This window comes from Numenius arquata, chromosome 7 (genome assembly GCF_964106895.1).
Source record: "Numenius arquata chromosome 7, bNumArq3.hap1.1, whole genome shotgun sequence".
Lineage (NCBI taxonomy): Eukaryota > Metazoa > Chordata > Aves > Charadriiformes > Scolopacidae > Numenius > Numenius arquata.
Genome location: NC_133582.1, coordinates 34,504,304 through 34,575,464, shown reverse-complemented (window position 1 = coordinate 34,575,464; position 71,161 = coordinate 34,504,304). Strand labels below are relative to the sequence as shown.

General features: G+C 50.2%; 2 protein-coding genes across 2 annotated transcripts; both read right to left on the bottom strand.

The window, feature by feature from the left end:
• Nucleotides 1–41,957: 41,957 nt before the first annotated feature.
• Nucleotides 41,958–45,052, bottom strand: LOC141466767 (uncharacterized). Its single transcript, XM_074150853.1, is given in 5 exon segments — nt 41,958–42,714; nt 44,471–44,527; nt 44,613–44,692; nt 44,780–44,876; nt 44,997–45,052. Coding segments are annotated over 5 exon segments (1,047 nt in total).
• Nucleotides 45,053–45,511: 459 nt separating this feature from the next.
• LOC141466766 (E3 ubiquitin-protein ligase RBBP6-like) lies at nt 45,512–53,137 on the bottom strand. The gene is given in 9 exon segments (XM_074150852.1): nt 45,512–45,715; nt 46,158–46,261; nt 47,043–47,209; nt 48,091–48,230; nt 48,889–48,985; nt 49,095–49,145; nt 49,147–49,178; nt 49,851–49,895; nt 53,078–53,137. Coding segments are annotated over 9 exon segments (900 nt in total).
• Nucleotides 53,138–71,161: the final 18,024 nt, after the last annotated feature.

The window sequence follows — 71,161 nt, the reverse complement described above, 5'->3', positions numbered from 1 at the left end:
GGGGAGGGGAGGGGAGGGGAGGGGAGGGGAGGAGAGGGGAGAGGAGGGGAGGGGACGGGGAGACTTTCTCTGGCATGGGGCTTTGCTCCGTGGATGGACCATGGCTGACTGCTGTGAAACTCGGAAAGTGTTAAATCATCCAGAGTGTGCTGGAGGTGGTAAAACCACCGGAGATAGGTCTCTTCATGGTCCACATCAATTTTACTATCGTAAAATGGGCATAGTGATGCCAGATACTCCAACGAGGATGAGGTATGGTTCAGGAAGCTTTCTGACCGTCTTAACAAGACCACAAGGGAAAGGTCCCTGAGAAAAACATCAATGCTGGCTGCAGCACTGCAAGTGTGTTTGTGATGGATGCTGGAAACCACTGCAGGCAGAAGGCAGAAAACAACAAAAAATATGGGTGAGTTACTGAACTAAGAGGAAAGTCTTTGGAAAACTGGTATGAGATCCTATAAATAAAGACAACATGTGAGAGTACCAGTTTCTGGCTGAGAGTTGTGCATCTTCAAACTAGCCCTGAAGGTACCAACAGGATTCAGTGAAACCAGTTAGCACTTGGGTGCTTAACTTCACTTTGTGTTTAATACTTTCAAGACCTGAGGCTACTGGTGTTCAGTGTTTGCTTGCACCTAACCTGATCTTCTTTCTAAAGTCCTTTCTAAAGAGCATTCTGTGTGATGGTCCAGCATTTTAGGTATCCAATTACACCCTTCATCAGGAAAAGAAAAGCTGATGAGTAAGCACATACTGGACTAAAGGCACAAGCAAAAATTATTCCTCAGGCTCTTCTCTGAAATGGTTGCTGTGCCCAGGGCCAATATACGAAGTCACTGCAAATTTGAAAAATGTCCATCAAACCTGATAGTTTCAACAAATCTCCTTCCTTCCAAAAAAAAATCTGTTTATCCTATTTGCCTTAACATGAAATGGAAGAAAAGGATGGTTATATGTAGCACATTATCAGCTGTGGTAGATAAGAGACTGTAAATCTTGATTTAAATTGGCCCATGTGAGATTTCATGGTATCTAAATTAGGTAAAAAAATATTTCCAGGGACTTACAGTTGCTTACATGTACAGCAAAGAAGACTATAATGGGCCACCAGAGTTCTGCTGCAGCTGTGCAAACAGCATCAAAGGAGCAGGTGGGTTTCTGGCATTTATGTGCTAATTCTTAAGGCAGTGAAGACTTCATAGAATCATAGAATTGTCCAGGTTGGAAGGGACATTTCAGATGATCCAGTCCAACCATCAACCTGACTGATAAAAACCGTCACTAAACCATGTCTCTAAGCTCTATATCAACCCGTCTTTTAAATACCTCCAGGGATGGTGCCTCAACCACTGCCCTGGGCAGCCCATTCCAATGTGCAATAACCCTTTCAGTGTCAAAATTTTTCCTAATGTCCAATCTGAACCACCTCTGGTGCAACTTGAGGCCATTTCCCCTTGCCCCATCACCTGTGACTTGGGAGAAGAGACCGACCCCCCCTGGCTACACCCTCCTTTCAGAGAGTTGTAGAGAGCGAGAAGGTCTCCCCTCAGCCTCCTTTTCTCCAAGCTGAACACCCCCAGCTCCCTCAGCCTCTCCTCATAAGACTTACTCTCCTCACCAGCTCTGTTGCCCTTCTCTGGACCCGCTCCAGCCCCTCAATGTCTTTTTTGTGGGAAGGGGCCCAAACTGGACACGGCCCTCAAGGTGGGGCTTCACCAGTGCCCAGTACATAGGGACCATCACCTCCCGAGTCCTACTCCCCACACTGTTCCTGAGACAGGCCAGGATGCTGTTGGCCTTCTTGGCCACCTGGGCACCCTGCTGGCTCCTGTTCAGCCCACAGTCCACCAACACCCCCAGGTCCTTTTCTGCCAGGCAGCTCCAGCCATTCTGCCCCAAGTCTGGAGCGCTGCAGGGGGTTGGTGTGACCCAAGGGCAGGACCCAGCACTTGGCCTTGTTGAACCTCATCCCATTGGCCTCGGCCCATCTATCCAGCCTGGCCAGATCCCTCTGCAAAGCCTTTCTACCCTCCAGCAGATCAACACTCCCACCCAACTTGGTGTTGCCTGTGAACTTACTGAGGGTGCACTTGATCTCCTCGTCCAGATCGTTGATAAAGATGTTAAAGAGACCTGGTCCCAATACCGAGCCCAGGGGACACCACTTGTGACCGGCTGCCAACTGGATTTAACTCCATTCACCACTACTCTCTGGGCCTGGCCTCCAGCCAGTTTTTAACCCAGCAGAGAGTCCTCCCATCCAAGCCATGGGCAGCCAGTTTCACCAGGACGATACTGTTGGGATACTTCCTTTGCCCTTAAAAAAGTAGATGTGTGTTTGAAGACTGGAGTGCTAATGACCACCCAGAATTTGAAAAGGATAGTTGTGCAGGGTTAGCTGCTCTTTTTGGGTAGCAGGTAAAGGTTTGGTCTTTCTGCAGCTGATACCAGATATGGAGTGAGAAGATCAGGGGAGTGGTACAGTTACAACCAACCCTGTGGTTAAGATGTTGAGGGATGGGAGTTTTTTGTCTTGATGATCTTTAATTTTTTATCATGGTGAGGATCCCAGTAGGCGCAGTAGTAAGTAGCAGTGTCATCTGGGATTACATCTTTTATTGTAAGAACACACCGCTTCTGGCCAGAAACGTTTTCAACCATGTACCTGTTCGCTTGAAAGCCACTTTCAACTGAAGCTTTCCCTCCTGAAAAGAACAGGAGCCTCTCTGGAGCTTTACCCTCCTTCTGTTGATACCAATGTATGACGGTGCTGTCAAAATTATCTCCTAATGTTTGAATTTCACATGACATCCGTGCACTTTTTTCGAACTTTGTGATGGATAGAGGGCTCTGCACAGGAATTTCTTGTGCAAATCCATCTAGGAAAAAAGAAAAAAAAAAGAAGAAAAATTATGTCATTAGCTGGAATTCAGGGATTTAGGAAGATGCCTTTTAGCAGAGCCATGGGTGCCTGTGAGGAAAGGTAAGAAAATAAGGAAATACTTACAAGACCAAGTAGCTGTGGCCATAAGTGCTGCCAGCAGCAGCATGTTTGCTTGTCGCGCTCTGCTGTTGTTGAGACTCAGAGGAGGGTGAAAGAGACCCGAGATGGGCACGGTTTTGTGTTGCAGGAGCAAGTGACTCTCTTGAGCAGTCTTCAGCAGCGGGTCTTCTGTGTGCAAGTAGATGGGGCACATTTGCAGAAAACCCTCTACAAGCTGGCAAATGCTAAAGTTGGTTACAAGGTAGTAGTCCTGTCTGCTTTTCAGATAAGTACGAGAAACATGGGTAAACCCTAGGATTGTGGCCCTTGATAACTTGAGCCAGAGCCACTGAGGAAGGGTTGCGAGTAAGATCAGCTCCACTGTATTGGGGCGTGAAGGTTTCAGCCCGGATGTCAACCCTGGTGGGCGGTGAGTGTGTGCCATCACCCAGAGCAGTGCGGAGATGCATACAGTGCCTGAGGGGGCAGGAGGCATTCCCCCACCCTGCTAGGGACCTCCTTTTTCTGCTTCAGCTTAGTCACCCAGCTGTACCACCCCAAAGTGCATGGGATGCCCCTGTGCTGGTGCTGCCCTCAACCGAAGCAGCTGGAGGCCATCAGTCTGCAGCGACTGGGGCAGCTGCACCACAGGGATGTGCTTCTGCTTTGGTTTTGAATGCGGGAGGAAATGCACAGCCACAGGATTTTGGTTTTGAAGCTCAGATGAGATGTAAACACTTCTTGGAAAGGAAGGCAGGAAAACAAAAGCAAGCCCGGTGGGGGCTGCTGTCAGCAGCCATTGCAGAGGGACATCTCAATGTGCAGGGCTGGTGCCACAGGGTGCTCCCCTGTGACTGTTTCCTGTTTTGAGCAACACAGGATTAATTTCTCTTTCAGTAATTTTACTTTTCAGTAAGGTCTCTTCTAATGTTTGGGAAAACGGCATTTTTAGAAGACTCTACTATCTGAATTTGTGAAAATATTTCCTTTATAGTCAGCTATGGTATGTGGGTTTCAAGGTCTCAGTGTTTTCGAGCTAGCCAGGTGCAGCAATGAGGACGGAGACCCAGATACTTGACCCAAACTGGCCAACAGGATTATTTCATACCATGAACGACACATTCAAAATAAATTAGAAAGTTTGCTGAGGAGTTCTCTCTCTTCTATGATGGCTGTGATCCCGAGAACTCCTTGCCCTGGTGCCGGACCCCTGAGCCCTTCCCTTCCCCCTGAAGCCACAGCACTCACAGTGTCCAACTTTTGCTGTTCCTGCGGGGAGTGCACAGCATCCTGCTGATAGAATTGGCTGAGTATAATCCTTACATATTTTATATTGGTATTGGGTTCAATACTGGTTCTTTAGTATTTTTAATGTTAATTACTTAGTCTTATTCTATAAAATCTATTTATATTTCAACCCTCGGGTTTCCTTGTTTTTCCCGATTCCCCTTCCCGTGTGGGGAGGGGTCACCGGGTGACAGAGGAATTGTCTAAATGGCAATAAATTGTTGTGGGTTCTTCAAACCATAACAGGCTCGTGAGCCAGCTTGCCAGGTGTGAGGGAGATGAGCTGCTTCAGCCTCGCTGTTGCTGGCAGTCAGGCACATGCAGCAAGCCAGCAGTAAGTACGTGTTGCTAATGGCTTGTAAATGTGCCCATGAGCATCTGGTCCCAGGGAGAGGCAGGCAAGGAGAGACACTTGCCTCTGTGTGGTGGCAATGGAAAGGGTCTCCCTCTTCCCAGTAAGTATCCATGGGAAAGTCTATTTAATTTTCTATCAAGCCACCCTGAGGGGAGTGAGAAGGAGAAATGCCTCAAGCACCAGCAGGTGCAACAAAGTGATGAGGAAAAGAGAAATATGAAACAGTCTTTAAGGTGAAGCGAGGGAGCTGCAAGGAAAAGATCACCCATCCCAGCAGCATCCCATGACAGTCTCCTGGCTGGGCAACTACAGTTAATCAGAATTAAAACTGTGTTTGTGATTGTATGTTGAGGAGCTGTTGCCAAAAACTACCAGGACGTGTATAAAAGAGTAGCAGTATGCTGCTATTCTTCTGATCACACAGCACAACTGTATAAGGCACCTGATCCCAGATGAAGAGTAAAGGAATACAGTAATGACTGCATCTCACAGAATTATATGTCTAAACTGCAGACACTATCTAGCTTTTGTACGGTAGCTTTCTAACACAGCAAATCTCCCAGTAGGAATAATTATAGATCAAACTTGGTGGTGTCTATGCCAAGAGGACACATGCAGCGGCTGGAGTCTTCTTCAACAAAATACCTTTCCAGGTTCAAATTATCACCACTTGTCACTGATGAAATGGCCAACATCCATTTCACAGGCAGCTTCATTATCTGAATCTATCTAAATAGCTTCCCCTTTGTAAGGCCATGCTGACTGCTCCTGGTCACCTTCATGTGTCTGGAAATGGTTTCCAGGATTAGTTGCTCCATCACCTTCCAGGAGACTAAGATGGGGCTAACCTGCCTGTAGTTCCCCAGGTCTTCCTTCTTGCCTTTCTTGAAGACAGGAGTGACATTTGCTTTCTTCCAGCCTTCAGGAACCTATGGTGATTGCTGTGACCCCTCAAAGATAAGTGAGAGTGGTTTTGCAAAGGCATTGGCCAGCTGCCTCAGCACTTGTGAGTGCATCCCGTCAGGTGCCATGGGCATACGTAGGTTCAGTTTAAGTGCTTGCTAACTTGATCCTCCTCCACCAAGGGTATGTCTTTCTTGTTCAAGGCTTCCCCGCTGGTATCAGAGGCCTGGGATTCCTGAAAGCCACTCTTACAGGTGAATGCTGAGGCAAAGGAAGCATTGAGTACCTCAATCTTTTTCCATGTCATTTATCATCAGTTTCCCTGCCCCATTCAGCAGCTTTCCGTAGTCTTTCTTTTGCTGCTGATGTACTTGTAGAATCCTGTCTTGTTCCCCTTTATATCCTTTGCCAAATTCAACTCCAGCTGGGCTTTTGCTTTCCTAAACCCATGCCTGCATGGTCAAACAGCAGCTCCATACTAGGTCATGTGCCGCTGCTTCCATCTTTTCTACACTTCATTTTTCTGCCTGAATTCAGTTATAAGCTCTTTGTTCATTCATTAAGCCTTTAGCAAGGCATTATATCCTCAAATTGTACCAAAAGTTTAGCAAAATTCATGTTCAGAGCCTGTGGAACTGGAAAACCACCACTATGGAGGTATTTGTGCTCATTTTTGAAGGCCCACATGCATTAGAGCACTATTTCAAAGGATATTGAGCAGGTGCATTCTGTCCTAATTCAGGAACTTGGATGCACAAAACTCGCTCAGTTTTCTGAGTTAGCTGTCAGGCAAATGCCAGCTTTCCTAGCACGAGTCTTTCCTCATAGAACCTGATTTGTGTAACTCAGTATACCTAAACCGAAGGCCCTGAGAGTCTCTGCTTGCCAGGGGCATGGCCTGTTGCTGACGATTTCAGTTCTGTCCTGGACACATCAGGTGAGAAACTGTGACAATAAAATTGGGTTATCTGGGCTGTTGTAGGAATGTGTAGTGACTGAAATGCAAAGGAAGGCAAAAGACAAGTATGAAGGAGGGTGTGCAAGATCATCTGGTCTTCTATCCTTCTTTTATATTTAAGTCTCTTTTTTTAAGAAAAAGCACTGCAGGGATGGAGATATGTTTCTCTGCTTGCTCCAAGGATTCTAATAGAAAAGAGAAATTTACACTCACATGTCTTTACGCACACAGACAGGCCATATTCACTGTCAGGTGAGTGCTTTCAGTATCAACAAGCCTTCATCTTAAGACTCAATTTCAATATATTTACGCTAAAGTGACTGGGACTCTCCAGTTTCTGGATGTTACATATACGTGTGAGTACTGAAATGATATACTGATTGTCAACATCATCTATTTAGCCATTGTCATGCTAAATTGCTGTCTTTCTTATCCTGTTGCAGAAAATCATTAGAGAGGGGTGGAATAAGGAAGCATCTGCATTTTGGCAGAGCTTGGAGCTTGCGGTTCAGAGTGCAAAGTGCTTTTTTTGTATGGCTTATCTTTGATCATCTAACACTGTGATGCCTTGATAAAACCAATAGGCACAATAGTAAGTGCCAGAATCCCTTGGTGTTAAATCATCTATCGTGAGACCATAGAGGGACTCTGTTGGATGTTTCCGAACTTGAAATCTCCATGTGTCACTGCTGTCATCAAAAACAGGTGACTGTCCCGACACATACAGGATCCTTTTCGGTGGCTCTCCAGGATACTGCTTGTACCAGTGCACGATGGTTTCAGCACTCACTTGGCATGCCATGCTGGCAGAGCTGCCATTAACCTGAATCTGCAGCTCTGGGGTTTGCAATGGCACTTCCTGCGTGTCTCCACCTGGAAAGGGAAGCAGAGAAATTGAGTGAGGGGAAGAAACTGCCAGAGTTTGGAGCCAGGACTGTGCTCTCTGGACACAGGAAGGAGAAGGGAGTGGAAATGGGGCTTACGGGACCACAATGAAGTTCCAAGAAGGACTAGAAGCAGCAACATGCTGACTGTGAGGGTTAGACCTGGAAATGAAATAAATAGAGACAGCAACATTATAAAGCTCTTCAGGTGGAGAAAGCATCAAATGACTGGGAGGAGGATGTGACTCATTTGGCACATCCAATGGTGGTTCTTCAACCTGCTACCACGGTGGGGGTTAAATTTACTGACAAGCTAAACCACAGCAGTACAAGTGTGGAACAGACCTAAAATGCTTAATGTCTATCTATTCACTACATTCTTCTCAGACTGACCTGCTGAGCACACACATAAAAACTCAAGTTGTTCAATCCATCCCTTCCCAAGAATATTCTCCTTCTCAGACACCCCAAAGCTGTCCCAGAAGCACCTTTCACCAGCCTTTTGTAGGACACACTGCCTGCTTTGGTAACACAAATGGGATAGGTCATAGTGAACTATCATCTCTTACACTTCCTTAAAACAGCTCCAAACCATCTGGTCAGCCTTATCCATCTACCCCAGACAAGGTGAAGTGAAGCCAGGGTGAAGAATTCGTGTCTCTCAGCCAGCCGTTTGCAGCCCTCTGCTCTTTCTTGTACTTTCCCTCATTTCAGAGCCCTGAAAATGAGCCCTGCAAAGACACAAAGGCAATAGTCACTTGGGCAGCAGATACCACACACCACGCTCTTCCCTGAGAAAGATTTCTCATTTTCTCACCCAAAAGAGAGAATTCACTCTGGAGCTTTTTGCATCTTTGTCAATAGCAATGTACATAACCAAATCTCATCTCACAACTAGGGCAGAAGTTCATATTCTTCTGTTGTCCTTGTGACAGATACATGGATTTGTGTCAGGTCCTGTAGTGTAGGCATCTGCAATGAAAGAACAACAAAAAATCATAAGCATGGAGTTTACTGACTTGAAGACTTTGTTTTTATTAAAAGTCCGCTTAAGTGTGAAAGCCCGAGAGGAAGGTATCTTCTAAAGCCAAACTAAAGCTGCAAGAAGAACGTGCAGCAATGATGTTTTCAGAGGAGATGTCTGGGCCTGTAGGAGCATATGTAATGAACCTCAGACGGGGGATGAATTGCCATCAAGGAGAGGAAATGATGCACTCGAGTTGCGTGAAATATTCACATGGATGTGGAGTTGAGAATACCATTGCCACATAAGTCAAATTTCCCTGTGGCTCTGCTCCCAGCTGTCTGGCTGAGCAGTGCTGTGTTGCCATTTCCACATATTCCCTGCTTTAGTTTGCAGCTTTCTGTTGTAAATGGTCTTCACAATCCTTTCTTGGGGCCATCTTTTCAGGTGTTGCCCAGTGTAACAGATCCTTGCCTATAACAAGGGGTCCCAAGTGGTATCGGTGTTCTGAGCAGTCATCACCAACATCACCAGTAAGACAGGAACCAGTGGAGTATCACCATTATCTCCATCGTGACCTGGTCTTGAAGTCTCCCAGGCTAGATCTTCAGTGCAAATAGTTTCCTCCTATGCTGCGTTGGAGAAAGTATCTATATCCTTCAAAAACAATCTGTGTTACTGAATAATTCCAGTGTAATGCCATCACCCAGAGGAGTGCTCCTTTTCCCCAGCCCAGCACATGATACCAGCTGAGTTGTAGCATGCTGCGTTTCTTTGCTGTTCTCTGTGTCCGTTATTTATACTTACTTACTCAGCAGAAGTTTTAGAGGCAGGAAGGTGCAATTGTGGTTCTCTGCATTTGACGGAAATCCTGGCGCTCAGGGTACAGGCAGCTTTCTGTACAGGCTGCCTGTGGTTTGCTAGTTCTGTGGGAAAGCCAGTAGGCACAGTAGTACATGCCTTCATCGTTGGTGTTGGCGTCATTGACTGACAAAGTGCAGACATTTGTACCTTGCTTCCAAGAAGTGTACTTGTTCTTATAGGAGTTATCATCATAAGTGACTTGTCCTGATCCGATGTACAGAATCCGTTGGGGAGCTTTGGAGGGCGTATGTCGGTACCAGTGTATATATGCGGACTGGAATCCAGATATGCCCTCAGCTACACACTCAATCCATGCAGTTTTAGTTCTCTCTATGGTAACAGAAGCTTGACTCTGCTTCAGAAGCACTTGTGCTTCTCCATCTAGAAAGAAGAGAGGAAACAGAACAAACACTCTTAGCCTGCCGTTCATTCACACTCATACATACGGGGTGCCTCCTGCCACTGCCAGTTGCTGTGCTGTGGTGACAAGGGGAACCTACGAAACCAGGCTGCAGCCAGGACCAAGAGCAGGAGCAGCAACATCTGGAAGGCTCTTGCTGTTGTCTGCCTCTGGGAGGAAGGCGACAGCTCTCTCAGCAGGGACGCAGGGCTGCAGCTGAGCAGAGGAAATGACTCACTGGGGCATCATTTGAAGAGGCTGCCCTGGCAGCAAAAGCGGCATGTACCCTGCTAAAGGTTAACAACCTGGTTATGGCTTTTACAAGTGGCAGAAACTCACCTTCTCTCTCTCTCTCTCTCTCATCCACACACACACAATTGCTTTAACTTGTTTACAATGTAATTTTGTAGTCTAAAGCAAATTTTACCGCTGCTTTCAGACTAGTTGAAGGCTGCAAAACAATGCTGGGGGTCAGACACTTTTCCTCAGGTCCACTGCCAATCAAAGGGAAAAAAAATCAGAAGCTTAATGAATCAGAGGGCTCTCTACTGCCCTTCACACAAGTTGAATGCCAAATGCCAGGAAAATACACAGTAGCCATTAGGAGCTCAGAAGTAGTATTGCTGCTCTTGTGACTGCTTCTTGTGACAGGTAAGGTGAGATATTACAGCCCAGGATGGCATCTCCAAATGCTGGGTATTATACAAAGAAACACAAATGCTTTATGGCTCCCTTAGGTTCAGTTTAAAATAAAGATTAATAGGGCAAGCAAAATATAGAAATTCATCTGTGCAATTCAAAGTCATTCTTCAGAGGCAAGGTTGCTGCTGATGCCTTTGGAAAGAGTGAAATAAGAGCTCTGCTGGTTCTGGCTGCAGCGCGTGTCTGCAAAGGGTGCACTAGTTCAGCAGCATGTTTGGTATCTGGCTGCCTGTACACTGTGTCTGATGCAAGGCTGATGGGGAAAGTCAGGTGGGGATGTTCCTGTGTGTTGCCAAACACTTCAGGAGCTGGTTCAGGAAGCAGAGCATGTCTTTGTGCAGGTCCCCTATGGCTTTCCACTGCTGTGCATCCCACCTAGCACAGTAGTAGGTAGCAGAGTCTTGCAGAGTTATTTTGCTCACCATCAGAGTGCAGACAGATTTGGTGGGGTCTTTCTCGATACTGAATTTCCCCTCATCGAACTGGTTTTCAAGGAAGAGCTTGGAGGACATGTAGGCAATGCGCTTGGGAGCTGCATTGGGCCTCTTTCGGTACCAGTGAATGAAAACGTTGTTAAAATCTGGATCAGAGATGTGGCAGTTGACTAGCACTGTTTTGCTTTCTGGCTTGGTGATGGATATGGGGGTTTGCTGCAAGACCAGTGCAGAACTACCTGTGTGAAGGGAAGAGAAAAATCAGAGGCATGAAGCTGAAATAAGGGAGCGTCCCCTTTGCCACTGGCCTACGTGCAGGCAGTGGGCGAACAGGGCACATACAAGAAAACCCAGCTGCCAGGATGAAAGTGCTCAGCAGCCACATTGTCACTGCCCTCCTTATGGCTTCCTTATGGGGACAGGGTCAGGGCCAGACTCAAGTGGGGGGAAAAGCTGATCTGAGTGGGAGAAAACCACCCAATGAGGCTGTGCCAGCTGCGTATGTGTTGAATAATGATGCAGAAGACATTTCCTTCAAAGAACATTTTAATAGAAGGCCAAAAAAAAAACCACACCACCAAAAAACCACCCTTGTAAGAAGAGAGCTCACTACTAAGGCAAACAATATCTTTTTTTCTTTTTTACCCCCAAGTGATTTGCTTAGATAATGAGCAAAGAGTCACGTTTCTTTTTCCTTTTTTTTTTCCTCAACATACGATTTATATGTGCTAGCTTTTAAGGTCTGTGACGAAATGGGAAAAAAGACTTCACTGAGAGGTTCAAATTAACAATTTATTTGGACTTCACTCACAGGTCCAATATGTCACTACTGCGAGTTCTATGTGTACAATGGCGATTACACTATTGCAATTTAAAAGCAATTCGTGGAGTACACTATTGCAACCTACAAGTGATCCCAAAAAGTAACAACACAAACCACAAGCGCGCTAGATATTAATACCTTAAAAGAGTGCACAAATCCCGATCTTAGTAGCACGCCTTATACCATAGGTATGTTTCTTTATCACCTTACCCTCTCTCTCAGGTAAGGTCACTCAATCCCTGGGAAGTTACCCTGTACAGCATCCTGGACAAGGAGGGGACAAATCCCCTACAGGCCAGCTGTATCGTTGGAAGATTACCCCCCATTTTTCTCCTCAGACCTTGTGGTCTATATTTCCTGATTCTGTGGGGGTGCAGGATTATGCCCGAGTGAATTACACTATCTGGGACATTTACCTCTGGTGGTGTGATGGCTAAGTCTCTGTTGCCAATTTTGTGATGTCTAGCACTCAAAGTCATGGGAATAGTGGTGGGATGGGACTCAGGGCATTTTATTTGTTAAGGGAGTCAAGGCTCCATTCGGTTTCGGTTCTTATTGTGATGCAATCTTGAGACCACCCCGGGCTGAGCCGTTTTTGCAGCTCCCCCCAAGTTATCTCTGCATAGACAAGGCAAGGCGGAGATGAAGCTGAGTCGGATGACAACTCCCTGCATCTCACCTACTGTGCTCTGAAACCGGTTTGGCTGGGTGCTCCCATACAAGGTCAGTTTTTCATATCTGGATTTTTAAGGTACATTTGATATCAGAGGATGGAAGAGAAGAGATGCCCCTCGACAGCAGGAAAAATCACTGAGATCTGGGAGCATTTCTCGGAAATTGCTGCTGTGTGTTTGTATGGTCTCCTCTAGGCACCTGCTGTTGCCTGCTGCTGGAGGCAGAGCTCTGGGCTGCACCCAGCAAGGAGGGGTGTAGGGTTAAATTTTTACTCTACCTCACACTGGTGGTGCAAGTCCCTTCTGCCTTTCCTGCCAGGTTAGTCATCTAAAGCAGCACTTATCTGCTATTTTTCACGACTTGTCACCCTGATGAGTTCCTGCAGGTCAGCCCAGCCCTGGCAAACAGGACCCTGGAGGCAGGTGAGGTTTCCAGCCCTTGGGAGCACAGGGGAGGTTTCTCTGTCAGCTGCCCAATGGTTTTCTGAGGAAGTGCAGTCCCAGTAAGCTCAATAATACGTAGCCTCTTGTTGCTTTGTGATTTTATTTATTGTCAGAGTACAGATGGACTCTATCCTTGCCTTCTCAGCTCAACAATTTTCTCCATAAGATTTTTCATAAAACTAAGGATCCCCTGATTGCATGTACAGAATGTGCTTTGGAGATTCTGCAGATTTGTGTTGGTACCAGTGGGCGAAGGTTTTCAGAAAGTCTGACCCAGAAAAATGGCAGCTGATCTGTACAGTCATTTGCATGGCTCTGCTGGTGGAATCTTTGTGCATCGCCGTCTACAAGGAAAGCAGAGAAACAGTGCTGTGGCGACAGCGGTGACCAGCTACCTGGGGATCACAGACTGGGACTCTCCCAAGCCCCTGCAACTCACATCTACAGCAAAGGGCTGATGCAGTCAGAAGCACCTGCAGCAGCAACATGTGCAACACGAATGTCGAGCCTGCCTCCCTGAACCAGCCAGGAGTAGTCTGTCCCCAGCAGGAGGGAGCAGGCACCTAAAGAAGAGAAACGACTGAATCAGGTACCCATTACCCAGTGGCAGCTCCTCTAAATGTGTCCCAGGTGGTATTTGGTAGCAGTGGATGTAGGTGAACTGTGGCCCTCTAGTTACTTGGAAGGTAATTTTGACAGTGTCCTCTGGGAGGGGCTGGGCTGTGATGGAGCCTGGCTTGGGGTCCGAGTAGAGGGCCCAGAGCACACCTGGAAGGAGAGGACGCATCATGGATGAGGCTGCAGCAAGAAATCCTCACCCCTGGGGACATGGGGGTATCCTCAAATCACAGATATCCCATCCATGAGGAAGAGGGCCTGAGCTTTACTCCCTGCTTCTGCTGGCAAAGGCACATTGTGCTGCACAGTGTGAGGAGGGGGAGAAATGCAAAACCTCATCTCCAGTGTGTGTGTGGGCACACATTTCTCAGCCACCATACAGGGGAATTAAGCTATTTATCCACAAGTTATCTGCAAAGTATCATTTGAGCTTGGGACTTGGGTAATAGGACATTGCTGATGCAAAATTGCCTAGTTAGGCTGCGGAGACAGATGGAAGTGTGAATAAAAAACCCAAAAGAAATACAATATTAAGAATAACTAACACATACAACTTACTTCCAAGGCAAGAGAAAAGTTTGGAGGGTTTTCAAGAAGCTCATAATATTTCTTACTTATGTCACAGCTTCTCGGAAAAGGAAGTTCAGAGATTCTGGGACAGTTCATCCCATTAAGACATTAAGAAATAGATACACTGATACCTTGACCCCTCCAAAAAAGCAAATGACTTGGTGAAGAGACAAGTGATGTTTTTTTTACAGTGTTGGCTTAGTTTTCTGATAAAAAAGAGGCAGAGAAGAGTCTGTTAATAGGAAAACTTGGTGAGTGCTACCTGTTCTTGCAAGCTTCTAACCAGACCAGGTCACCACGCTGTTGTCCTGCCCGGCAGGCACCAGCACCTTTCACTGTTCTGCCCCTCTGTGCCACGGTACAGCTAACACCAAGCCCCCTCATGACTACCCTGAATTATCACAGGCCAGGTACAGGTTTTTGAGAGCTGGGGAGACCTGACCTGGGTCTGATTGGGCAGAGAGATACTCTGTTCTCCTGGCAGCAAGCCTTCAAACTAAAGCTGGCTACACTCACCTTTGTATGGGCACCATCCTCCTCACTTTCCTTCAGCCTTTGCTCATTGTGCTTCCTGACCTTGTGACTGCTCATACACAGAGACAACTAGCCCGGGCATTTTCTAAAACTTCCACTCAACACACTGGCAGGTCACTCTGAAATTGAGTGTGACAACATAACAGTGATAAGGCATTCAGCATAGCAAGATTTGATTAGGAGAACAGAAATAAAAATAGGAACAATGACTTTATACCCTGCAAGAAATGTTGTGTGCCCCAAATCCTCTCTTTTTGCACAATACTATTTCACCTCTTCCTGCATACTCTGCTCTGCTTCTCATCATGGGCAGGGAGGACACAGCTCCAGGGGCACAATAAGTAGGTATGGCTTCCCCCCTACCCCATAAAACCTTGGCCCCATCTAGTTTCTGGGACATCAATCAATGAAGGCAGTGGTGGTGTTTTAATGTGCAGGCTTGGTTTCCTCTGGAAAAAGCAGTGCTCTCACCATTACACGCCCTGTGTAGGGTTGGTTCTCCAGACATCTCCCTCCTCCCGAGGAATGGCTTCACCTCAGGCCCCTCTGCCTCTCTACCTGATCTCAGGCCAGCTGCAAAATCTAGAGCTTGCAGCGGTGGGGATTGCTTATCCCTGCAGCGAGCTGAGTTGGGCATGTAAGTGCTTGGTGCTACCCAGCCAGAAGACTCTCTGTGCTGAAGTGCCTGACTGGAAAAACGAGAGTGATTCTTCATCCTCTCCCTAGTTCATTCACGACTATGATGAAAAGCAGTGAAACACAGACAGTGACAAGTGAGAAGGAGAGGGAAAGGGACGGATATGGCTCAAAAGGAAAAAAAAAAAAAGAACAACAAAAATGCCCACCTCTAGATCTCAGGAGAAATAATTAGAAAATACTCCTTCTCTAATTCTTACTAACTTCTAAGTGAAAATAACTCTATTTTTCTTTTGCCTAAAATTTTACAAACCTTGAGGCTAAAGCTCTCTCATTATGCTCATGACAGTGAGTAGCTGGGAGGTCCCATTAGAAGAAACAGTGAACCACTGCATATTGCAGACAGCTTGTCCAAGTCCCCTGTATGATCTGAGCTTGCAAGAATGAGGAGGACAAAACTGAACTATAGCCATTTGGACATCTAATACACATTTGAAATTGTTGTGTCATTTCATCACATCAGACTAATATTCTCTAATGAGTTACATTTAAATGAATCAAGAAAGGAGAGTGTCAGGGTACCACAGTAAAAGAAAATATTAAGGAGAGGCTTGATGGTAGAGAAAAACATCTGTGAATTAATTTCTCAGGCATAAGGGTCAGTGAAAAGAAGATTGGAAAATGGACAGATACAGCTCAAAAAAAAACCAGAACAAAAATGCCAACCTTCAGATCCCAGGACGAATAAATAGAAAATCTTGCTCCTCTAACTGCTACTATCTTTCAAGCAAAAATACTACTTCTTTTCCTTTCCTTAAAATTTTACAAACCTTGAGGCTAAAGCTCTCTCTTTCAGTTTTCTTTCTCAGGCCAAACCCTTTGAAGAACTCCATGTGTAGACCTATTTCCAGGAACAACAACATGGAAATGTGACTCCTTTCCATTAAATGAATCCTTACAACCGGATCGCTGACATGCTTGAGCGAAGAGGAGCAGAAGGAATGGAGAGGATGGGTTAGGTATTGGACCTCCACAGTTCCCTTTGCACTGTGCATTTGCTCAGTCGAAATCTCTAGCTTTTGGCAGCTGATACTTCCATGATGTCGGTCAGCACCAAGCATGTCCTGCTTCTCCGGAGCCTGCGCCCGAGGCCAGGCAGCTCATCCACACTGTGGGGTGGGAGTTGGGATCTTTCAAGTTGTTTGTGGTTGGGATGCTGAGGGAGTATTTGTCTCAGTGATCTCAGAGTTCCTACCACAGTGACTATATACCAGTAAGCACAATAGTAGGTAGCAGTGTCGTCTGGAATGACATTATTTATGGTAAGAATACACAGTTTCTGGCTAGAAACTTTTTCAACCCTGTACCTGTGTGCTTGGAAGCCCTCATCTACTACTTTTGTCCCTGCTAAATAGAGAATCCTCACTGGAGCTTTATTTGCCTTCTGTTGATACCAGTGTATGGTGGTGCCATCAAAATCTTCAGAGACGTCTTTAAAGTGACATTCCAGACGCACGATTCCTTTAGGCTTGGTGAAAGAGAGAGGGCTCTGCGTGGGAATTTCTTGCGCAAATCCATCTGCCAAAAAAAGAGGAGAAATGATGTCATTAGCTGGATCAGGGCTCCGGGAAGATGCCTGTTAGCAGAGCCATGGGTGCCTGTGAGGAAAGGTAAGGAAGTACAAAAGCACTTACGAGACCAAGCAGCTGTGGATACAAGCGCTGCCAGCAGCAGCATGTTTGCTTCTCATACCCTGCTGTCTCTGAGACTCAGGAGAAGGAACCTGGCCCTGGTGCAGAGTGAGCAATGCTGATGGGAGGAGGAGGGGACTCCCTCGGGTGGCAGCTGGTGACACTGTGTGTCAAGCCAGAGGAAGGTGTTCCCTGAGCTCCTGAGGGGAGCAGTGGGGATGGGGGAAGGGAAGGGAAGGGAAGGGAAGGGAAGGGAAGGGAAGGGAAGGGAAGGGAAGGGAAGGGAAGGGAAGGGAAGGGAAGGGAAGGGAAGGGAAGGGAAGGGAAGGGAAGGGAAGGGAAGGGAAGCTCAAGAGGGAGGAGGAGGGGAAGGGGCACAAATGTTGAACCAGCGTTTTTCCTGAAGTGCCACCTAATGAAATAATTGAACTTCAGCAAAATGGTTTCAGGAGCTAATAAAGCTTAAGGGAGAGCAATGAGAAACATGTGCCCTTCTTAAAGAGCAATGAAGGAACAGAGAGAGGGAAACCTCACAAAAAAAAAGGTTCTTCATCTTGGTGATAGATGTACAGGTATGCACATACTACCAGGGTATGTATTTTCAGCTCCATTGACTCAGCAGATACAGAAAGAATGTCACTAATTTCCAATAACTGAAAGTCTTCATCTGTCACTGAATCATAAGGAGAACAGGGAACACAACTTCACAAGATGTAAGTCTTGTTATTTCCTTATAATTTATAGAAACCTTTGAGAAAGCCATAACTGTTTTTTTTTTTTTTTGTTTTTCCTAATTACCTAGTCAAAGCCCTGTCTTTCAATGATTAAGTCCCTTTTGATTTATATTTCTCAATGAGTCAGTGTCAGAGTCTCAATACTTTTTAATAATTTTCCTCTGAGTCAATCAATCATTTTTTCCACTGGCAGCACACAAGGAAGGCTGTTAACATCAAATGCATCAGTGATCTGTCCAACTCTGCTCCTGCCTTTCACAGGCATCTCTGCATAACCAGAGAAGAATTAAGCAAGTCTCATTATTAAAAAACCTCCTTATATTGAAGGTGCAGTTTGAAAATATTGGCCAGATATTTTGCACAATGCCACAGACCATAATCAAGGTAGCTCTTGCTTTTTTGAGAGAGAGAAAGAGAAAGAGAGAAGGGGAGGGTGAAGAGATCAAGAAATGAGCAGACACAGAAATTCAACTATTTCCTTATTTCTACACAATTGGTCCAGGACAGGAACGGACAGCACTGGTGGTGAGAAATCTGTGATGTTTCTGTTTCCAGGTGTGACTTGAGAAGAAGGAATGCTTTATAGCTGATGAAGAACATGATTTCAGCTTTCAAGCAACAACTGGCAACTGCAATGGGGAAAAACAGGAAATGGGATTTCCAGACTACACATCTACATCTGGACTGCAACTCTGCAACCATGCTCTGCCCTTTCGCAAAAGGACAGAGTGCAAATGGCAGAAAAAAATCAGGCACAAGCGCTCAGGAACAGGCAGAGCAAACCTAGATGTCACATGCAGAACTACTAGGGGACACGCCAGCTAGTGAATGCAGCCACTTCAGACCTTCTTGGCATCATCTGACAAGTCCCACTCCAACAGCATCTGAAGACCCAAGTCTTAAAACAGCACTAAGGCAATGAGCACTGTGCCTGATATTTCCTATCTCATTTCTTCAGACACAGACAGTCACAACCAATCTGCAGCTGTACTTTGTGCAATGTCAGGGCAGGTCTGGCTTCATCTTCACCCACCCATTTGGTAGCTGAGGCAAGAACCCCAGCACAGCAATCCCCCAGGGGAATCTCCTCCTCCTCACACTGAAAACCCCAGCTCCAACTCCTCCCCTTGCCCCTGCACAGCAGCCTGGAGGAGGCAAGGTCCTCTCCTCCCCTCTACCCCTCTCTGCTCTTGTCGGCTGCCAGTGTCAATGCCAATTGCAGGGAGCTGAGCAGTTGTAGGGTCATGGAGACTCCCTGGCCCTCCTGTGGCCACTGTCATGTTGAGGGGATCCCAGGCCTGGCACGAGGAGTGGGCTGGAGCCCAGGGCACATGAGGAGAGCTGGAGGGCAGTCCCGGTGCCCCAGGGACTGCCTTGCTCTCGGGCAAGAAACAGGGCTGCCCGGCATGGGGCCTGCAGATGGCTTCATGGGCCACCCTCCCAGCCACAGCAATGTCCATTGGTGACATTACCAGCCTGCCGTTTGGCAAGCAGGCACCCCTGCAGCTGGGCCACAGCTCGCTCAGCAGCCTGCTTGGTAGAAGAGGAGGCGGGAAAGGGAGGCAAGTGTCCACAATGGGTGGGACGAGTACCCACACTGAGTGGGCCCAGAAAGAAGAGGCTCCTTGGAAACCCTGAGGATGCCCAAACACCACCAGAAACGCAAGAAAGCCAAAAAGCAGCAGCAGCGATGGCCAGCCAGTTGAGCCCATGGAGGTCAACCCGCTGCGGAACAGGGACAAGGGGGAGCCCATGGAGGTCGATCCACCCACAGAGCCCATGGAGGTGGATCCACCGGCAGGGGAGCCAATGGAGGTGGTGTATGGGAGCACCCAGCCAAACCGGTTTCAGAGCACAGTAGGTGACATGCAGGGAGTTGTCATCCGACTCAGCTTCATCTCCGCCTTGCCTTGTCTATGCAGAGATAACTTGGGGGGAGCTGCAAAAACGGCTCAGCCCGGGGTGGTCTCAAGATTGCATCACAATAAGAACCGAAACCGAATGGAGCCTTGACTCCCTTAACAAATAAAATGCCCTGAGTCCCATCCCACCACTATTCCCATGACTTTGAGTGCTAGACATCACAAAATTGGCAACAGAGACTTAGCCATCACACCACCAGAGGTAAATGTCCCAGATAGTGTAATTCACTCGGGCATAATCCTGCACCCCCACAGAATCAGGAAATATAGACCACAAGGTCTGAGGAGAAAAATGGGGGGTAATCTTCCAACGATACAGCTGGCCTGTAGGGGATTTGTCCCCTCCTTGTCCAGGATGCTGTACAGGGTAACTTCCCAGGGATTGAGTGACCTTACCTGAGAGAGAGGGTAAGTGATAAAGAAACATACCTATGGTATAAGGCGTGCTACTAAGATCGGGATTTGTGCACTCTTTTAAGGTATTAATATCTAGCGCGCTTGTGGTTTGTGTTGTTACTTTTTGGGATCACTTGTAGGTTGCAATAGTGTACTCCACGAATTGCTTTTAAATTGCAATAGCGTAATCGCCATTGTACACATAGAACTCGCAGTAGTGACATATTGGACCTGTGAGTGAAGTCCAAATAAATTGTTAATTTGAACCTCTCAGTGAAGTCTTTTTTCCCGTTTCGTCACAGGTAGATCCCTCTCCTGCAGGCCTGACGGGGCACACCTCCACCCTGGCCAGGCTGCCTCCAGCAGCAGTGGGCCCAAAGTGCCGCAGAACCCGCAGGGGCTCTCAGGGACCTTCCACACAGCCAGAGCCAGGCAAGCGGTGCCAGCCCCATGGCCGACGCTAACCATAAGGGGGCCATCCACGCCGCCATGTGGCAGGCTCAGCAGGAACATCAGCCGGCTATCAAGCCGCTCAGGAGCCCCGCTTTCCTTCCCCTCAGCAAGGGGGGCCATCTCCTCTGCCCTCAGGCCTGGAGGAGAGGAGAGGAGAGGAGAGTTGGCCTCAAGTTGTGCCAGGGGAGGTTTAGATGGGTTATTAGGAAATATTTCTTCACCAAAAGAGTTGACAGGCATTGCAGCAGGCTACCCAGGGAAGACATCGAGTCACTATCCTGGGAAGGATTTCAAAGACCTGTAGATGTGCTGCTTAGGGACATGGCTTAGCGGTGGACTTCGCAGTGGCAGGTTAATGGCTGCACTCAATGAGCTTAAAGGTCTTTTCCAACCTAAAGTATTCTATGATTTCTATTTCAGAGCCATGGGGAAGAGGCGAGGAGAGGGGCTGCCATCTTCTGGCCAGCAGCCACATAGTACCAGAGTCCATTGGAGATGGCTGGAGACTGCCAGAGACCAACAGAGACTATCGGAGACTGCAGAAAACCATCAGAGACTGCCAGAGACTGCTCGACACTGGTGGTGTCCAATGGTATCCAGTGGTGTCCAGAGGTCTCTGGTGGTCTGACGCGTGGAAACAAACCCTACAACTCGCAGAGAGTTATAAAGCAGGTATGTTTATTGCGGCGCCGGGTGCAAGGGGGATTTCTCCTCCTAACTTGCACACTGGCTCGTAAAACAAGCATCTATTTATGATAAAAAGCATACATATTCATTAAGGTGGGCTGGGTTATTATAATTAATTCTAAGAAAAGGCGTTACTATTCTAATTATTTCTAGGAACTCATTATCATAAGTCTCCTCCCCTTGCCGCATGCGTACTGTCGCCCAGTGGTCGTGGGCCGGGGTCTTCTGGAGGAAGGCTCATAGTCTTCTTCACTGTGTACTTTTACCTTTGGCTTAGAATGCTGAGCTGGCTGGACCCCAAACCGTGAAACTGGTCCCGGCCAGATGGACACTGCACCCAGACAATTGGATTCCTCCTTAGCATGCAGGCTGTTCCTGCTATCTTATACACAAGGCCATTTCTTTATCTTGGAATGCTGGGCTCCTGGGCTCCGAGCTCTGTTCTTTGCCAAGCTGTACTAAATCTACACTAATGACCTTTAACCATTCATTCTCTGAATCAGTGAAATGAGTGATTGAGACGCGGCACTGCTGCGGAGCGAGTGCGGAGTTCCGATCCGCGGTTCCGTGTTCTCTGCGAGGAGAGCGGCCAGAGATGAACGAAGCGTATGACAGACTGTAAAGAAACATTGTGTGAACCAAATATTGAGTGGCAGTGTCTTGGACATTCGGATAGCGTTTGTGATCCTACTTTTATCTTAAAGTGCTTTGCTTGTAATACAGAAAAAGAAATACCTCTGTGAGCTCCTGAGCTCCTCTGCCTTTAAGGTCTTTAAGCCCACAGCCAGCAGGGAGTGGGCCATGGTGTCAACTCTCTTTTTACACCTTGGTTTCTAATCAACAGCACTACTTGCCTTGCCCCCACCTGAAGCCATGGAGCAGATGGGCGGGTAGCCAGCACATGTTCCTGGAGCCCAGGGCTTGCAGCAAACCAGGGAACACACTCAACTCACGGTCCTGGTGCACCTCAGAGACTTCATATCAAGTTAAAATCATTGGGGTTCTTTGGTTTGGTTTTAGGTTATTTTGTCTTGTTTTGGTTTGTTTTTTTTTCCTTTTCATGTGCTACATCATCTCTGTCCCTCACAGAGCAAAAAAATCCAAACTATTCCATTGCTTACTCATGTATTTTCATGTCCTTCCAGTTGTCTCTTTTTTAACACTTGCCTGACTTTATTGTACTCAGGACAGAATATGAGACCCCATTCAGCCACATGGCAGCATGGGACAGAATGAAATAGCACTCTGACGCGCGGAAACAAACCTTACAACTCGCAGAGAGTTATAAAGCAGGTATGTTTATTGCGGCGCCGGGTGCAAGGGGGATTGCTCCTCCAAACTTGCACACCCTTAGGCTAAATCCGTAGTTATTTATAAGGTAAATCATACATATGCAAACTATGGGATGGGCTAATACAATTAGTTCTAACAATAGGTGTGACTATGTTAATTATTTCCAGAGCCTCATTATAATAAGTCTCATCCTTCAGGCATGTGCGTATCTTCTCCTGGTGTTTTTCTTTGGGGGGGCGTCTTAGGGAGTAAGGTCCACGATCACTGAACCGATTCGATTGTTTTGCTGATAGAGGCCGTAAAAGTCTCTTGCTATCTTCCTGTAATCGATCAGGATGTTCCGCTTGTCTTCTGCGTGGTCTGGCAGGGGTCGTAAAGTCTCTGGTTATCTTCTCCTGTTATCAGTCAGGATGTTTCCATTTGCTTGCGAAGTGTTCCTTCAAGGCTGAGGCCCGCCTCCGCTAATTGGGAAATTCTTTGTTTTCTTTCCTCCCCTCCAAGGTTGAGATATATGTCCCTGTCATGGTTAATCCCTCTGTTTTCTGTTTCAACTCAGTCATTCACAGGTGAATGAGTTGCAGCTAAATTCCTGCTTCGGCAGGGGAGTTGGACTAGATGATCTTTATGGTCCCTTCCAACTCTAAAAATTCAGTGAAATTCAGTGAAATTGCTAACAGACCCAGAAGCAGAGGCGGAACGAGGCGGTTCGGAACACAGACAGGCGGGGGGGCTGCCGCGCTTGGGCAGCTCTTTCCGTCCAGTCACTTGAAGCAGAACAGCCCCAAGTGAAAGCTGCCTGTCCTGGTTCCGGCGGGGATAGGGTTAATTCTCCCCAGGCTGTAGCAGGGACACAGGTACTCCGAGCCATTCCCGGGGTACCCGCAGCTGCCGGGGGGGGGGAGGGGGACACAGGAAGTCGGAGTTGGCGCGCGGTCGGGGAACGTCCCGGGGGCGGTCGGTGAGGAGTCGAACGGTGGTACCGTAATCGTTGTTTTCTTGTTCCCTTTGTTGTTCTGTTAAACTGCCTCTGCCCCAACCCACGAGTTTTGCCTTTTTCTTCCGATTCTCCCCTCAGGGCCAGTGCCGGGGCGGGGGTGTGGGGCGGGTCCGGTCCGAGAGCGCGGTGCCCCCTGGTTCTTTGTTGCCGTCTGAGGCCAAACCAGCACACTCCTTTTTGTCGCCCAAGGTGGGGCACTCGGAGGGTTGAGATAACGACAAATCCGACCAGAGCTTGTTAAAATGAGTTTGCTGTGTGCTTTTATTGTAGTAGTTGAATAGCCGCCAGTCACCGTGTTGCTTTCTCCGTTCCGGTGGCTCGGCTATGTAGAGTCCTGTGTGGTTTGTGTACTCCCCGCCACGCTGTTTATCACCTCTGGGAGAGGGATCAGGATTATAATTTTGCTGTTGTGCAGAAAATCCCATAGCCAGAGGTGGATGTTCACAAAGGAGACACAGGAGTCCTGCAAAGACTTTATTCGAATAAAGGGGGAGTCCACTGGGGCATATCCCTGTGGGGTCTCTCGATTTTCCAGAGGGCGCAGCTTCCACTTTATCCTAATTCCCCGGCCGCATGTAACCCTCTTCCTTTCCCCATTGGCTGAGGTACTTGGAAGGTACAGGGTTCTCGATCTGCCGATTACATCAAAGTTTAACTTTTGCAGTTTTATAATTGTGTAACTTTTGCATTTTCAGTTAATTCCCCTATTTTTCGGTTATCTCAGTCATGCCACTTCAATTAACTCTCCTGTTCTTTTGGCTATCTCACTCTGGTAATTTCAGTTAACTTCCCTGTTTGTGGAGACGCTCTTATCCCTGTTTTATCACTGTCCTGTGTAATATCAACTTACGATGTTGTGAGAAACACCGGCTCACACTTAAAATTTTAAAGAGGACGAAGTCACTGGAGCAAAAGTTTATTGTACGAAGCAGCGCTGAATCGGGTGCATCTCAAAGTAGAGGCACACACATCTTTAGTTTTTTAGATATTTTATACCTTTCTTTCCCGGCCGCCTGAATACCTGTCTCTCTTCTCATTGGCTGAGAAGTTGGAGCTCACATTCTTCCCGACCGCCTAAAGACGCAAACCTTTAATTAACAATACATTGTTTCACAGTCTCTGCTAATGTCTACTGTCTAATGTTAGTAGTTACAAACATCCTGGTGGTCATCTTCTTGATCTAGTGTCCATATCCTTCTTTTCTTCAGTCACCCCCCCAGGTGGCCTTTATCCACTTATCACCTTCCACCGTCCTTTGTTCGCTTATCAGTCTACCATCAATTTGGTTCTCTTTACCTAAATGGCTTCTTGTAAACCAGAGTCTCTGGGCCATTCCAGGGTACTTGTAAGGATTAGTTAGATGCTATAACCGAGCACACAAATAGAAATATACCAAGTAGCTGAAGCAAAATTCAGCTCATTTCTCACAATCCACCCCCTTTTTATTTATTACATTTTTGCTGAAGCTTATTATCTTCTTCCCATTTATTCAACAATAACTGTAATCTTTCATTTTGTTCTTCTTTTCGGTGATCTCTTTTTCTTAAGACCATTATCCTCTGCGATGTAGCACCTTGATTCACAGCATCCACATTCGATAGACTGGTCACTTGCATTCCTTCTACCACTCTAGAAATTAATCCCACTGCACAAGGAATAAAACAAGGTATGAACAGCAGTCCAGCAAGAGCACATAATAGAATGAAGCCTACCTTCTTCCACCAAGATATTCCAAAAAAATCATTCCACCAGTTGACATCCATCATAGATTTCCACCTTTGCACTGGGACGTGTGCTAGTTTTCTGATGTTTGCTGCTATATCTCTTACAGCTTGTCCGTTGTCATCAATATGAAGACAACACTCTGATGTGTTAAATTTGCCACATACCCCCCCCTCTTCTGCTAATAGGTAGTCTAGTGCCAGTCTATTTTGGTATATGGCAGTTCGCATCTGTGTTTGTTGGACTGCTATTAAGTATAAGGCTGAGGCTGTCTCATTGGTAATTATTTCAAGCACTGCTTGCAACCTAATTATTCTATTGAGCATATAAACAGGTGTTCGATATCCCCAGCTACCATCTTGTGCCCATGTTGCTGGTCCATATGTTTCTATTATGCGTTGTGGGGGCCATTCATCCTGCCCCCAATTCTGAGTTCCTCCCATTTCGATCGTTGTTCGTTTCTTTCTCCTCAATTCATCATATAGCCGGACCCCCAGCCCAGCTGCCTGTGTATTAGACAGCAAGAAAAAGAAAGGCATTACATATCCAACATAACAGACTCCTGACCAGTTTGGAGGTAATCTTCGGTAAGCATGTTTCCCACAAATCCAATAATGGCCCTCTAAGGCCCAAACCCCGTTGGCAAAGGGACCGTCCCATGTTCCATCATCTTGTGGTGTTTCATAGTATAGCGGATCTTCTGTGCCCCATGGTCCTCCTGAGGCGTTTAAATCCCCATTGGAGTCACAATAGTCACATTCAAAGGCCTCTGCATCCGGATGCCATTTACAGTTACATCCTCCCTCTCTTATCGTTCGGTTTGTAGCTGACCAGAACTTTGTGAAATATGTTCTGGTCCCATTTGAATTTTGCCAAGCCCATTGATAGACTCTTATTACATGGTTTTTGCTGGTAGTATTGTCCCGCTGACAAGCCAGGAACAGATAATCTTTAAAACCCCCCTTTTTGCCAATCTCTCTTGCCGCTGCCCTGCAACCAGCATGCCAAGGTTCATGGAAGGAACATCTTACGCAGGTGCCATCTCTAAGCTTAATGTGTGTTTGGTTCCATCTTCCTTGGTACCTCCGGCAATTATAAGGAGTACACAGTGAGTCATAACAATCCATTCCTGGTGATAATGTCCACTCACATTCACTTTTCCCTAAATATTTCCCTCCTGATCTGGTTCTGTTCAGGCAATAATTCCCTTTTCCTGGGTACAATATTTTCCATGCAGCTCCCTCTTCTGCCCAGACCTTTGTTCCATGGCGTACTGTACTTAAGCTACTCACCAGCCACTTAGGCTGCACAGGCCGGGCTACCCACGGCCATTCTTCAGATCCCCTCGGGCTTCCACATACCCAACAATTACTCAAATTAAAGCTTTTTGCTATTTCATTCCCTAATGTTACAAATTGGTTATCTTCCATTTGACTGTAACACAGAGGGATGGTCACAAGGTTCATTAGTATGGTAGCATAAAACCTGCCAAGGTCTGGCACAGCCTTCCCTCCCATCTCTCAACGCCTACTGGATTGCAGCCAGCAGCAGAGACCGCTCACAGAAGAGGAGTGAAGAGACTGACCCAGTCTTGCCCTTGGCTTTAGTTTTTAGAACCTTTGCTGGTAACCTCCCCAGGTATTACACTTTTATTTCATTACTCTCGATTTTACCAATTCTGTCTTTTAAGAGTCAATTTCAGTGGATCACTTCCCTGGGTTGCTGTCCACTCTCCAGGAGGTGGGGCTATTGGTCCTTTTACCCGTGTAGCATGTGTCCACCCCTTCTCCTTAGTTCGCACAGCTGCTTCTGTTGTCTACTAGGAATACATATTCCTCCTTCTGGGGTCCTAATTTTAAATTTATCAAGGGCTCAATGTGATGGTTCGACCCCAGAAGGTAGAGCCCCTGACACCCCTATTCTAAAGAATAATCATCCCGCTCCATTACTCGAAACACTCCGTTTTCCTTCTGCCTCATCGGACAATCCCTCTTAAAGTGCCCCTCTCTCCCACAATGACAACACCTTCTAGGACCTACTTGCCACCCATGAGGGTTCCCCCTCCCAGCCGGTTGAACCTTATATTCTCTGCGCTCACGCTGTGGCCCGCGGCTGGGACCTCTGCCACGTTCACACCACCTCTCTCTCTCTCTCTCTCTCCCTCTCTCAGGCTGCCGCCCCGTTACTTGTTCCACTGCTGCCACCATCAACTTAGCTTTAGCTTTCTGCTTCTCATCATCTCTCCTGATATACACTTTCTGAGCCTCTCGCAACAATTCATTCAAGCTCCGATCATGCCAGTCTTCCAGTTTCTCTAACTTCTTCTTTATATCAGGCCACGCCTTAGTGACAAAATTAACCTTCAACAACTCTCGCCCCACATCATTCTCGGGATCTATTCCTGAGTATTGTTGTATATTTCTCCTTAACCTTTCCAGCCAATCTGTAGGAGATTCATCTTTTTGTTGCGTGCTTTCAAAGGCTTTATCAAAATTCTGTCCTTTTGGGACTGCCTCTTTTATTCCCCTGATTACTAATCTTCTGTAATCAGACATATTATTCCTCCCCTCCGCATTATTCTGATCCCAGGCAGGCCTGGTCACAGGGAATTTCTGTTCCCCTAGGACTCCCCCAGGGATATCGGGAGGATTTTCTCGCTCCCAAATTCTAATACCCGCAGCCCGGATCGTTTGTCTTTCTTCCGGTGTGAACAGGGCTCCTAAAATGAACTGCATTTCATCCCAAGTGTAAAGATTAGGGCCCAGAAACTGGTCGAGCTGCTCTGACAACCCTAAAGGGTCCTCTAATAACTTTTTCATCTCTTTCTTAAATTCCCGCACCTCGGTGCTAGTCAGAGGTACATTCACAAAGCCTACCCCCCCTGGGGCTCCCAGCATGGGTACCTCTCTCAAAGGGAACATACCCTCCTTATGTTCCCCTTTACAAGACGGCAAAGGAAAATTCCGAACATCCCTTACTATCTGATCTAATTCAGTGACCCGGGTTCTCCGAGTCTCCCCGAGCAGAGGGGCACCCGGTCTCACAGAGTCCCCCCCTTCCCGTTCATTATCCTCCTCCTCCCCCCACCAATCTTCTTCTGTTTCGTCGAATTCAGGGTTGTATGGGGGTGGCAAATGATCCAGAGGTTCCCAACTTTCTTCTCTCTTCTTAATCTTCTTTCCCCCAAGGTCTTTTGTCATGAATAAGGAGTGAGACCTCCTCCAACATGAAGCATATTCAATTTCTTCTTGGTTTACTGGAGTCTTACTACATACGTAGAGATTCAAAGCCTGGCACAACCAATTCTCCATTGACCCGAACTGCGGCCAGTACAGTGGGTCAGATCTAATAGGTTCTTTCACCCACTCAAACATACAGTACTGTATCATTGTTTTTTTATCTTTTCCCCGGGTGCAACCCTGCCCCCACTTCCCGAGCATCACCCCTAAAGGACTGTCGGGTGGAATGCTCGCACCAGGACTTTCAAGTCCTTGATTCTTTATAGCCTTCTCTCTGCTAGGCCTATTTCCCATTTTACTTTCCCGTGGGACTTTTTCACCTGGAACCGTTTCGCTTCGCCCCTTCACTGGCCGGTCTCCTCGCGGAGAAACGGAACCGCAGTTAGAAGGGCTCCACACTCGCTCCGCAGACAATTCTGCGTCTCACACACACAGTCCCAATCCCGCTATCCCAGCCGCCCGAGTAGTACTTAACAGTCAATTTTCTTACCCGGGTCCCGTGCACAGAAATTATCGGCTGCCGTGCGTAACTCTCCATGGGGAGGCTGAGAGAGCAGGGCTGCCACGTGGTTCTTTATAGCCATCTGAGGCCAAACCATGACAATGTCCTTCTTCAGCGGTTTGAGGAGAAAATGGGGATGCATTTCCTTGTCATTAAAATGCCATTCCCAGTACTCAACATTGTAGGATTCCTACTTACTACAGCCTTCAGTGCATTTTCATTAACTAATGGCCCTAAAAACAGCAGGGACCAGTTGAGAATCTCACTGGAGATTTTGAGTATCCATCTGTATGAGTTGCAAATTCAACCTAACTCCTGTAAACAACTCTGAAGTAAACTTCAGACACATCAGGAGCAACTGACAGAATGTCAATCAGAATCAGGCATCTGGATCAGGTCTTGAGACATACAGGGCCTGACTCCTTCCAAAGACGTCTTTAGGAACGACTGCATCTCACAGGTGCAGTCTACATTCAACCAGGAGACTTGGGACATGTTTCCAGGAGGCACGGCAGCACGTTACTCCTCAGGGAAGAGCACCCAGGTCTGGCCTCAGAACTGAAAGCAACCTTACTGTGGCAGTTAAGGGGCTGCAGAAAGGCAGACCATATGCACAGAAGGTTGTTCCCAAGCCTAAGCAGCTCTACAGTTGTTGAAACTGGCCTAAAAGACACAGCAGGAGCTGTGCTTCACCTTGTTAGCTTGCACCTCTCTGTCCTATGCTCCATCACACGCTACACGCTGGTGGCAGCGTCGCTCCATGTTTCTCACCGAGCTGCACAGAAAAAGGTATCATCAACGTACGATGGGAGACACAAGTATTGCCACATGTGATGTTGACTGCCAACTTTTATGGTGTATAAACTTTTATTCATATAGCTTGTCTAATGTACTCATGGCACTGGAAACAGCGTTGGAATTCAGTTGGGCTAAGTCACATGCAACCATGGGTTTCCCTCATCCTCTTCTTCAACAGCTCCCAGTTATGCAGCTTGGAACCATCAGGGAGTGTTGAAGAAGGCAGAAGCTGCAGTAAGAGCCTCAAACAACTTTCTGAGCTGCTAGGTGAACCCAAACTGCAATGTCCGACCACTGCTCTGGAATCTGTCTCTCTTCAGTTTCTCTAGTCCGTCTTCAAACGTATTTCTGTTGTTTGTCTTGTGGAACACTTGCACACTGTGGAAATATATTGTGTGTTCCTTATTTTTGTTTAAGCCTTCTATCCATTCCTGTCACTGCTGTCAGACTTTAGCCATCCATAGGTTAGGACGTAAGCCAGTTCAGCTAGTTTTGCTGTAGAGGCTGGACGGAGATCAGCTTCTTCAGAGCATGGCTCTTGTCATCCTCACGTGAGAGGAATGAATTGTCCTTTGGAGGTACTGCCTTACTTACTACCCTTAAGTAAGAAGAAAGCTTAGACAATTTGCTTCTTACATTAGGCAAAATGAATTCCAACAAAAGTGAGTTGGCAGAATCACCCAGGAGATCTGTGGCAGAATGAAAAACTCAGCTTGGGGTTCTCATTCCTTCACTTTTAGATCACTGTGACAACAAAAATAAGGTCACATGAAAGTAGTTGCTACTGAGAATATTAGGACTCTGCTAGGGCTTGGGAATGGGTCCCAATGAGTCCCCTAAACTGAAGATCCCTCATGGACTCCAAGTCTGTTTTACAGACCTGGCTGTGCTGCTTGGCTCACTAATTTGGGATTTTAATAGTTCACTTTCAGATGTTTTCTCTCATTGTAAAATAAACAGGAGCCAGGGAAGCATCACATTCTCATACCTATAACCTACCTCTGAGAAAAAGTTAAAAGTTACCCAATTTGAAAATAAATTCCAATTAGGGGAAAGAACAATGAGGTGGAGAGAGCAGGTTTTCAGGGAACATGGTCAGGAAAAGCAATTGAAGAAGAGGGAAACCTTAAGTGTGTTTCCTAGTTTATTACTGTCCTGTGCTGAATAATAACTCACGCTGTGGCAATCCAAACCACTCAATATTTTTGGCTCAGGCAGTTACAGTATTTCTTAAAGAGATGGGTTAATCTTTGAAACTTTGGGTCTAAGCATATAGCCTCAACAGAACACACATGTTGACACTACAGAATCAATGAGAGATATCTGAAGGTAGCTTTGATTCAAGCAAAACCAGTTGAAAGCTCCAAAGCAGACCATTTTCCTAAAGACAGTATCTATGCAATGAAGCACACTCAAGTAGCTGCTCCACTCTTCCTTGTAGATGTGGCTCTAAGGCCGCTGTCTCTAGTCAGTCAGTTCCTTGCGTTTGTTCAGCCAACAGAAAAGGAAGCAGTAATTTGCTGCCAATATTTGACAAGGCATTACCAGTTGTAGCTAAAAAAAAAAAACAAAAACAAATTATATTTTTAACACCTCAATGCAGATTGTTTTCTTCTCAGGCCACTCCTGCACGATACTCACATTGATCGAAATCAGCCACCTAAGTTCCTGAGTTTTATTTCTGGTGTTCGGCTATAGGATCGCAACACTATCCCCAAGTTGAAATAAATAGGAAATTCAACTGACTGCTTAGCACTGCAGCACCATGCCTCACGTAAGATCACACAAGTCACTTCCCCTCCCATGAAAAAGGCTGTGGAGCAGAATTCTTCCTTTCTAGCACACTGGGCTCTTTTTAAAGTATCACGCCCTGGAGTTCGAAAAGCCTGGTAAAAACAGAAAGCCCTCCTCAGGTTGAACCACTAGAAAGCAAATCATGGGCTGCTTTTGGCACATAAATCCTACGTTGCATGAGGCTTATTTTAAACTATAGCTTCTTACATTACCTTGGCATATATAGTACACCGATTTAGGTTCCTTGGACTTGATTGTTTTTTGCATTAAATTTATCCTTTCCAGGCAGGGAGTGTCAAAGTGGATAAAAGTTTAGTAGGTAAGTATAAGTGCAGAGCTAGAGAAAAACAATTCTACACATAAAGTGCTACTGTAAATAACACCTAATAAAACAGAAGACTCAAATTATTGTTGCTGCTTCAGGGGGCAAGGAAGCAAACACAATCAGAGCGTAAATGATATGTCATCATGCAAAATTTCACTTCAAAAATGCCACTTCACTTAAATGGCACAATGAATTCTAATTATTTGGAAAGAGTAAACTGGAACGTAAGGCAGTCAACATCAATAAAGAATAAACATATTCTCCCATGAAGGAAAATTTACTTTGATCATGTTGTCAAGCTGACAGGAGCATCTTCCAGGAGCAAGTGGATCCAAGTTACCAGCAGTGCTGTAACTGCCGTTCCCACTACTTACACTTCCCCTGGCTCAGGGCGCCTTAAGCATTGCCGTGGGGGCAGGAATAATATTATGAAGCCACCTAGCAATTGTAATAATAATAACAAAACCTATTGATACTTCAGGAATGGAGGAAAGCTGGGGAGCATTAGCAGACTGGACTGATAGTTGAGGCATTTGCTTAGTTACAGGACCAGCTGAGGTGGAGCCATATTCAAGTTGCAGCTTCAGCCAGCTGGTCCCAGTGAAACTCACGTACAACACTTAGTAACAGCCAGGATCCCCTGATTTCCCGATGCTGCTGGGATGACTCCCAGGTGGCATTTTAAACATCCATGGCTTATAAGCGTTCCTCCAGCTGTTCATCTTTGTCTGGTGTCTTTCCCAGAGCTTGCTCTTTCAGCAGGGCCAGCCAAGAGGAAAGAAGTCAGATGAGTTAAAAGTTACCAGCAGTCAGCGCTCTCTGCAGCAAAGTGGGCTGCAGACTGCCATCACAGAGGCACTACTACACCTCCCATTCATCCAGGTGCTGGGATAATCATTGTTCAAGTATGCCAGGCTCCAGCACCAACACACCTCAGCATACTGTGGCTTTGCACTGGGAGGCAGGAGGTTTCCATGTGGTCATCTCTAACTACGTTTAATAGGGAGAAGAGGTAAAACAAGGACCTTAATATCCACCTCTCCCACAACCAAGAATTCAGTGTGGAAAAATCAGACCTTTTTGCAGAAGAAAAAGGCACCAAAATGTCAGTAAACACTTCCAGCTCAGATCTACTCTGAATTACGCTTGTGAAAACTCAAAATTCATGCCGTTGAAATGAAGCAAGATGCTCATTATCTTTTGATCCATATATAGCGCATAATTTAAGAAAAGTAGACAATCAGTTAAAAGCTAAGGTTAGCAGCAGTCACTAGGTCTTAGGTATTTCTTCTGGAATTCTGTGTAAGTATTCAGATTACCAGAAAGAAATTAATTCTTTAACTGCAAAGGGACTTTCAAAAGCAGCACAGGACTTTCTAAAGATACCCATTCATTTTTCTAACAGCAAGGTCAGCCAGCAGCTGGGTCGCTGCACATGTGTTATTGGAGGTGCAATGAAATGAGATTCTGGAAATTAATGCTGATAAATGACTTACATTCTCAGGAGTAGCAGTAGAATCTTCCATGGTCCTTTGTTCTCCTTAACAGTTATGTACCCATTCAACACTTTTTAAACTAGACACCGTACAGCACATGGACTCTAAAATATAGAAAACCCTCTCTATGACTGAGATTGAAATCAGCTTTGATTATCAAGATCTATTTTAATATTCCAGATTTTGGCAAAGAAAAATAACACAGCTTAGCTTAGATTGGCTCATATGGTACTTTGAAGAAAAATAAGAAACATTGTAGGTCAAATGATGCTTTGAGTTACCAGGGTTGCATGAGAGTCAGAACATAATTTGGCCTGTGAGATGTGTAATTCCAAATTATGATAATGTTTAAGGCAGAAACAACATAGATTTGTCTTTGAATCAATGGCCGGCAGTTGGGAAAAAAGACCACCTCCCTCCTGTAGACTAATAAAATGTGATACAGTGCCACCAAATAAGGGCAATTTTAAAGTCTGAGCATCCTTAAGATCCCATTTTCAGAGTAAATTTCAAGGGAACTACTGATTATTAACAACATCCATGTGTGGTAATAATCACAGCTTTGGGAGTGGGAGAGGAAATTACTATAAACTAAGTGGGCTTAGTATTCTGCTAAACACATGCACGGCAGCATGTCCTGCAGAATGCCACTTTTAACAGAGGAGGAAAATACCACTTTTCATTTTGCAGCAAAGCTGACATTAGCATCAGTATATTTGAGAGAGTCCTTTTTTCTCCATGCATTTTCATTCTTTGCTCAGTTCCTGGAGTGAAGGGACCTGCAATCTGAATCTGATCCTTTGTGAGTTGCTGCTGAACCTGGTGTGCAACCCTGCTTGGTTAGCTCTCTCTCAAAACAACTCTGACAGAGGAGGGGGCAGCCCCAAACAGTTGTTGCCAAGATACAGGCAGAAGAGCACAGCTGTGAACAGCAGGTAGCAGTGGTAAAGCTGACCATCCACAGAAGAAAGTAAGCAGAACTCCATGAAAACATTGCCAGGCTTTTTGCCATGCAAGAACTAGCACTGCAGTCTTTTTAGAGGTTGCTTACTGAGCTTGCAGTAATGCATTCCTGCAACATCAAAGACGTCGGTGCAATAGTGAGACCCCAGAGATGCCACCAAAATCTCCACCTCCACCCCTTGACCAAAGCAGCTACAGGTAAACTACCAACAGCTGCTCATCACTCTGGGTATCCACCACTAGCCACCCTACACAAAGGACCATCGGGGTATCTCACCCATAGGCATGAAAACTATTTAGATTCCTTTCAGGTAGATTTTCAGGCACAGCAGACAGAGACCAGATAGATTGGAAGCTAAAACACAACTTTAGAATGGAGAGAGTGCAAAAAGCTCTCATAACTTTAGAGTTTTATTTTACAACCTGAAAAAAGGTATAGAGTTTAGTTACAAAGACAAGGAGATGCTATAATCCACAGCAGGAGTGGTGCTTAGGCATTCCCCCCAGCACCTTTTTGCCAGGAAAGTTGCTCTTGCACAGGCAGAGATATCTTCTCCCGTCCCCAAAAGCGGACTGACCCCACAGACATTTCTCCCAAACCTCCTTTGAGGGAAGGCTGCGAGTGACGCACACGCAGAATTACCAAGAGATTTCTCAGCACCTCAGCATTACAGTGTGCTTTCAGTCAGAATGACAGTTTCGATTATAAGCAACTAAGGGCAGAATTAAGGTAAATCCATGAAAACACACTGTGTATGGCCTGGGGGGTGTCTTCTGCTGAAACCTGCCTCTTTTGTGGGTTGCAGAGGTTGCATCGTTGCCCTCCGATGAATGACAAACTCCCATAAGGCTGAAAAACAATACACAAGAACAAAACAGTTCACTTAATTGCTGCAAGGTACACAATTCTCTGGCCAAAGTGTAGTACAAAAAAGTGCTACTGCATTTCAAAGCCCAATCCAGCCACTGCCCTTCTCTCTCTGGTTTCTTTCTAGAATCATTTAAAAAAACCATCCCTCTCTATTCCACTCCTAATGGACAAGCTTTCAAGATAGAATCGCAGAAAATCCAGAGCAATGTTTTCTTAAAGCACAAGAGCACAGGAACTCCTGTGCAACAACTGTCCTAAGCAGCAGGAGAAGCTGCAATTCTGAGTCACTGGATCCAAAATCTGGTCTAGTTGTTTTGTGAGCACAAGTAGCAATAAAAACATGCAGAGTGTGTGAGCTGATGCAGGCAGGACGCAGGAACTACCACAAAACCATGGATGAAGGGCAAAGAACAAATTTAATCTCAATACCTCACGGATCGGGGAACCTCTGAAGCAGCACCTGGGCAGAGGCAGGCAAGCAGGGGACCGCAGGCACCACGGAGCGAGAGTCCTTACTAGCAAGAGAGTCCTTGTTAGCAAGGGAGTGTGAGAGCGGGAGAGCTCCCATTTGCTGTTTGAGTCTGTATTTCCAGGATTCCGGCAGGCAGAGTTTTCCGCTGTGCTTTGATCTCTTCACCAGCAGGGCAGGAATCTCAGGCATGTTGGATAAGGTGCCCCTGAGTCCATCCCAGGCCTGTGTTATCTAATTGCAGATGTTCTACTTGTTGAGCACACAAAACTAAGCAACAATTAGTGTGATAGATGTGTTTTCCAGCACCTCACATGCGAGTCACTTGAGCGTATTTACAGTCCTCCTCGCCCATCTTCCGTTACTTTCCCACACAGGGCAACAAACACAGCAATCCTCTCTGTTCATGAACAAAGTAAATCATTAGGCACAAATATTCAGCATCTACAGATCATGGGCCTATGCTCAAAAGGAAACGTTTCTCCTCCAGACTGACACAAACTGGGGAAGTAACACTCGGTAATGATGCTGAGAGGGAGAGAGATTAGGGAGTTCAAATGTGAGCATGTCGCAACTTAACCTGCAGAGAGACTACCACTTCCCATTACAGAAAAACATTTGAAAAGTACTATTTGCCTGGCAGTTTCACCTTTAAAATGTTATATGCACATTAATAGATGACTTCATGAAGATATTTGAATGAAACACACATTTCCACCTCCAATTTTTTTCAACAAGTTAAATGTTTGCATGATGTTAATGACTGCAAGCAAGTCTTCCATAAAGCAGAGGAATAAACAAGTACTTCCTCTCACACCAATCAAAAGCTTGTATCCATCATTATTTGGTGAAATTCTGACTCAATTACACTAGTACAAATCATAAAATACTTTTCTGATTTCACAGTGGCACAGAAGTAGAATTGTTGTCATCTTAATTCAAGGGGAATTGAATTTGGATCAACTGATTATTACATGTAAATGATCCACCTAATTTAACTTGGATTTCAACTAAAAATTAAAATGGGATGTAAGCTTGCTTTGTTTCTAACATCTATAGGGATGGATGGGATGTAGCCGAGGGAGACAGGCAGTTGTAGCAGAGCAGCCTGCTCAGGGAATCATCAGATTTTCACTTGTGCACAGCAAGTGTCTTGGAAAGACACACAGACACCTGTCGCTTAGACACTTTTCCCTATGACAGTGCACAAAAACAATAAACTGCACTCTTCAAACAGGTACAACAACCAGTCCTGAAACTCCTCGTCTCTCCTCGCTGCCCTGCTCCAGCAATTTTGCTTTTTTTGTTTGGGAGACTACAAGAACAGTTATAGACAATTTTACACAAACGGAGAAATGGCAAAAGGTGATATAAAATTTGGAAACACCTGCTAAGGGAACAAAGAAATATTGGAAACAAAGCCAAGGCTACCACGGGTTGTGTTGAAGGGTTGTGCGTGTGAACACACAATAAACTGCAACACACAAGACGTCTAAATGCACAAGACGCCTCAACATTCAGCACGCCTCAACACACCACCACATGCAACGTGCCACAACATGCAGTAAAATGCCTCAACATGCAACAACCCTCAACACGCAACATGCCGCAACACATAACATGCCTCAACACACAACATGCATCAAGATGCCTCAAGACACAACACGCCTCAACACAATGTGCCATAACATGTCTCAACACACATTAACATGCCTCAACATGCCATACCATGCCTGAAAATGCCGTAACACTCCGTAATACACCTCATCATGCAACATGTCTTAACACACCTAAACACGCAACGCCTCAATACGCCTCAATGTGCCACAACACACAAACACGCCTCAACACACCTCAACACACAACATGCCTCAACACGTAACATACCTCAACAGACCACAACATGCAACACGCCTCAACACGCAACACGCTTTGATGCAGAGGTGATGGCTGTGGCTGCCCGGGCTGCGAGCGGGGACAGGGCAGAGAGCGGGAAGCCCTGCCCGCTGGTAAGTGGTCACGGTCCCTGGGTGGAGGGAAGCGGGCTGAGAGCGGTCACCGCTTATCGCCCCGGTGAGGTCTCAGATGGGGACAAGGAAGGGGGCGCAGGCACCCGGCAGCCAAAGGCCAGAGCTGTGGGTGGGGAGTGGCCCCGCCTCCTGGCCTGCCCTGGCCATGCCTCTGGATTGCCTGGCCCTGCCCCCTGCCACTCTCAGCCCCGCCTCCTGGCCGTTCTCTGGCCTGCTGACCACTGTGCGCCTCCAGGCTGCCTCTGGCCACGCCTCCTGCCTGTCTCAGCCACGCCTCCTGACTGCTTGGCCACGCCTTCTGGCCCTCCCCGGCCACGCCTCCCAGCCTTCCCAGCCCCCTTGTGGCCGAAACGCAGTTCTGCAGCCTCGGGCCCCACATGGGCAGTTACCGGGCGCCATCCCTGGCGGTGGGAAAGGATCAAAAAAAAAAAAAAACCCTGACAACTTTTATGTTGTGGTAAAGCACTGAAAAACCCCAAAATTGAATAACATGGAAAAACAGAGAATCCCCCAACAATTTGGGGAAAATGGGACCTTCCTCGGCCCCCCCCCCCCGAGCTGCAGTGCCGGCTTCTGCTCGCACGGGCGGCAGCACCAAGCGCAGCGCCGTGCCTGTACTGCGAGTGTGCTGCTCCCCGCCTGCAGTACCGGGTTCTTGCCACAAGGCGGCAGCAGTGAGCACAGCACAACTCTTTCTACTGCGCATGCGCTCCCCCACCTGCAGTACCGAGCCTTGCGCCGTACTGCGCATGCGCGGGTCTCCACCCGGAGTACTGGGCTTTGCGCTGTACTGCGTGTACCCTGCCCCACCCCCCACAGTACCGGCTTCTGCTGACAAGGACATGGCAGCAACCGCGGTAATGCCGTGTACTGGGGGTACTGGTCGTCCCAGTTCAAGATTTTTGGACCAAAAACCGGCACTGTAGCTGGGGACACATCTGCTGCCCCCTCGGCCGTGCCCCTCTGCCCTCTCTCCCCTTCCCGGCCCCACATGACCACCTTGTGGCCCCGCCTCCTGCTGTCCCTGGCCTCGCCTCCCAACTGCCCTGGCCCCGCCCCTCCCGAGCCCTGCATCCCAAGCCACCTTGGCCCTTCCACCCGTGCTAGGGCGTCTTCACCATGGCAACCACAGAAGGGTGGTCCAAGCACAGCGTGGGCGCCGCGCTGCGATTGGTTGGATCGCCTCGCTATGCACCAATTGGTCAGATCGCTAGCCACGCTCTGATTGGTCAGACATCTCGCCGTGCTCCAATTGGTCGGATCTCCTCACTGGGGTGGAATGAGATGGGGATTGACAGCATGACAGGCCAATGGCACAGGGCTTCCCAAGGATGGGGACGGGCGCCAGGACCGCGACCAATGGGCGCGTGGTGTGGGCGGGCCGAGGTGCTCCAGAAGCGGAGGGGGCAGGGCGAAAATGGCGGCTAGCGTGAAATCGCAGTGGTGTGGCACAGTGCGGGCAGGAAGCGCGGCCTGGCAGGCGGTTGCTCAGCGGTGCTGCTGCGAGCACAGCGTGAGGCAGCTGGACTGTGTCAAGGTGAGTGGGGGGGTGGTGGGGGGCCTGAGGAGGCTCTGAGGGGGCTGCAGCAGAGGAGGTTGGGGGGAGGGCTAGGGGGGCCCTGCATGACGCTGGGGGAACGGGGGAGCTGAGGGGGAGTGTTGTAGGGTCGGAAGGGGGTGGCATCACCCGGGGAGGATGCAGAGAGAGTGGGGAAGCAGAGAGGGTGGGCTGGTTTGGGGCCCGACACGGAGACCAGGTCTTTCTCTCCCGGGGCTGGCAAACGGGCTCGTGTGGCTGGTTTTGGGGCTTCAGCCAGAGAGCGAGTCCGTGTGGCTTTGGGCTCAGGAGCGGGGTTGGAGTCTGGCGTTTTGGGGACTTGAGCAGAGGCTCAGTGGCTGGATTTTGGGGCTCAGAAAGGGGCAGTGATGCGGTTTGGGGGCCGAGAGCAGAAGCCCTTTTGGCTGGTTTTGCAGGGGGGGTGGGCAGGAGGGTGTTGGGGGCTGCGGGGGAAAGCAGGGGCTGGGCGGGCTGTGGGGAGGCTCCCCGGAGGTGGAGGGTCTGTTCACATCAGGCCCTGAAGTTTGGGAGGCTGGCACGCACCTGCCTGAACTCAGCGTCTGAGGTGGTCTGTGGGGGGAAAAGGCGCTTTTCAGACCCCGCACGCCCTCTTCGAGTCCAGCTCTTCTCTGCGCACCGCTACAAACCAGTTAACATTTCTACTACCTACAGTGGTGATGTTTAATCGTAATGCTGGAGATATGAGGGTGATTGACAGAGGCCCTGGTCGAAAGGCCAGAGTGGTGCAAACAGCCGGAGCTTGTGGAGAGAAGGAGCTGTAATGGACCGGTGTAGAGCGGGGACTTGCATTAGCCAGAGCTGCAGCAAGCAGGAGGTGCAGCAAGATGGAGGCCAATCTCACTCAATTCAAGGCCAGGTTGGATGGGGCTTTGAGCAATCTGGTCTAATGGGAGGTGTCCCTGCCCATGGTGGGGGGGTTGGAACTCAATGATCTTTCAGGTCCCTTCCAGCTGTAACCATTGTATGATTCTCTGGAGTGCCTGCTGCCTGGAGCGTGCGTTAGCCAGAGGCAAGGCTGCTGGCAGCGGTAGGGAGCGGGAGCTGCCATGAGCCAGAGCGTCTGTTGGCTGGCGTCTGGTTGGGTCATTTCTCTCCTCTTCTTTTCCTAGGGTCACCTTCTGCAGGGCGGGAAGGAAGTCCTGCAGGGCTGATTCCGCTTGCTGCTGAGGCAACTGTATGCATGGGGCTGGGAGGTGGGGAGAAACGTTTGCGAGTTCAGGGACGCTACAGATGCTCCACGTCCAACCTGTGGAAAAGGCAAATTTGCTGCCAGTGAGGAAAAGCTGATGAGGAATTGCAGTTAACGGAACGTGCCTCCTGCCTGAATTGGGCCCTTGGTAGTTAGGAACGTCTTCCTTTGGGAAGAACAAACTTGCACCTAGGGTACAGTAAAAGCTGCCTGTTACCTTCTTTGGGCTCAAGTGTTTCTCTTCTGTTTGTTCCTACTCATTTTATGGGCAACTTGGAAACAGCCTTTTATTTTTGATTCATAACTCAATTTTTATTAGTATGTGGTGTCAGTGTAGTTGATTTTTGAGCACCTAGATGCCAGTAGAAATGTAGTGAATGAAACACAATGGAAATGGATGTGTCACTTAATTCTTATTCTTTTTTTTTTTTTTTAATTAGGGTAGCAATGGAATGTTTTTCTGTGGCTCAGTCCACATTGTTCCGTGGAACCTTCAGTCTAGGACTTTTAAGTAAAAAAATTTTGTCATTCCAGGAAAGGACCGATCCTCTATAGGACTGAGGTGTAGACTTGGAGGGTCTCTTAAGGACGTGATCAGCATGAAAGCCAAATTTCACTGAGTATTGCTGCTGTTGGTCTTTGCTTTTGTTAATGCCCCCACAGCTCCCTCATGGGTGTGTAAGAAAAATTAAGATATTGTTTTTGCAAAGGAACAACTTGGCCAGTTTTGTTTTTTTTTTTTTCCAGAAGAACAACTCGGTCAGTCTGTAACGTGACAGTTAGGGGATGATTCACACAAAGGCTTCCCAGGGACATGCAAGAATGCTCATCCCTTAGACAAAGGAGAAATCAGTCTATGCCAGAACGGTGGTTTAATGGGAGGATGAACGTTTAACTGAGACCGACAAACTTGAACAATATTACCAAAGAAGGGAATAAATAAATCAGTGAAGTAATTGATACAGGTGGAGTGATGGGGAGAAGTAAAGAGGGGCGGGACAAAGGGAAGTAGTCTTAGGCGTCTCTTAGGCTGTGATCTCTGGAGTACCCAGCCAGTGGGGAAACAGGGGAGAGAAATTTCAGCTGGGAATAAGGAATAAAAACAAAACGCGCCAGAACCCGGTGTGCCTGCTTGCCGGGTCACCCGTTCTTGCAAGAATGTTTAAATAAGATGTGCTTGGTATTGATCACCGCCTGAGCTGCTGTTATTGGAGAAGGAGAGTTTCTCACACATTATAATGGGTGACATACATGATCTTTGGTGATATTTTATAAACTGGCTTTTGCTTCAATTCCGTATCTTCAGTATTTTTCCAAAAGATGTTCAATTAAGGGAACAGGCAAGAGAAAGGATAAATTCATTAGCTAAGAATAAGAGCAATCAAATAATTTACTGTCTTTTTACTTTACAATAAATAAACAAAGATAGAAGATTTATCAAACTGGGGACTGTCTGATCTGTTAATTCCTTCAAGTACCACTTCTGACAAGAGTAGATAGATGAGATGTACGTTCCTGTTGGAACATGTCAGCAAGCAGTTATGGAGAGGTAGACACAACCAGTTTTATCCTTATGTCCCATGTTCTTCTTTAGAAAAATGTAGGTGTTTAAAACGTTTTAGAATATCAGAACGCTATCTTAAGTCTACAGCGATGTCTTAAATGTTTTGAGTTTGCTTCGTCCTGTTTCTTTAGATGCTGAAATATAAGTAATAACAGCTCCACATTGGATCACTTTCCACTCACTATCTTTTTGCCAGTTTCTTGGTTAAGTTCAATCTTTTTTTGTGGCGTTGTTAAGAAAAGCAAATTTATCCTTTTCTGGGGGTCGCTTTCCTTTTTCACCACCAGACTCTGACTTCCCCTTTGGCGATGTCTTCGATTCAGCAGTTTCTGGTTTGAAGGCCTTTATGGAAGAGGCTTCATGTTTATCAACCTCTTTATCTACTTTCCTTTTTCTTTTTTCAGGTTTGGCATCAGAAGCTTTGCTTTTTCCAACAGGTTTTGTTGACTTACACTCTTTGTTGGAGGACTTATCTGACTTGGTTTCTTTTGGATCATCTTTCTCGGTCTTTTCCTCCCTTGGTTGAGCACCAACAGCATGGCCCTCGTAAAACATTTCATACCGTTCTCTATAGTTCCTGTCCCGTTCTCCATATCTCTCCTTTTCAAATGGATCTCCAAAGTCAGCAAATCTGCCATAGGAAGCTTTCACATCATACACTGGAACTTCTCTGTATCTGTTAAAATGCTGCCTTTCTCCATCCCCTTGAGGTACAGTCCATTTAGTGGGAGACTGGCCTCTAAATACTGGAGATCTTGACCATGAATGGTATCTCCTGTATGGGGGTGACCATGACCTTGAGTGGTGATAACCAGGTGACCTTGACCTAGAATGACAGTTACGACTCTTCTCTTTGCCTCCTCTTGGACAGGGTGGGGATTGCGAGAAGGAAGGAGAATGGGATCTTGACTGGGAGTAGGTATGTGAACTTCTGGAGTAAGATGAAGCACTATAGGGAGACTTGGACCTTAGGAAAAAAACAACACAAAAAAAAAATATAAATGAAGTTAATTCGAAACAGTCACCCTGTTTTTTCCCTTCCAAAATTTATTTGTTTGTTTGTTTTTTTTCTCTCCATATATTTAAGTCAAAACTTCTTTTAGTTGCTGACATAACATTACTGCAAATTGAAGAACTTGAGAACATGGAAAAGTTTCTGCTTCCAGCACAGAACAGCTGCTGCTTTGATAGTGTAAAAGCATAGAGGAAGGGTAAGTTTATTTCCACTCACTTCTAAGTGAGTGGTGTTGACGCTGGGAGTGCTGGGGCTTGAGTCCTCCTTTGGGTACATTCACGGTACAGGTGCCCTCGATTTGAACTTCTAAAGAAACCCCAAGACACATGTCACTGTTTGTAACACTGCCCTCATTTTAAAGGCATTTATAAGCATTCTGATCAATACTTATAAATATTTAAGGGGTAGGTGTCAAGAGGATGGGGCTGGTCTTTTTTCAGTGGTGCCCAGTGACAGGACAAGAGGAAACAGGCACAAACTTGAATGCAAGAAGTTCCACCTAAACATAAGGAGGAACTTCTTTCCTGTGAGGGTGGCAGAGCACTGGAATAGGCTGCCCAGGGAGGTGGTGGAGTCTCCTACTTTGGAGACATTCAAAACCCGCCTGGACAAACTCCTGTGCAACCTGCTCTGGGTGGACCTGCTTTGGCAGGGGCATTTGGAGTGGATGATCTCCAGAGGTCCCTTCCAACCCCATGTGATTCTGTGATTCTGTAAAGAGGAAAGGGAACAAAGCGGGAGCATGGTGACCAGCACTTAACTTGTTCTCAAGTGTTTTTCTCCCTGCTTTCTGCTCATTTGAGACTACACTCATTTCTTGACCCTCACACTTGCCTTCCTTATCCTCTCCCAGCAGTTCCCTCAGTCTCCTCTCCTTACACTCAGCTTTGGACTGTGGGTGGTGGCTGCGCTTGCTCAAAGAGCATCTCCATGTCCAAGTGCCCGCCGCTCCTCTGCCCTTCTTAGGTGCACTTCATACTACCCATGGTGGTGCCTCACCATGATGGATTTGGCCTGTTCTTCTCCCTCAATTGTTATTTTTCTTGCCTACTGAATTTTTAGACAATCTGTGAGAAGGATCCTGGTTTCTGTTTGTATTTATCTTAAGATTTTCTAAACACGGTGTACCCTTACAATCTATCTAGAACAAATTTATTCCAAAAGGAAGGATCAGCTTGACACTGCAATAATAGATAAAACAGGCTCCTCTCCCTCTAGTTAAGAGAAAGCACTTGGCTGTTTGAGATCTCAACACTGAAGAAACTCAAAATTGTCAGAAAATAACAGCACTGACTCTTCCAGTAATTTGCTCCATCAGTATCAACTGAGGTGTTATACAATGAATGTTGGAGGCTGCTCTCTATTGGGAAATCAATTTCTTCAACTCTATTCAGCCAGTAATCAAAAGGGTGGCTTTCCATCTGATCCTTTAATTATATTTCAGTTTTATATGGAATTATAGTTTCCTCAAAAAGCGTTTGCTTTTCAGAGTCCTCTTTTCAGTCATGTACTGGGGTTTTCTTTTAAATAATCTTTCCACAAGCAAAGATCTCCTCTGTTAAGGCCAATTCAAATTAAGACATTTGAAAAATTAATTACCACTTGTATTCTCTGCAACTATCTGTGCATACCGATTTCATTATAAATCATCTGTTATATAAGCTATGTGTTATGGCCTTGTTACAAGCAATAATGCACTAATACTTACAGTTCCCAGCCTGCTCTGCCTCCTGCTGAGAGAGGTGAATGGGCTCTCATGGAGTGACTTTTTGGAGTGGGGAGAGGAAAAGAGGAAAAAATCCCATTCAGTATATACAAAGGTAAATTTTTAACAGAAATTCTGACGTTACAGTTCCTTACCTGTTGTGGACGTTGATTGTCCTTGGGGGCCCAGAAGACTCGGTTATGCTGGTTGTCTTCCTACAGGAACCTGACAGGCATTGGGAGGAAAAGCAAACAGTTGGAAAATAATCTACTAAAATGCAAGAATCACTGCATATATTGAAATAAAGCTTACCTTCTCTCCAAAAAAACTGCTGACACACAGTGAGGAACATGTAGAAGGTTCAGCAGCCGTGACCAGAGCAGCAGGAGGTACAATGCTATTGGCATTGCTACAAAAAAAAAACAAACCCAAATTTTTATTATTCAAACAGTGTTTTGAAGTGCTGCTTGAAACATAAAGTCCAAGGTGAGAAAATGCTGACTACTGTAAATGAAAAAAAATAATTTACAAAATAATCTTCACCAGATCTACAGAAATGAAGTTGGCCAATTCCCAATGAAGCATGGTGAGAAGTCTCTGTGGATACTGGCATTTAAAGAGAAAGCTTGTGGAAACACCTTGTATGATGTTGATGATAGAAGTACTGTAGAAAAAAGTAATGTAAGAAAAGCTGGCCAATTTTACCTATCATAGTGCTTTCACACTTTTCATGAAAATATTATTTCTTCAGTACTAAAGAGAAATTAATGCAATCAGGAAGGTTTGACACAACTAAATTGTTTCTTTAGGAATTGCTGGCCACTTAAAATCAAAGGGCTCCCAGAGAAAACTGTTCCTCTCTCAGGGCAGACCTGTAGGGAAGAACTGATGAGGAAACCAAACAAGCAACACTTCTGAGACAATTCTGGCATGAGGCACACTTCCAGCTTATCCAAGTGTCCTCATTCAAAGTGAAAACAAAAAATAGAACTCCCACAATTATCTGGAACTGTTACTAATGACATAAATCATTAGCTGAGAAGCTCAGGAAGAAGAATCTGACTTCAGCATTTCAGTGTCTTTTATATTCATGTTGATGAGTTTACTGATTTGGTACCGAAAAGGTGCAGGAGGTGGAACAGCCATGAGCGGTGGTGGAGGTGGAGGAAGTGGCAGCTGCTGCTGCTGCTGAATCTGCTTACGGAGCTCTTTTGTGTGGCCGGTTCCATTGTGGAAGTTGTTCACAGCCTGGAGGCAGAAAAACATTTACAAAAAGGTAATATGAACTTTCGGTAGATACATGAACAAAAGCCTCCACAGAGTAGGATCACTTGTGTATTCCTGCAAATGCTGTCAATCCTAAAATGAGTCAACATACAACTATATGAACACATTGCCTTAAACACTGATATTAGCGACTGGTAACTCAAGAGTATCTGTATTTAAAGTGCTTCAGCATTCACACCAAATCTGAAAGTGAGGCAATTGTGTTAAACAAAAGTGTGACCTGAATTTGCCCAATCGTCTCTAAAGAGTTATCAGCTTCTGTAACAACAGAGAATATATTGGAAAAGTAAATGTAGCCTTATTCAATTTATCCTTGCTTAAGGAGATGCAAATTAATATTTTCTTCCCCGTTTTGCAAGTAGACTTTTCTCAACAACAATTTAGGTAAAAGTCATCCTCTTACCTTGCGCAGGAACTTCTTGGTAATTAAAGCATCAGGGGAAACACCCATCTGATGACACATTGGGCAGGCGTGTTCCTCAGATTCCAGCAATGCTGTTCTAATGCCTGTGTATAATTAGAGTCATTAAAGCAGGTTTAGCCAACAGAAGGAAATTTGGGGGGGGTTCCAATCAATTATAAAAAGACATATATGATTAATGGGTGAATATGGTCGTGAATTGAGAGCATGAAGCTATAAATGTTCAAGAGTGTAAAACATTTCTAGGATGCAGCAAATAACTGTACAGTTTTGATATTTCACTATTGGAACATCTGAAGAGGGATATGTCTGGATGTCTTGACTGGTCTTTTTTCCACTACAAGACATACAGTGAGAAGTCACCAACTTCCAGGTTAGTGAATAAAACACACCTTGAAAAACCATTAGTGGGTTTGAGTTCTGAAGATTTTACCCAACTTTCCCATGGAGAAGAATGTGGATTAAATGCCTAATTACTGGTTTGTGGCAGACCCAGTAAGTCACCAGAGTTGACCTACTAATATATATGTGTGGTATATATATACTCGTATATATATATAATTTTGTATGAGAGAAAGGGCTGTGAAAAAACGGAGTGCATTCAATATCTAATACTGCAATCACCTGCGTGGTTTTGCCTCTTGTCCTACTCATCCTTCCGCAGGGAAAGAGGATTTAACTAGATATATAAAAAGGGAAAAAAGCTTCCTGCCTTTTATTTTCTCTTTATACAAAAAGAGTCCTTTCCTATTCAGGGTATACATAACTGTGAAATAGGTCTGGTAACAAGGTAATTTAATCATCTCCTGTTTCTGCTTTTAGAAAATCAGATGCGATGTTTTGAATGAAAAAACATGGCAGTAACACATTCGTCACAATAACGGTTTCCACAGCAGGGAGTAACGGCTGCATCAGTCATTATCTCTTTACAAATGAGACACAACAACTCATCTGGAACAGGGTCTGAGGAGGAAGAGGAGGGCTCCTCTGGGAAAAAGGGAGGCTTCTCCTTCTTTCCTCTGGCATAAGCTTCCCTGGAGGGCAGGAGGGAAGGAAAAAGAAAAAAGTTGACCATGGGGATAGGAAAACTTTTCCAAGCTCTGGATGTTACCAAAGGAAGGTAACAGATGGCATTCTCACTCCACATCAGCCTTCCGAGATGTAGGCATTTAGTTTAAACTTCTTTGCTACAGCCACAGCACGAGAAGAGGGAGGGGGGAACAATTTTCCTTCTGCAGAACTCTCCCATGCACTGGATCAACTATGAAATTAGCTCAGGCTAGAAATATCACTTTTGCACAGGTAGAAATCAGGTGAAACTAATCCCATCTTTTGCCAGAGGGTAAATGTAAATTACAGGCTCAAGATAAAGTCAGTCTTCCAGTAATTACCTTTTATACATGGAAGAGATCTATGTTACAGCTTCTGTAAAAGGAGACAGAAAAACAGAAGTGCCATCAAGTGCATTTTAAAACAGCCAGTCTTGTCAGCACACAGGAGTATTTTCTTAGTTAACAGCAACAGGAAAACCTCAGTGGGTTTCCCACAGGGGATTTGATAAAAGTCAGAGAGTGGGGAGGAAATCTCAGTCCAACAGCTATTTGTTAATTTTTGCAAGAAGCCTTGGAAACGTAAAACAGAAGCAAAATGAGCTTTCCAAGAGAATGACTGCGCTGTTTTGCAGAAATACAGATTCTTGGCACTTCGCAAGTTTAACCAAATTCCAGGGGCATAAGCAGTAGGACCACTGTATTTTAATATTAGGAATTATCCCAGATTTTGAGCTTACAATACAATGACAACGCTTCCTCCCCCATAACTACAGATGTGGCCAACTCGGTTCCATCGCCATCAGATATTTACACGTGGTTTCCTTTGTTCCCTTTTTGGTCAGTTCAATTAATTCCATGCTTATGCATTAATAATTGGAATTGCATATTTTCTGGTGTTCGTCAGCATCACACCCTTTGTATTGGGATCTTCCACCTCCATCAGAAAACTCCTTGGAATTCCGGTGCTCTTTTTAATTCTGGGAATAGGCTTAAAATTTTTGTCCTGTTAAGACAAGAAACATGGACATATCTCAAGACCCACACTATAAATGGCATTTCAAAGATTATTTTAAGCAGCAAAAGCCCTTAATCCTCTCCTTTTACCTAGACACAAACCCTCTCCTCCTCCAAAGCGTGATTCAGAGCCAGAGCTTAATTCAGGGCCCGGAACAGTCACTGAGAAACTCACGTTCACCATCAATATAGATGGAGGTTGTACATACATTCAGTGACTGACGTTATGTGGCATGAACATTCAACCAGAGACTTGTGTAATTAAACTATGCAAATATTCAATAGGTGGGGTCAACAGAAATGTCTTTGCTTTATACAAAATACTAAAAACTGTGAACTGTCATTAAAAAGCATTAAAACCAGAAAAAAAGTCAAGCGTATTGAAATATATAAAAATATGCGTGAAAGTTCACAGAGAAAGTTCGATGGACACATTTAATGTGTATGACCTAAAAAAATGAAAATTTTACATTTTTAATTCCAGGTTTCCCTTGAATTTTGAAGGGTTTTGCAATATTGCCCTGTAACCTCTGTATTTCACCCCAGGAGAAACAATTCTTAATATGAGTGCTCATCATGTATTTGTTACAAAACTGCCAAGGGAAAAATGAAAAGCTCAGTAACAGCAGAATCCCCCACAATCTTACCGTGTTCGTTGGGCAGTTCTTTATATAGTGGCCAGGTTTTCCGCAACAAAAGCAAATATATGATGGTGGGGGTGGACCTAAGGGTTTCTTCATGTAACTAGAAGGTTTTCGGGAAAAGAAGGAAAAGGTAGGCATGTGTTTTGTTAAACATCTCTACAAGTTTTCCATCATTTTCAAAGAAGAGATTTGACTTTGTCAACACTTACTTGATGGGATTGTATTGACAGCAGGACTGTATCATCATGGCTTTTATCTTCCTCGGAAGCGTTGGCTGCAGCCAAATTGTCGGTCTGTTGGACAGGGAAGTGTTTGACACAGGCATTAGAAACACATTTACACCCCCAGCCCCAGATGACAGCCCTCACCTCGTCCCGCTGGCTGGGGCTGCCTGCAAACGGCTGCTATAGAGAATACAGTTGTGCTGAAGGGGTTCTGGGGAGTCCTGATGCTGTTACAGGATGTTTTTGTGCCTGTTACCTACTGGAAAAGAGCGTTCTCGGGCACCCAAACCCTCAGGCTAGGTTTGTACACCACATAGCCCTGCAAGTGTCCATATTACAGAAATGCCTCTATTTTGGCTGTGGCATCCCCCCCCCCCCCCGAAATATCCGCAACCTGCAGCCAATTAAATTCTGTAAAAATGCAAAATTAACAAAACGTATGAAAACCAATAAACAGTCTCTGAAAGGCTTCTTCTTTGTGCCTTGAAGATGAGTAATCCTGCAACATTACATTAAGGCTGATAAGGTTCTCTCCTCTGTTCCCAAACTGGGAACTGCTCTTTACAGCAGAGTATCAAAATACACATGCATTTTTGTTAAAATATAAAAATTAAATTAAAGTTTTGTTCCCATTCCAACAGCTATCCAGCTATAGATCACAGTAGGAGATTTAAAAATACAAAGCAAACGCTTTTTGTTTTGGTAAGTATTTGACAAGAAAAAAAAAATATATATTTATACCTCAATAAGCTGGGCCAGAGAAAGAAGTGCAGAAGAGTCATCAATCTGTTCACAAAAAATGAAACTTCTCCTGCTTTTTTCTCCACCTGAGAGGAGCCTTTGCAGGGGGGGGGGCGGGGCGAGTGCAGCTGCTGGCCCAATGGTGGCGCAAAGAGGGGGCAATGGGATGAGGGCTGTGAGTGAGCCAATGGGAGGCGGGGTTTGCTGTGGGTGGGCGGGGCAGAGGGGGGGCGCACAGGGCCAGCCTGAGGGGTAATGGTGGTGGCAAAGGGTCCTTTTAACAGGCCCTGGGGGGTCTGTGGCCTCGATGGAGGGGGGAAAAGTGAGGAGGGGGTGCAGGAGAGGGCGGTGGGACGGCCTCGTCTTCCAGCCATGCTGCTGCCCTGGCCACTGAAGCAAATAGCCGGCTGAGTCTGCCAGAGAGGGGCATAGCTCTTTCCAAGGTGTCTCTGGGGATCCCCCGAGGGCAGGGGCTCTGCAGGGGGACCTGTGGGGAGGGACCTCTCCTGGCCCAGCAGCCTGGTCTGGGTGCTCCCTGGAGCAGGGAGGAGAATGGGGAATAGCCCTGGGGCACCCAGCACACCTGAAGATCAGGGCTGTGCAGTCCACACAAGCTGGGGCTGGTGGCCCCCACTCAGAGGCGTGTCCTCTCCCTGCACCCAGCGTTCCCCACTGATTCGAAGAATGAATGGTTGAACGTAGTTAGTGTAGATTTAGTACAGCTTGGCAAAGAACAGAGCTCGGAGCCCAGGAGCCCAGCATTCCAAGATAAAGAAATGGCCTTGTGTATAAGATAGCAGGAACAGCCTGCATGCTAAGGAGGAATCCAATTGTCTGGGTGCAGTGTCCATCTGGCCTGGACCAGTTTCGCGGTTTGCGGTCCAGCCAGCTCAGCATTCTAAGCCAAAGGTAAAAGTACACGGTGAAGAAGACTATGAGCCTTCCTCCAGAAGACCCCGGCCCACGACCACTGGGCGACAGTACGCATGGGGCAAGGGGAGGAGACTTATGATAATGAGTTCCTAGAAATAATTAGAATAGTAATGCCTTTTCTTAGAATTAATTATAATAACCCAGCCCACCTTAATGAATATGTATGCTTTTTATCATAAATAGATGCTTGTTTTACGAGCCAGTGTGCAAGTTTGGAGGAGCAATCCCCCTTGCACCCAGCGCTGTAATAAAGATGCCTGCTTTATAACTCTCTGTGAGTTGTAGAGTCTGTTTCTGCGCCTCACCCTTCCTGCAGTGCCGCTTACCTCCACTGCAGCTGATCTCCTCGGCAAAAAATATATAAAATATCACTGCACTGGCTAGGAAGTGCCTGGAAACTTCATCTCTTTATTGCCCATTTCCCATCCGAGCTCCAGAGCCTGGGGCCAACGCAGCCACCGTGCCTTCGGGAAGCGGCCGCCCCTTTCTGGGTCCGGCTGGCAGAAGGTGTGGGGGGAGGTCCCCGGTCCCTGTCAGGGCACCCCCGGGGTCGGGGGCTGAGCCCCTTCCCCAGGGACGCCCCAGGGACACCATTGGGGCGATGGCAGCCTCTCTGGACCCTGGGAAGGTGCACTCCCCTTGGATCATAGAATCATAGAATTATTCAGGTTGGAAAAGACCCTTGGGATCATCGAGTCCAACCATCAACCCTTCTCTACAAAGTTCTCCCCTACACCATATCCCCCAACACCACATCTAAACAACTCAAACACATTCCGGGATGGTGACTCAACCGCCTCCCTGGGCAGCCTCTTCCAGTGTCTGACCACTCTTTCTGTGAAGAATTGTTTCCTAATGTCCAGTCTAAACCTACCCTGTTGCAGCTTGAAGCCGTTCCCTCTTGTTCTATTGCTAATTACCTGTGAGAAGAGATCAGCACCAAGCTCTGTACAACGTCCTTTCAAGTAGTTGTAGAGAGTGATGAGGTCTCCTCTCAGCCTCCTCTGCCTCAAACTAAACAGTCCCAGCTCCCTCAATTGTTCTTCCTATGGTTTATTCTCCTGGCCCTTCACCAGCTTCGTTGCCCTCCTCTGCACCCGCTCCAGCACCTCGATATCTCTCTTGTATTGAGGTGCCCAAAACTGGACACAATACTCCAGATGTGGCCTCACCAGTGCTGAGTACAGGGGGACAATCACCTCCCTACTTCTGCTGGTCACGCTATTTCTAATACAAGCCAGGATGCCGTTGGCGTTCTTGGCCACCTGGGCACACTGCCGGCTCATATTCAGCCGCTTATCAATTAGAACCCCCAGGTCCGTTTCTGCCGGGCAGCTCCAGCCACACTTCCCCAAGCCTGTAGTGATGCATAGGCTTGTTGGGGCCCAAGTGGGCACTTGGCCTTGTTGAAGCTCATACCGTTAACGTTGGCCCATCGATCCAACCTATCCAAGTCTCTCTGGAGAGCCTCCCTGTCCTCATGCAGACCCATACTCCCACTTAACTTGGTGTCATCTGCGAACTTACTGATGATACACTCTGTGTCCTTATCAAGATCATCCATAAAGATGTTCAACAGAAATGGTCCCAACACTGAGCCCTGAGGAACACCACTTATGACCAGCCGCCAGCTGGATTTAACTCCATTGACCACCACTCTTTGGGACCGTCCAGCCAGCCAGTGCTTGATCCAGCAGATCCATATACTCATCCAGGCCATGAGCAGCCAGTTTTTCCATGAGAATTCTATGGGGAGCGGTGTCAAATGCTTTTTGAAAGTCTAGGTAAACAATATGCACAGCCTTTCCCTTGTCCAATAAGCGGGTCATCTTGTCATAGAAGGAGATGAGGTTTGTCAGGCAGGACCTGCCTTTCATAAACCCATGCTGACTAGGCCTGATCCCCTGGTTGCCCATTATATGTCGGCACAGCCTGGGGCAGCTCCCGGCCCCACTGCTGCTCAGCGTCTCCCTCACACCCTGAACCCCCTGAGCATCCTCCTGCCCCCAAAACTCCTGTCCCCTGCAGCAGCTGCACCCCCACTGCCCGCAGCTCCCGGGGGCCAGGGGGAGTTGTTCTGCTCGAGAGAGGGAAGAAAAAGAAAAGAAAACACCCCAAACCCCCAAGAGCCCCTGAGGCTCTTGGACTGCTCCTGGGAGTCGGCGTGAGTCAGCCAGGACAGTCTTGGCAGCAGCCCCAGGCCTGGAGACCCTGGGGAGAGGCCTGGACCCTGGAGACCTCTGCACTGGCAGAGAGGGGAGAGCACTGGCCCCAGCATCCACCATGCTGCTGACCTCCATCCCTGGCCGTGACAACGTTGAGGAATGGTCTTCAGAGACCACCAGCTCCAGCATGGCCACCCCTGTGGAGACATCTCTGGACAGCACATCTGCGCATCCAGCGACATCTCCTCACACGGTGACATCTCCTGGCACAGCAGCATCTCCCTGGACAGCAGTGTCCTCACCAGCCCCACTGCTGTTCTCCACAGCCAAGGCCTCAGGGACCTTGCAGTGCCCCAGGAGGTGCCTCTGGAGGAGACCATGAAGCTCTTCCGTTGCTCCTGGGGGTTGCTGGAGGTCGGCCAAAACAGGCCTGGCAGCAGCCCCAGGCCCACGGACCCTGGTGACACCAGCACAGCCATCCCCCCCACCCCAAACTTCGACTCCCTCAAGCTGCTCGAGCAGCTGCTGAGCCCCAACTAAAGCCTGGAGGAGACCACGGAGGCCGTGCACTTCCAGGAGGAACTCCTCTACGGGACAAACTCCCAGGAGCCCTGGGGGGATGTAGGGACAGAGCCATCACCAGAGTCTCGGGAGACCTGGGGGGACTTGGAGATGGAGACATCACCAGAGTCTCGGGAGACCTGGGGGGACTTGGAGCTGGAGACGACACCAGAGTCTCGGGATACCTGGGGGGACTCGGGGACGGAGACGTCATTAGAGTCACAGGAGACATGGGGGCACTCGGGGACAAACACATCACCAGAGTCCCAGGAGCACTGGGTGGATGTGGGGATGGAGCTGCCTCCAGCCCAGCCCAGCCCACCCTGGGGGAGAGGCATGGGACAAAGCGGGGGCCCAGCCCCCCACTGACATCACCCAGCAAGCGCAGGGCTCTTGCAAGGGGGCCACGGGAGGAGAGGGGGCCAAGTCCCACCGCAGGCAGGAGACGGAGATGATGGGGGGGCTGGGGGTTATGTGTATTTGAGAGGGGGATGTGTGCATTCGGGGAGGGGCTGTATGAATATAGGGAGGGGGGCATGGTATTTAGGGGAGGAGGGCGTGCAGTTGTGGAGAGGGTTCTATTTGGGGGGGGGGTATTTGGGGAGAGGGCTGTATTTGGGGAGAGGGGGGTGTATTTGAGGGAGGGAGAGGGGTTTAGAGTAGCTTCCATAGGACCTTTTCTCTTGTGTTAAAAAGTTGTTTCAATTAAAAGTTGTTTCTCCAGAACCGCTCCATGCCTGTTTGGGGGGGCGGGGAGGGAGTGAGTGCAGGGGACACCAGGAATCAGCACCCCCCCAGGTACGACAGCCCCGATGAGCCCCAAATCGGAGCCCATGAGCCCCAAAGGGCAACGAGCTGCCCCCAGGGACGAGCCACCACCAGCGGGGTGGCAGTGGCCAGGGGAGGACTCCCCTGTCCCCTTCCCCAGGGGCAGCCAGGACAGAGGGGTCCCTGCAGGACCCACCAACACGGCCCCACGCAGAAAGCAGCACAGAGCTCCCGGGACAAGGACGGCCCTTGGGGACCGAGATAGGACACACCCCCCCCACAACGCGGGCTGCAAGGCCTTGCTCTGGAACCCGGCCAGTGTCCCCTCCTGCGGGGACAGGGCCCGCGACAGTCCCCCAAAGCCTGGGGACAATCACACCCGTCCTCGGGTCCCACCGCGCTCGGCTCCACAGCCCGGCTTTGCCTCCCGACTGCAGGAAAATCACCCCAAATCACCCAAGAAGGGCATTCTTAAGGGCCTGGTCCAAACGCCTCTAAAACAAGGAGACACCTGGGGCATCAACCACCTCCCCAGGACGCCTGTTCCACTGCTTGATCACCCCCGTGGTAAAGAAACGCTTCCTAATGTTGGCTCATCAGGGAGGGGAGTCATAAGACGACGGGGAAATGTTTGACTCTGAAAGAGGGGAGATTGAGATGAGATCAGGGGAAGAAATTCTTTGCTGTGAGGGTGGTGAGACCCTGGCCAACGGTGCCCAGAGACACTGTGGCTGCCCCAACCCTGGAGGGGTTCAAGGCCAGGCAGGAGGGGGCTTGAACAACCAGGTCTGGTGGGAGGTGTCCCTACCAAGGGACAGGGTGAGCTCGCAGGTCCCTTCCAATCCAAACTAGACTATTATTCTGGGACATGCCTTCCAGCCCTGTCACCAGCTTGGTTGCCCTCCTCTGGAGGCATTCAAGGACCTTCCCATCCTTCTCCAAAGGTGGGGCCCAGACCTGCACCCAGGGCTCCAGGTGAGGCCGCACCAGCGCCGAGCACAGCAGGACAATCGCCACTCTTGGCCGCCTGCTTCCACTGGGTTTGATGCCCCCCAGGATGGGGGTTGCCCTCTTGGTGCCAGGGGACACCGACGGCTCCTCCTCAGCTGCTGCCCCAAGCATCCCCAGACCCCTTTGTGCAGGGCTGCTCTCCAGCCACCCCTCTCCCCAGTCACACTCCTGCCCAGACTTCCTCCCTCCCAGTGCAGAATCCCGCACTTTTACTGCTTCAACTTCACGCCGCTGCTGATTGCCCAGTGCTCCAACCTCTCCAGAGGCTTCTGCAAGGCCTCTTGGCCCTCAAGAGGGTCAACAGCACCTCCCACTTTGGCATCATCAGCGTGTTAATGGGGCATTCACCCCCAAAATCCAGGGGAGCAACTCTTCCCACCGTTTTTCTCATTCCACTGACAATGTTAAACTCAACCATTTTATGACGACTGTGGCCAAGACCATCCCATCTCCCACCAGGCCTCCAGCAGGAGATCGGGAGGCTATTGGAGGAGGGGGCAGGGCACAGGGAGCCCCCACATTCCATCCCTGGTGACCAAAGAGTCCTTAGCAGCAGAGAGACCGAGAGGACCGATGATGGTGCTGCCACCACTGTGGCTCCCACCGAACGGCCCCTGGGCCCCCACGGCGCCCCAGACGCTTCGCACTTTTGTGCTCCCCCAAACCTTCTACCCCCAAGGTAGGGACTGATCCCAACCCACAGCCTGGGGATGCTCTCGGGGACAAGAGCGCAGGAGGTGACCGCAGCCATGGCTCCTGTCTCTCTTCCAGGCTCAGCCACCCTGGTTCGACTGCCTGGGCAGGAGCAGCCCTTCTCCGCAGCCTGGGCACCCCCAGTGGGGGGAGCCCCATGGGCCCCACAGGCCACACCACCAGGTATGGTCCGTACTGTCCCCTCTGCCACCTTCAGCCCCCGACGACCCTGGTCACCTGCACCATCCCACCTCCCCTGGTCCCCCCCAGCACTTTTGGTACTGGGGGTGGCGGGTTCAGCAAGCCCGGGTGAGCATTCCTGCCCTCACCTGCCCAGTAAATCCCATTTCCAGGGAATTTCCCAACCCCTGGGGACTATCTCTCCCATTTCCCCCCCTAAGCGCGTCCCCTCCCCAGCTTCCAGCCCTGGCAACCCCCGGCACAGCAGCTCCCCCCGGGGAACACCCGGCCACCAGCTCCCCAGGGGCCTGGCCCACAGCCCAGATGGGGAACATAGGGGCCGGCTCGGCGGGTGCCCTGGAGGCTGCCCCTGGCCCAGCAGAGCTCCCTTTCCCCCCCCAGGGCTGTAGAGGGCCCCCTGTGCCTGCTGCTTTGATCCCCGCTTCTTCCACATCGAGTCGACCACCACCAACCAGCCTCCACCAGCCACCCCCACGCTCGGCCACGGCGCCGCTGCTCCCCCGGGCCCTGCCCTGTGGGGCCTCAGGGGCTGCGAGACCCTCCCGGCCTGGGCAGCCCCCGGCATCCTCCAGGGACAGCCCACACAGCCCCCGGTGACACAGCTCCCAGCCTACCGCCACCTTTTTTTTAACCTTTTTCCCAGCACCAGCCTTTAGAAATTACAAAAGTCAGGAGTTGACTCCCACAACCCAGGTGGCAGCCAGAACACCTCCTGCTTGTTTTGAACATCTCTGGGAACTACTTGCATTGCCACCCAGACTTTGGGGCTGCGTCCTTTCCTGGCCACTCTATCCTCAAAAGCACCTTTTTTTCACTTTTTCCCAGCGCCGGCCTCCAAAAATTCCGAACGTCAGGAGCTGACCCCCACACCCAAGGTGGCAGCCATACCAACTCTTGGTTTTTATGAACGTCTCTGGGAACTACTTGCATTGCCACCCAGACTCTGGGGCTGCGGCCTTTCCTTGCCACTCTATCCTCAATACTACCTTTTTTTTCATTTTTTTCGCAGCACTGGCCTCTAAAAATTCCGAATGTCTGGAGGCGGCTCCCACAATGAAGGCGTCAGCCAGAGCAATTCTTGCTTGTTTTGAACGTCTCTGGGAACTACTTGCATTGCCACCCAGACTTTGGGGCTGCCGGCTTTCCTGGCCACTCTATCCTCAAAAGCACCTTTTGTTCACTTTTTCCCAGCACCAGCCTCCAAAAATTCCGAATGTCAGGAGCTGATCCGCCAGCTGGGAGTCACCAACCCTTACAGACACGTCCAGCTGTGTACGGAAAGGAAGTGTCCACGTCAGCCGGTGGGTCAGACCGGACAGAGATGGCACAATCCCATCAAAAGGCGCCCCAAAGCTACCTCTCATTGGCTGGTCCACAGGGGCTGCCCGGCCAAGGAGATGTCCCTTACCCATATCGATTGTCAACTTATATTATTATAATAAGGTTGATCAGACTTGGTTCACAGACCGCAGCTCCAGCGTCACCATCCCAACGGGCTCCAGTCTGTGAGACTCGGACAGGCTCAGCTGAGAAAATGCTGGGTCCAAAGGGAATGTACCTCCAGGAGATGGAGCTCCATGGCCCGAGCGGGGCACTAACAAGAAGCTTTACTGACTGAACCGCTGCTTTTCTACCCAAACGCTGGCGATCTCCAGAGAGAGAAAGCTGTTTTAGCCAGTTCTCCTCCAAAGCCCTGACAGTGGTAAATCCAAACAATCAGGAGCACCCCTCTGCAGAGGGACACAGGCAGCAGAAAGGCAATCCTTTGTGAAATCCAGCTGGAAACCCATTCCAGCAGAAAAGACAATCCTTACCAGGCTGTTGGCAAAACTCCCCACGTCTCTGGGCCAGGGGGATGTCACCAACACGTCCGCACCTCTGAGGGTTGGGGCCCACCACAAGGATGGTTTCCATTCTGTCACATCCTCGGAGCTAAAACTGTCGGCAGGAGCTGGCTCATCCTGGGACTTGGAACCACCCAGGCACCTGACCTGCAGAACAGAAGTACCTCTGAAGAGACTCTGGTGGCCTGCATTAACACACCAGCACACTCTTGAGATCGCAGAACCACAGAATGGATAGAGTTGGAAGAGACTTTAAAGCCCCTCCAGTCCCTCCCCCTGCCCTGGGCAGGGACACCTCCCACCACACCAGGCTGCTCCAAGCCCCGTCCAACCTGGCCTTGAACCCCTCCAGGGATGGGGCAGCCACAGCTTCTCTGGGCAACCTGGGCCAGGGTCTCACCACCCTCACAGCAAACAATTTCCTCCCCACATCTCATCTCAATCTCCCCTCTTCCAGTGTCAAACCCTTCCCCCTCCTCCTATGGCTCCCCTCCCTGATCAAGAGTCCCCCCCCAGCTTTCCTGGAGCCCCTTGAGGGACTGGAAGGGGCTCTACGGACTCCCTGGAGCCTTCTCTTCTCCAGGCTGAACCCCCCCCAACTCTTTCAGCCTGTCCTCACAGCAGAGGGGCTCCAGCCCTCCCAGCATCTCCGTGGCCTCCTCTGGCCCCACTCCAACAGCTCCATGACCCTTTGATACTGGTGGCCCCAGAGCTGGAGGCAGCGCTCCTGGGGGTCTTCCCAGAGCAGAGGGGCAGAATCCCTCCCCTCGCCCTGCTGGCCATGCTGCTGGGGATGCAGGCCAGGATGGGGGGAACTTTCTGGGCTGCCAGGGCACATTGTTGGCTGATGTTGAGCTTCTCACCCACCAACACCCCCAAGTCCTTCTCCTCAGGGCAGCTCTCCAGCCATTCTCCACCCAGCCTGGATTTGTGCCTGGGATCGCTGTGACCCAGGGGCACAGGAAGTCCTGGTGGAACTTCATGAGGTTCACGGGAGTGACCTCAATCCTGTCCACGTCCCTCTGGGTCTGGGCAGGGGGTGGAGACACAGGAGAACTGGCAGACTCATCACACAGGACTGCAGGAGAGCTTTTTCCCCCCATCCAGGTTCTCTGTGTGGAATCCATCTGCGTCGACCCCGCCATCGAGGGGAACATCAAGGTGAGACCCTGGGGGAGAGAAGCAACACTAAGAGTAGAATCCTTTGAGGGGGGGAGGTATGGGGGGTGTCCCCCAAAAATCATACTCAACCCCAAAAAAACCCCATGCAGACACCCTCCCCTAGCAAGTGAAGCTCAACCCACATCGAGGGGGACACGGGGGTCTTCCCTCGGGGACAGCAGGGGGGGCAGGACATGTCTGTGAGGTGGGACCAAGCAGAGACAGGCTGGGGGGGCCTGGGGGCACAGGGAGGGTGGTGGGAGGGGCAGGGCCAGGGGCAGGGCTGAGGCCACACCCACCCAGCAAATCAGGTAGGGGTGGGGCTAAGGGAAAGGGGGTGGGGCTAAGAAAGGAGGCCACACCCACCAGAGTCACCCCAGGTAAGGGCAGGGCTTGGGGAAAGGGGGTGGGGCTCTGTGAGGCCACACCCACCGACTCAGGGAGGAGGTGGGGCTAAAGGACAAGGCCACACCCACCAGTGTGAGTTACCCCTAGACAGGTGGGGTTAGGGAAAGGGGGTGGGGCCAAGGGAGGCGGTGCTAAGGGAAGAAGCCACGCCCCCAAGGGCTACTACAGGCTGGGACAAAGGGGCTAAGGGAGAAGGGGTGGAGCTGAAGGGAAGGGCCATGGCTAAGGGAGGAAGCCACACCCCCACATGAGGGGTGGACACAAAGGGGTGGAGCCAGGGGAAACAAGCCACACCCACAGGGCCTCTTGCAAGAGGCAGGGCTAAGGCAGTGAGCCCCACCCACAAGAGCTGGAAGGCCACACCCACAGGGGGGTGGGGCTAAGGGGGGACACACCCACAGAGGGGTGGGGCTAAGGGGCCAGGCCACAGCCCCAGGAGCCCCCATCAAGGGGGGGCGTGGCCAGGGGTTGCCCCACCCCATGGGAGTGTCCACCCTGTCTCCCCCCAAAAAAGGGCACAATCTCCCCAAAAAGGGGACTCCAACTACCTCCCCCAGCCTCCCAACAAAAGTGGACCCAGGCATCCAGTCCCCACAAGTACCCCCCTCAGACCCCCAACCCAAGTGGATCCAGGCATCCGGTGTCAGGACCACTTTATCAGCACAGGGATGGAAGGCGGGGGGGTTTTCCATCCGTGGGTCCGTCCCCCAGGTGTGGGTCTGCCCCCCAGGTGTGGGGCCGCTGTGGGGCAGGGTTGGGGCACTGCTCTAGCGTGGGTCTCCCCGCTCCTGCCAGCAAACCTGCTCCTGCAGGGGTGACGCTCCACAGCCACAGGTCTCTCCAGGAGCCTGCTCCAGGGTGGGCTCTCCACGGGCTGCACCTTCCTTCTGGACTGTGGGAACACAACAGGAGATTGGCAGCAGAACTGGAAACACGCGCCAGGGACCTACAGCTGAGGTGTGGAAAGCACCTGTATCACACCTTGTTGTTCACTTCTGTGTACCTGACAAGGAGAACATCTGTGCTTAGATCACACAGGCCTGCCAGGGACTCGTGGAACCTGCTGGAGATTCCTGCCCTGATGTGGGAAAGATCAAAGCGCATGGGAAAGGAGGCCTGCTGGAATCCTGGGAGACAGGCGAGAGCAGCAGCTGGGGAAACACTCTCTGGCAAGGACCGAGCTCCGCGGTGCCTGCCTTCCCGCTGGCCTGCCTCTGCCCGGCGAATGCAAGGGTATCTGCAGTGGCATCTGTGTCTGCCGTGGCCTCTATGAGGGCACCTGCCCCAGCAACGGGAGGGACAGCGGGGTCTCTAACGGTGTCGGTGCCGGTGTCTCTGCCTGCATTGGTGCCGGTGTCTGTGACGGTATCTCGATGGTACCTGCGTGGCTAATTGTACCTGCGTCTGTGCCGGCATCTGTCGGTGTCCCGAGTCTATCTGTGACGGGAGTCTGCTGCCTGATACGAGTCCGCCTCCCTGTCCGTGTTGGCCTTCATGCGCGTTGCCAGGTCAGAGAACCTCCGTCCGCGGGACGTGCCCTCCAGGCGGAAGAGCTGCTCCAGTAAGGAAAGGCAGCAGCTCTGCCGCAGCAGCGAGGCCAGCCTCTTCCTCCTGCCATGCAAGAGACACTGCTGGACCCAGAGGCTCTTGCTGCACAGGGCTCAATGGGGCAGGGCCGGGGGAAAGCAGGGCGGCGGACAAGGCAGTTGCACCTCCTCGGAGGAAAGGGAGCTGCCGGAGGGAGGGCTGCTGGAGCGGAAGGGGGCAAACACAGAAGTGCCGCTGGGGGGAAGCTGACACAGCCCCTGCTCCAGCTGCTTTTTACCCCAAGGTGTGCTCATTCGCCATGACTGCGCACGGCAGGGAGGGAGTGCGGGGCTCTGTCCTTCCCCGCTCTACCCGCACATGGCTCCTTAATGCCTCGGTCCCATAAGGGCCCTGCGTCAGGTCAGGGGTGGCCTCAAGGCTCGGCCACATGCCTGGGACTGGGTAGGAAATGGCTCTTCCTCCCCTGGGGTCTCAGTTCTGCTTCTTACCGGATCTCCTGCGGAAGGGAGGCTGCTCTTCTGACAAAAGCGGCACACGGCAACTTCTCCACCTGAGACTTGATGAAGGCTCCAAAGGAGCTCCGGGGGAAGTGCCTCTCGAGCAGGCTCAAAGCCTCCCTGATCATCTTCTTTGCCAGCTTTATGTGGTTCATACGGCAGCAGACCTGCAGAGGAGAAGGGAGACACCCCGACGTGGTCGAGCAGCCCAAGGGGCTGCAGGAGTCTGCCAGTGGCTGGAGGAGCCAGGGATAGCCCCTGCAGCTGGGGAAGGCATCCAGCTCCATCCCCCAGGAGACCCCCCAGACCTCCCCGTCTCTTTACCTCCCCTTTGAGGCTGAAGAAAGTGGCCTCTTCGAAGCAGGCTATCACAGTCGCTTTGGTCTTCCTCAGGACCTCCGCCTCTTTCAGCTTCATGAGGGCCTTTGCGCAAGCAGACGGAGAGCAGGTGAGCGTGGGTGCAGAGCCCATGGCCGGCCTTGTCCTCCCCCATTGCCTCTGGCCTCTGTCTTACGAGGGCCTGATTCTGCCCCTGGCGATGCCCACCCAAACACAGTCACGCTGGCTCAGAGCACAGGCACCAGTGATCCCTCAGCCCCCCTCCCTGCTAATGCCCCTCGTGCTCAGGCCACGCTGGCCTGTGTCTCTGTCCACACAAGAGGCAAAGCGGAGGAAAAAGTCGGGCTCTGACCCCAGCATTTCCCTTCCAAAGTCCCCTTGAGGCAGGCCCTACTGCGGCGGTGACATTGTCCTGCCCAGAGCCAGGCCACCCAGAGGGCTCCGTGCACAGTGGGTGCTGGCAAGCGAGGCAACTCACCATGTAGCAGTCGGAGACGTGCAGGTAGCCAGCTGCAGACTCCAGAAGGTAGTAAAAGGCTCGGCCAGCATCGCCCACTGCCAGGCAGTGCCGAGCCAAAGGCACCAGCACCGATTCCACGATGGCCACGCTACAGTTCCCAGGGGAAGAAGAGAGCAAAGAATACACCGGCATCAGCCAGACTGGTCTTTCTCCCCACAGAGACGGCATCAAAACCCCTTTGCTCAAAGCAGGGCACGAGCCCACGGGCAGCCAAGCTTCCTACAGGTGCTTTGTAGGTAGGGAGAAAGAGACAAGCTGGGCTTGCTGTCACCTCCCACAGGCAAACCACCCGGCTCCCCGGGGTGGCTTTTCCCCTGCACATTTTGTCGCTCCTCTCTAGGAACTGGAAAGCAAGGCTTGCTCCAGTGTAGTGTGACCATCGCTCGGAGCCCACAGGCTTCCTCGAGCACCATCTCCTCTCCATGGCCGTCTCCTCCCAGCTCCCACCCCACAGAAAGCTTCTTCCCTAAGCTAGAGTCACAACCGGCAGCCAAATGCCGGCACTTCCTTGGTCTCCTCTGCAGAGCCTGAGCTCATTGCCTTTACAAAGAATCAAACCCTCTCTGCTCACCCCAAATCCTCCTCAGCAAAAACCTGGTGTTCTCCAACATCTGCAAAGAAAAGAGGGGATTAGACACCTCCTCGCCTCCCCCAGGGTAAGAGCCGCCCTCCCTCTCCCAGTGGGCTTGCAAGGACCCTCTCAGGGGTGCCAACAGGCTGAGGACAGTCTGCGGTGGTTGTCCTCAGCTCCTGGGCTCGTCCCTGGCAGACCCACTCCCAGCCCATCCCCAGCGCACCCCCCTGGGCTCCTGCAGGGCCTGGGCTGTGGAGCACGGTGCACAGCATACCCCCAGCGGCGTGGGTCCTCTCCCTCCTCAACTGCTCTCCGGCCAGCACCAAGGCCTCCCAGCTGCGAGAGTCGCCCTGGTCAGCAGGGTCCCGACAGCTCCCTCCCTCCTGGCTGCTGGTGACGGCGAAGCGGTGGAAGGCCACGAAATCCCCTCGGCCGCAGCTCTTGCATCTCTGTGCGTGCCGCTCCAGGAAGGCAGCACACTTGCGGTGTAGGGCGACCCGCTGTCTCTGGGGCTACAGCTCATAGGCGGCCTCTTGCAGCAGCGGGACACAGAAGGCCAGGGCGCCAGACGGCTGCTCCATGGTCTGCATACCTGCAAGGCAAAGGGCCTTGGCATCAGCCCGAGCTGGGGCTGGGGCTCGGGGCCGTACCCGCCAGGGAACGAGAGTCACTCTGTGGTGGGCATCCTTGGCAGCGACCCCGCGCTGCTGCACACCCAGCCTTGAGCACGGGGAAAAAGCGCCCACGCCTTGCTGGCACTAGCCCAGCCCTGGGGACACGGGGAGACAGGGCCTGGCTGGCCTCGCTGGCACTAGCCCAGCCCTGGGGACACAGGGCTCAGCTGCACTCCAGGCAGGAGCTGGGCATGTTGCCACCAGCCAAAGCAAGCCCCAACCAGCGCTTTCTCCCTGCTCTTGGCAAGGCAGTCCCCAGCCTCCTGAGCTTCCTCCAGTGCCACAGGGCAATCCAAGGTGTATAAAAGCCTGTCAAAGGCCCCGGGGCACTCTGGAGGGCATCTTTGATCTGGAGGCTGCAGGCGGCTGGGAGAGGATGTCAGGGACTCCACAGGCCCTCCCATGCCCGCGCAATGAGCAGCGCTTGGAGGCAGGGGAGCAGAGGCACTTGGGAGGGCACTTAGTGGGAAGTTCCCTCCAGCACAAAGCTAGTGGGCTTTGCATCTGGCCTGAAAGGTCTTTGACCAACCCATCCCACACAGCCATGCCTGCCTGAGCTCCAGCCACCCGTCACAGTGGGAGAAGCCCACCATGCCCCTGGGAACCCCGCCAGACAGAGCTGGGAGCTCCCTTGTCCACCGTCCTGCTACCACTTACCGCTCTCTGCCTGCCAAGAGGTCGCTGGCCCCTCAGGAGGATCTTGCACATCTTCCGGTGCCTCCCGGGTTTTCAGCCACTTCAGGATCTTGTCGCTCACCAGCATGTCCAGCAGGGGATTCATCTGCTGCCGGACGCCCGCGGGAAGGATGTGCGACAGCAGCTGGGTGGTAAACACTGGCCCGATGACCGCCGCGAACTTCAAGATCATCTGCTTCAGCGGCTTCATCCGATCCAGCTGAGTCAGCGCGATCTCTGTCAAGAAGCAGCAACACATCTCTCTTGCCTCTTCCCTGCGCTGAGGCTGGAGAGGCTGGAAAGGTTCAACACGAGACGGGGTAGACATTGGCCTCCTCTCCCTAGGACTCCTCGGAACTCCTGGGATGGACGTCTTCAAATCGGCTCCGCTCCTGATGGAATCGCAGGCCACGAGGCCTGGGGATAAGCGAGAGGCTCAAACAAACGCTCCCCCACCCGGGGTGGGGAGGGCAGGACCCAGCAGGTCCGTGCATCCCAGGATGCGCCTTACCAGATCTGGAGGAGGTTTGTGCCCAACAGTGCACTCCGAGAACTTTCCCCACCTCACAGGTGGACTCAGAGCTCCCCACAACGGTTGCCTTCACTTGGCCAGGCAATACTATTCCTTTCTTTTGTTTTGGATCAAGTGCCTTGAGGCCAGCATTAGCTGGGGCACTTAAAAAGAGAACAGCAGTGTAGAATCCGCTTCCAAAGTTGGGACAGGTGCAAGTCAAAGCTTTTTCCCAGCAAAGGATTTGCTTCTGTGAGAAAAGGGAGCCATTTTAGTGTTGCACGATCACCTTTTCTCTCCTGCCTGCTGATGGAAAGCAGCCAGCAGGCTCACAGCTGGTCCACAGCCAGAGGGGAAATCAGCTGCCCGCAGCCCCAGGCCTCTTTCTGGGGGGACTGGAGCCCCCTTCCACGCCGAGAGGGTGACTCTGTGGCACACGGATGCCCAGCCTCCCTCCAGCCTATGCCCCGCGAAGGGGCCCCAGCACGGCCGCCAGCCGCAGAGCAGTGCTTGGCCCCTCACCTTTCAGGGGGACGGGCAGCACGGTGTTCTCCAGGTTGACGCCTGGCCTGATGGTGCAGACCCTGCCATCATTCCTCACGTTGGAGCTCCCGAGTGCTGCGAGGGATGAAGCCTCCGCTGCAGATGCTGGGTGGAGCAAGAGAGCACCAATAAGGCAATTTGCAAAGTGACCTGCAACTTGCAAATGTTTCCAAAAGCACCTGGGATGGGACAAGTCCCACCTGACATGGTCCAGTGCGCGCGCACGGACCTGCCTGCGCTGAACGTGCTCGTGAAGCCGAGCAAAACCGTTTGCACTGCAAGCCTTTCTTTGCACAGCCCTCCCAAAGATGTTCTGCCTTCAGAGCAGCTTTCCCACACCCTCCTCCAGCCAAGGCTTCCAGACTTCCCAGGGGGCGACTGAATGCCCTGGGGCAGGAAGCAGCAGCATCGCTGCCTCCGACATTGCAGCGCAAGCTCCACAGCCCGGGAACTTGCCGGTGATAACGCAAAATGTAGCCTCAGTCCTGGCTCTTCCCAAGGCCACGGCACTCTGGCCGGCATTGCTCTCTCGGATGGCATCGCCACCATTCTCTTCTGTTACCAGCACCCTTGTGGGGATTTATGGTTTCACACTCAAGTTCCCCGGGCCTGTCCCTCACCTCAAGCTGGGGTTTGTTCTCAAGTGAGCTAGCGTTTGGCCAAGGTAAATTCCGTGCCCATCAGAATGCCTAAGAAACACCAGGAACACGTGTGCTCCGGAACAATTTCCCTTGTATTTTAGCCCTGCAACCCCCACCCCAAGAATGGAGGCCCCTCCAAGCCCCCAGAACTCGCTAGCCCCTTGCTTTGCCTGTCCCAACAGCAAGGCGCAGAGGAGCCCACACCTCTGCCAGACCAACATCAGCACGGCTGCAGGATCTGACTCTGCCCAGACCCACAGGGGAACGATGGGGCAAGACTACTGCGCAGAATGCGCCACAGCAGCTTGCTACTGGCGGCAAAGGTGCTTACTGATCAGGCTCTCCCAGTCCTCCTTTGCTTTTCCAGCCAGGCTCCGGGGGCAGAACGAGAGCATGTTGTTGGAACGAAGGCAGCACAGCAGCTCCTCGCAGTAATATGGGATCCCCGAGCTTCTCTGCATCAGGAACCTGCACAGGAGCAGAGCCGGCAGGGAGCAGCACAAGGAAAGTCAGGTGAAACACAGCTCAGGTGGACGGCCAGTCACTCAGTCACTCATCTTCATCACAGCTGCAGCTCACTTGGGAAAGGGACCGTCCTCCCGCTGCCTTGGGCTTTTGGGGCCCCTGAACCTCCAGCCGTCGCTGAAGTCCGTGGGAAAAGACTTGCGGGCAATGCCCACAGGCAAGCCCTGCCTTTCTTCTCCTCAGGAGCCCAGAGCCTCTCTGGCAGCAGGGCGGACTCTGCCCCAGGGAATCTCCCCCACAGCCCGGCCACCCACACCAAGGCCTTTCTTTTCACACCCCGACACGCCGGGGCTCGGGACTCCACCTCCCTCCTCCCTGTGCAGCAGCGAAGGGCTGACGCCTCCCAGGCTTTGGGTCTCAGAGTTGCCCACTCTCAGCTCACACTTGGCAGGCTGAGGCAGAACAGGCCACCCATGTCTGGCACTCGCTGGAGTCGGTGATGCTTCCAGCCCCCTGCGCTCCCTTTCCTTGGGGCGGAGGATGATTCTCCACCAGGGCTGGCAGAGGTTCAAGCCCCCGGGGAGAGCTCCCCTGTCTCCAACTCACCTCACCAGATCCCTGGAGACGCTGAACACTCCAAGGTCCTTGCAGACCTTTTGCACAACATCTGAAGCGTTCAGCTTGTCCAGATGAACATAGGTGATTTTCTGGGACGTTGTGCCATCTGCTGCGCCTTTGCGAAAGCTCTCTGTTCTCGCGTAGCCCGGGGCTAAGCTCACGACCATGAAGAGGGAGACGTTTTGGAGCACGGCTGACATGATGCTCCAGGAGGCAGGGTCGATGAAATGGGCATTGTCGATGACAAAGATGCCAAATTCTCCTCCAAGCGTCTGAAAAAAGGAGGTTGCTCTGAGGGGAATCCGGGGGATTCTTGATTGCCTTCAGGGGAGGAGATTTCACCTCTGTCTCTGGAGAGTATGCTCGGAAGTCTTTCCCCAACCACTTCCCTGCTCGCAAGCTGCCTGACTCTGAATTTCTTTGAGACTGTAGGGTTACACCTAACATCACTTGCCCTGCAGAAGGAGGGAGCTTGGGCAAGGGAACCCAGAAGACATTGTTCCTCCTCCCGGGCACACTTCACAGGAGGAAAGTGATTGGGTGTGTTTGTGGGGCTGCAGGGGGAGGTGGGGGCCGAGGGCTTTCTCAGGCCCTGACGGGCGATGACCCAGGCGCGTGGTCCTCCCGCCCCTCACGCTGCGGTGGGACAGAGCCCGCAGCCGGCAGGCTTGTTCTCCTTCTCTGGCCCAGGAGGAAGGAAGGAGAAATGCTCACCTTCTCCAGCACTCTTGTCCAAGTCGAGTGCAATTCCATTTTCCTTTCAGTTTAACGCATCTCGTGGACCTTGTCCAAAACAGGAAACTGGCCAGAAAAGCAGAGTCAGGGAGAAACATGGCTGTGGGGCTCGGCACACCTCCCCATCCCCAGCACACAAGAGCGCAGAGCCCACCGCCTCTGCTGGCCTCGGCACCTGACCTCTCCCCAACGCAGGGGCAGGGAGCCACAGGCAGGACTCCATCCAGAGCCTAAAGCCAAGGCCCTCTGCTGAGGGTCTCTGCAGAGCTGGGCCTTGGGCTGGGCTGAAGAGCTGCTCCTCTGGCTGTGGGAACCTTGGGCTGGCTGGAGCAGAGCCCTCACACAGCGCTGACCTCGGCACGAGGTCAGGAACAGCCTCTCTCCAGTGCCACTTCCAGGGTGCTGAACAAGGCACCGGGCACTGCGGATGCAGCACGGGACACAAACTGCCCACAGACAGGGAGCCCAGGGATAGGAAATGTGTGCTGTGACCCCCGCCATTCCCACCCCGGAGCTAAGGCACTCCCAGCGGCGTGCCCACACAACGTCAGACCCAGACAAACTCGGGAGAGGCCTCTGGCTCTCACCTCGACAAGGAAAATGTCATTGAGGAGGCAACAGCTGCTCTTGTCGATCGTCCCTTGCAGCTTGCTCTTCAGCAGGCGCTGCCTGTCGCTGCACGACGCACAATCGTGGAGGCCCAGGGCCCTGGCCATCAGCGTACGGAGGGCAGAGAAGGACTGCCTCACGTTGATCTCCAGCAGCTCCACGGACACCACCCTGCCATGCAAAAGCAAAAGGGACTGAGATCCCCAACAGCCCCAGCCTTCTAAGAGAAGAGGGGCGGAGGTGCCCTTTGGGGCCAACTCTTCAGCCCCCCATCCCCAAGGGCTTCCCAGAGAAGGCCAAGCTTTTCACTCCTCCTACGAGAAAGGGCACAGAGGGGCAGTTGCTGCCAAGCCACCGGGAGAGCCGGGGCCAGACCCTGTGTCTCCACAGCGCTGGCCCAGGTCTCCCTACGTGCCCCCTGCAGAGGAACTCACGGGGCTACGAGGCAAGGATGGGGCAAGTGGCGAGTCTGCCGTGAGGCTCCAGAACTTAGCAGTCTGCCTGCCAGACCCCAGGTCCCCGTGCTCCTCCTGGGAAACAGGCAGAGGGCAAGCAGGGCTTCTGGGAAAGGCCACCCTGCTGTCTGTTGGGTCTGGAGTCAGATGAACAGCACTGAGCTTGGGCTCTTTCCTGCTGCCTGTGCCTGTCCCAGAGGGGAAGGAGCACAGGCCATGGCTCCAGAAGCCACCTCCAGCTCTCCAAAGAGGCAGAGGTGGGAGCAGGGTACGCAGGTGCTCCCGGGCAGCGTCTCCCGGAGGCTTTGTCGGGAGGGCCAGGCGCACTGGCAGAGGGGCTGGAGTGTTCCACGGCTGTCAGGGATGGGCAGGGGCGGTGTCCCAAAGCTAAAGGTGAAAAACCTGTACCTGTGGCCAGTGCCCTGGCCTAAAGAGGCCAGTTCGGTAAGTAAGTGGCTCTTTCCGGAGCCCGTCGTGCCCTCAAATGCCAGGATGTTCCGTTGGCCTAAATCCCTATAGGCATTCAGGCAGCCGAAAAAGAGGTCAATCTCCTGCCTCCGACCTGTGCAGACAAACAAGAAAAGCAGCTGCTGGGGCGCGCTGAAAAGCAAAGAGCTGTCCCTTTGGCGGGCACCCTCCACCGCAGCTTCCCTCCCCACCACCACCACATCCACCAGCCTTCGTACCAGGTCTGGAGCATGGCAGAGAGCACCCAGCGCCTCACCTTGCTTTCCACCCCAAAGGTATAAGCAAGCAGCAACCGAGAGAGAGGCAGCACTTCCTTAGGGCTGCTGCAGGCAACACTATCCCTGGGAATAGCCTGTCCCTTCCCAGCGTGGCACTAAAAGTTACCAAGGGGAAGAATCGGGGGTTCAGAAGAGCAAGGCGTTCTCCACCTACCCAGCAAGGGGACGTACTCGGACCTCTTCTTGGCAAGACCCAAGCCAAATATGCTAGAAGCAGGGGAAAAAAAGACGAGTCAATTAGCTGGTGAGAAGCCAGGGGAGCTAGAGAAGCAGCCTGGCGTGGCGGGGAAAGATGTGCTCCTCGGGGACCTGCTTTTCTTTCGAGCAGCGTGTTATCCCCTGCACGCTCCCCCAGGCAAAGCTCAAGCTGACACACTACGACAGCTTCAAGCATAAAGAAGCCCAATGGCCACGGCAGGACAGGAAAACATAGCAAGAGTCCATCACCAGAGACTCGCGCACTCTCCCTCTCTGCTGGCCCAGGCTGCACCCTTGGTGCCGCCGTCCCCTCCTCCAGCCCTCTCAGAGGACACTCACCTCTCCTCGGTGATGCCCACGTATTGGTAGACAGGGCCAGGCTGGCTGATGCCCTTCATCTCCTTCTCCGGCAGCTCCCTGAAGTAGTAGGGGCGCAGCCGAGAGGCAGCGTAGGTGACTGCATCACAGGACACCAGCCCAGGGTAGTGCACCATCATCCGGGCTGCCAAGTTCACCTTCTGGCCAATGACTACCAGAGAGAGAGCACACGTTAGAGAGAGAGAGCACACGCCTTGGTGTGCCTGTGCCACCAGCCCCGCGGCACCCTTCCAGGCCAATGGCTGCCTCACCTCCAGCACAGGCCAACCCCACGGTGGGCTCAGCAGAACCCAGGCCAACAGCCGCCCACAGAGCCCCTTCTCCTGTCCCGGGCCTGGACCGGCGGCACTGGTTCCTGGCCAGCTCTGGGCAAGCGCTCTCCCAGCCCGCCTTCCTCTGCCAGATGGCTCTGCTTCAGCAGGCCCCCAGCAGCCTCCCGCGCCCCAGGCACCCCCTCGTACCTGTGTATTCGTGCCTCAGAGGGTGGCCAATGACGCCGCAGAACGTCGTCCCGCTGGTGACTGCCACGGACACTGCCCTGGTACACAGGGAAAGAGCGGGGCTTCAGCAGCACCCCAGGTGCAGTCCTGCCCGCCCGGCTTCATCCCTGCCCGCACCTGCCCTGGGCGCCAGCCTGGGCCACCGGCTGTCCTGCCCTGCCAGGGTGGGTCTCGGGGACGCGGAGAGCTCAGGGGCGACACATGCGCTGGTTTCAAGGGACAAGGAACAGGGGCAGAGCATGTGCAGGGCCACAGCCCTCTCGTGAGCAAAGAGGGAGGGAGGGAAGAAGGTGCCCGCCACGTCACCACCTGTGATGACAGCAACTGGAGATCAGGTGGC